Below are 72089 nucleotides of genomic sequence, written 5' to 3' on the forward strand. Positions count from 1 at the left end.
GACCTTACATTGAGGTTCTCTGGTATGAAGTCCAACATTATACGATGAAAATGATCAGACTCTCCTTGACAATCTCCTTGGGGTGAAGGGGAGTCTCCTTGCCCTCCATACTAACAGAAATAACCCATACCGCAACAAATTCACCATTTACAAGCTATTTTTTCACAGTAGAAAATTCTCCGAGATGTCATTGCAAGGCATTCCCTTTTGATACACAAATCTTCCCTCTGATAAGAAAATCATCCTGTGTGCCAATAAAAGTTAAAGCATATTGTATTTCACAAAAGAGAAATGTGCCGAACATGTGTTTTCTGAAATAAAAGCGTGTGCACCAAGTGTTTCTACAAGTAGGTTCTTTTTATTAATAGTCTCATGGGAAGTTCCATTACCCACAGCCTGCTAGTACAGGAAGTAGGAAACTCATGCGCAGATATAAGCTTTCCTACGTTAGACAGAAAGGGCCTACAGCTCGGTGATACTCAATATATACTTGCTTCAGCTCCCGTTGAGTTTCGTGTTCGATGTCCCGGATATGGATGCTTGTTCCTTTGATAAAAATGAAATTTTAGTAATTGGCAGGAACTTGCTCTGCAGCCTTGCCCAAGAACAGAGAAAAGCAGCTCTAACAATTATGCTTTTCATAATTTATTCCCTTGCACTTCCTCGGATCCCTGAGTTCAAAAGAGCATTTGTGCACCCAACTGTTGAGCCAAAATCAGATATATTTTGCTCATGTTATTGACAGAAAAAAAAGCATGTATCCGTTCCTTCTTAAATAACTCCAGTATTTTCTTGTTTACGAAAAGAATATTTATGAAGAGAAAAATATCCTCTCCAGATCCATTTCATTATCCCAAGTGTATAAAATGGGATGTTATGATTACAAAGTGATCTCCAGACCCACTTCCTGTGTTGTATCTGCTTTACAAATGCATAGTCAATACTTTGCCTTTCATTCTGGCCAGAATGTTTTTTCTTCGTCTAAAGAGTGGCAGAGTTAACGATGAGCTCTATCAATGGGACTTCCTGAGAATAGATGGCTTGTTTTGCCAAGGAAGTGCCATGTTTTGATGCCGGACTAGCATCGCCACGGAGTGGGTCTGCTTACCATTTCTTCAAAGGGACAAAGCCCCTCGAAAGCACCTCATTCCAAAAGAGGTATCATGTTCTTCACGTGCTGCCAGAAAACCTAGAAACTAGATTGAAAGTATTTCTGGCTCACTGTTAAAATACTAATATTGGAGTCTTTTAGAAGGGAAATAGTCATTACATTTCTTCACTTTTCTTTTGAAAATGCAGCCAAATCACCGTTTCAACATAACGTGATTCAGATTTGATCAAATTTCATCAGAGATTTGTGGGGGTGGGGCAGGGGGGTGGGAGGGGGGATGTATCCGTTTTGGAGAATAAGTTCTACGGAAAAGATTGGGTTGCCTTTAACATCCTTACCTAAAGTTACCGCATCATTGTTACCATATCGGAAATGAAGATTGGAGCATTACATCTGTTGTGGCATTTGTGAATAAATGCAGGAATGTAACATTTCTATTTGTTACAATGCACAGTACCCCTTGAATCTTGACTGCGGGTCAGATCTGAGGGCAATGTTAAGATTTTGATTGACATAGGCAAGTACACCTAAGATATTTCTGTGCAGTGATTGACTGGTTGCCAACGCGATGATGCAAATCAAATGGTCGGCTGCGATTGATGTATACATATAAAATACTGGTTCTGTCTAAGGTCAATAACTGTTGGTTGGTACACTAAGTGATATTTAATCTCAGACCAGATTTAACCCTCCCCCTGAATATTTTATTAATAGTGACTTCAATCCACACATTAACCCCATTGCTGAAAGATAAAAGCTGCTAGTTTCAGGACTGGCATTTCAGAAGCATAAATAAGGAGGATACAGCCTTACAACGTGCAGTGTTAATGTAAGCCTACTTGTGACAATAAAGATTATTATTATGTCACTCCTTTCCCAATGTCCTTGGGAGGTATTAATGATCTGGTGGCAAATAAGAGCAGGGGAAATATATTGGAATCCTAACCAACATTCTTCATACAGTGCCAATCATCCAGCTTATTGCCAATTTTGTGATATTGGGCAGAATTTCCCCATATATTTTCAGTGTCGCGCTCTGACTGAAACCCGGTGTAAAGCTCTCTAGCTGCACAGCTGAGTTTTTACTCCAGATTTTGAGCCACTCTAAAATAATAGATTCAGGAGGCATGGTTTACGGCATCACAGTGGTGGGGCAGAGCATGATAGAGCCGACAAGGCCAGCTCCACAGACATTGGGGTGCTCTTTCAAAATGATGTCCTGGTCAGCACAGAAAATAACCCCCCCCCCCCACATCCCCCCAGACACGAGGATCAGGGGCGAAATTCTCCCCCAACGGCGCGATGTCCGCCGACTGGCGCCAAACACGGCGCCAATCAGACGGGCATCGCGCCGGCCCAAAGGTGCGGAATGCTCCGCATCTTTGGCGGCCTAGCCCCAACATTGAGGGGCTAGGCCGGCGCCGGAGGGATTTCCGCCCCGCCAGCTGGCGGAAATGGCGTTTGTTGCCCCACCAGCTGGCACGGAAATGCGGCGCATGCGTGGGAGCGTCAGCGGCCGCTGTCAGTTTCCCGCACATGCGCAGTGGGGAGAGTCACTTCCGCCTCCGCCATGGTGGAGGCCGTAGCGGAGGCGGAAGGGAAAGAGTGCCCCCACGGCACAGGCCGCCCGCGGATCGGTGGGCCCCGATCGCTGGCCAGGCCACCGTGGGGGCACCCCCCGGGGTCAGATCGCCCCGCGCCCCCCCCAGGACCCCGGAGCCCGCCCACGCCGCCTGGTCCCGCCGGTAAATACCAGGTTTGATTTACGCCGGCGGGACAGGCAATTTCTGGGCGGGACTTCGGCCTATCCGGGCCGGAGAATCCAGCGGGGGGTCCCGCCAACCGGCGCGGCCCGATTCCCGCCCCTGCCCAATCTCCGGTACCGGAGACTTTGGCGGGGGCAGGATTCACGGTGGCCTACGGCCATTCTCCGACCCGGCGGGGGGTCGGAGAATGACGCCCCTCCTCTCACACACATTGTGGGCACTCCCGCCCCCGCCTCACCAGGATCAGAATCTCTCCCAACACCCTTCACCACAAGAATCTGCATTGGCGCCAAACATTGCCATTAATGGGTCCACCAGAGGGCCCACCCCTGACACTGCCCCCTGGCATAGGTTGGCACTCTCAGGTTGCCCAACCTGGTAGTGCCAACCTGTGCCAGGTGCAGTGCCAGAGAACAGCATGGGCATTTCCCTCTCCCCCGGGACTATACCTACCTTTGTGCCCCTGGGGGGGGGTGGGGGGTGGGGGAGGATTCCCTCAACTGATTCCCGTTTTTCTAAACCTGTTGTAACTTTGCTGGTGTGATGTCACATTGGAGAGGTTTCAATGTTCAGCGAGGGAGGGGAATTCCGTGTTGGGGGGACCTCAGTAATGAGATTAAAATGTATCTGAATCTACTGATATGAAGTTCTCAGCTTTTGTGGGCCTTAACCTCGTTATGTCACCGGCGAGGGGCATGGAAAATTGATTGGGGGGGGGAGGTTTCATAAATGGATGTCTGGTACTTGGGCACCAGGGCGAAATCACATGCCAGCGTTTGGGGCAAGGACTCCCCTGAGTCCCCTGGGTCTGGCAAGGTACCCAGTTTATGAGTCTCACTTATACATTTGGCTTTCTTTTCGCATTAGTCGCACTGCTAGCCAGCAATGTGAACTGAAAGCAATAGGAGACAAACACACCGTCCACTATGCTAACACGTTTGACACATCACAACAACTGGAGACACGCAGCCAGATTACGGATTCCCCGAATTGTATTGTGCCTGGAGCCACCATAATGGTAAGTGCATGGTTGGCAAGAGGGAGAGGAGGGGTAAGAGTGCCATAATCACGGAGGATTGGAGTCCGAACACAGCTGGGGCCCAGCAGGGTCCACTTCTGCTCCCTCCAGGTCCCACAAAAATAATTTCAAACTTATCTTTACTGGGCCTCTTCAACTCATGTGTGCCCAACACAGGTTTTAATGGTCCTGGGATCCCAACTTGCACATTCCCCTTTCAAAGGGGCCACTAAAGTGGCTGACCCCCTTTTGAGGCCATTACTGCCCCGTAAATAGTGGGTGAAAGACATGAAAATTGACATTCCAGCCGGCTAGGTCAGCTTCCAGGCCAGTCACTGCTACATGAACTGAAGCTCTGAGATGCAGCAGGACGTTCTTGTAATTGTTTAGGTTCAAAGAGGCTTGGATGTGCTCGGACAAAGGATGCAGAAGGTTAGCATGCATGTATAGCAAGCAATTAGGAAGGCAAATAGCATGTTGGCCTTTGTTTCAAGGGGATATGAAGTACAGGAAGAAAGAAGTATTGTTACAGTTGTACAGGCTTGCTGAGATCGCAACGAGAATATTGCGTGGAATTTGTGTCTCCACATTTAAGAAAGGATTGGAGTGGTACAGCGTAGATTCACTGAGTTGGTCCCTGGGATGAGGGGGTTGTCCTATGATGAGGGGCTGAGTAAATTGGGTTTATAACCTCCGGAGCTTAGAAGAATGAGAGGCGATCTTATGGAAACCTATGGTATTCTGAAGGGGCTTGATCAGGTGGATACTGGGAGATTGCTTCCACTGATCGGGGGATCTCAAGCACAGGGACACATTCTCAGGATAAGGGGCCAATTGTTTAGGACTACGATGAGGGGAAAGTTCTTCACTCGAAGGCTTGTGAGTCTGGAATTGTCTGCCCATCATTGAATACATTTAAGGCTGGAAAAGACAGATTTGTGGTCTCTCAGGGAATTAAGGGACAGGAGGAGTGGACGTGAAAATGGAATTGAAGCAAAGATCATCCATCGTACTGAATGGAGGAGCAGGCTCGACGGGCTGTCTGGTCTACTCCTATTTCTTGTTTTCTTGTGTTTGCAGCTCATCAGCAGCAAGGTAACCAGGACCAAGACTGTATTCTGTGCAGTCTCAAGCTGACAGGAGCAAACATGTGGGCAGAGCAGCTGCACCACTGACTTTGCACCCATTTCAGGGTGAAAGTCAAATTTTTTGCTAATCTACTTATTTCATGCGCGAGCACATTCTGTTTCCCCGCCAATATTCTGCTCACTTCTTGTTGGCAGAACTTAAGAGGCTGGAACAAATGGAGACTATGTAGAGAGGGATTATCAGTTTACAGCACAGAATGTTAAGCAGTGCAGTGGGTTCTGGTGCAGTGCAAGCATTGAAATGAAGTCAAGATAATATCCAACAGTCATTAAGAAATTAAATAAGAAAATTTGAAGGAACTTCTTCACCAAAGAGCGGTGAGAATGTGCAATTCACTAGCATTCATAGAGTCCCTGCAGTGCGGAAGGAGGCCAATTAGCCCATCGAGTCTGCTTCAACCCTTCAAAAAAAAACCTACCCGGGTCCAATCCCCCACCTTAATCATGTAACCCCACCCAACTTTTGGATATTTAGGATGGCCAATCCACCTAACCTGCATATCTATGGATTGTAGGAAGAAACCGAGGCACCTGGAGGACATGCATTCGGGGAGAATGTGCAAACTCCGCACAGACAGTGATCCGAGGTCCGAATCGAACCTGGGTCCCTGGCGCTGTGACGCAGCAGTGCTAACCACTGTGCCACCATGCCTCCTGGAAGTAGTGGAGGTGAATAGTATAGATGCATGTCAGAGGAAGCTAGATCAGCACGTGAGAGAGAAAGGAAGAACAGGTTGTTCTCATAGAAATAGATGACAAAAAATGGAAGGAGGGTCAAGTGGAGCATAAACACTGGCATGAACACGTTAGGCTGAATGGCCTGTTTCTCTAATTCCAGGTAAAAACGGAATTGTTCTTTTTTGCCTGCCTGCCCCGACTCTCCCATTTTCCTTGGCCTCACTTGCTTCAAAACTGTTCATCTCCCACATCTTTACCAGGGGCGGGATTCTCCGAGCTCACGCGGGTGGGAGAATCGCCGGGGACGCGGGGAAGTCCCGCCTCGCCGCTCCGATGTCGGGACGCGATTCTCCGGCGACCGGAGAATCGGCACCAGTCGCGCCCGCGGGGTCGCCGCAGCGCCGGTCAGGGGCCGTTGAAAACGGCCCCCGTGGCGATTCTCCACGGGCGACCGGCCGAACTCCCGCCGAGTTCCATGAGTCCCACTGGTGTGGTTCCAACCTGGTACCACCCCAGCAGGAGCTCAGACCCGCGGCCATGGTGGACGTCCTGGTGGAGGGGGGCGGGGGATCTGACTCCGGGTGGGGTCTCCACGGGGTCCAGGCCCGCGATCGGGGGCTTCCGATCAGCAGGCGACCGCGATCTGGAGGGGTCCTACCTCCTTCCGCACGGGCCCACTGTAGGGCTCCGAAAAATTGCGCCGCGCCGGCGCGGAGTCGGCAACCACGCGCGTGCGCCGGCGTGGAGACAGCCGTCATACGCATGCGTGAACCCGTGCCGGCCATGCAGGGCCACCTTTCAGCGCCAGAACAGCACGCTGCACTCTGGCGCTATGCTAGCCCCCTGAAGACCAATGAATTGCTGGGCCTGAGGCCCGTTGACGCTGGCGTACACCACTCAGGTGTTTACACCGGAGTCAACACATGGCCAGGATTTTGGAGAATCCCGGCCCTGGTCTGGTAAAAGGGCCAGAATTGTCCGGGCGTCAAGATTTGCTTTTCCCGCTGGCGGTGCACCCCCACCAGTGGGTTTTCCGGTGGCGCAGGTGGTTTCAATAGGAAATCCCATTGATAAGCAGCGGGAAGATAGAATACCGGGGTGGAGGTTGGGGGTTGGGGGGGGTCCGTGCCGGGGTGGAGGTTGGGGGTTGGGGAGGGGGTCCGTGCCGGGGTGGGTGATGGGAGGGCAAATGAGTTGGTCCACCTGGCCAGGTGCCAGCCTCCAACAGTTGGACCCATGCGGTCCATGCCACCTGGCTGGGGGGAGGAGGGGTTATGGGCAATGATGACATGTCGTCGTTCCCCTCCCCCCCACCAGGCCGTCATGTTTTCAGACCATCCAGCGATGTTGGCCGCCGTGGTGGCAGCCGCTCATGTCTATGTTGCCCTGGATGAGGAGGAGGAGGAGGAGGAGGAGCGTGCCAGAGAGGCGGCGCAGGCTGCCGCAGAGGGGCAGGCGGCAGCCGCCCAGGCTGGAGGGACACCTGACCGACAGGACGAGGAGGGGGAGGAGGACGTCGCGGCCCCACGGCAACGGAGGCACCCGAGGGCGCCCCGTGTGTACCGGCCGCGGCAGTCATACCAGGACCTCACGGACCGGGAATGCAGGAGGAGACTCCGGATGAGCCGGGAAACCGTGGCACACATCTGCCACCTGCTGGCACACCTGTCACCGCGTGGCACTGGCGGGGGACACCCTCTCCCCGTGTCCGTCAAGGTTACGGTTGCCCTGAACTTTTATGCAACGGGGTCATTCCAGGCACCGAGTGGGGACCTGTCCGGCATATCGCAGACATCGGTGCATCGGTGCATCCGGGCAGTGACAGATGCCCTTTATGCCATGGCGCACCGCTACATCCGCTTCCCCGTGGACCGGGCCAGCCAAGATGCCCGGGCTGTGGGCTTCTCTGCCGTTGCCGGGTTCCCCATGGTCCAGGGCGCGTTCGATGGGATGCACGTCGCCGTGCGGCCACCTGCAGAGAACATGGCCGTGTTCACTAATAGGAAGGGGACCTATTCAATGAACGTACAGGTGGTCTGCGACCACCGCATGATGATCCTGCACGTCTGCGCCCGTCACCCAGGCAGTGTACACGACTCATTCGTGTTGTCGCGGTCATCAATCCCCGGCATGTACGAGGGACGCCATCCCCGGCTGAGTGGCTGGTTGCTGGGCGACAGGGGCTACCCATTGCGATCGTGGCTGATGACGCCTAAACGGAGGCCACGCAATGAGGCGGAGAACCGCTCCAATGATGCCCATGTAGCGACAAGGGGAGTGATCGAGAGGTGCTTTGGCGTGCTGAAGATGCGTTTCAGGTGCCTGGACCTCTCTGGGGGCGCCCTCCAGTATCGGTCAGATAGGGTCGGCCGCATCATTGTGGTGTGCTGCGTCCTCCACAACATAGCCCAGCAGAGGGGCGATGTGCCGCAGGCAGAGGAGGGCGGAGTGGAGGAGCAGCAGGAAGAGGCCCAGTCCTCCCCAGATGAGGGGGATGGGGGCAATGGTCAGGGCAGACGGGGTAGACACAGGCGGGTGGCTGTCCACCGTTACCGGCTCACCCAGCGGGCACGGGACATACTGATAGACGCCCGCTTCACTGACTAGATGGGCGTGGGAATCGGGTAGTATGGCCACAGACCGCACACCATGACAACAGCCGACCACCCACACCCCCCATCCATCCACCCACCCAGCACCCTCTCCCCCCTCCCCAACCCCACACACCCCACCCGCATGCACACCACCCCCCCCCCCCAATTGCCGATCCACTGGCGGCACCACGGGCCGGGCTCACCCAGTTGCGGGTGGACGCGCGTCTATCGCAGGCCATGGAGGATGATGACAACCCGCCTCCGATGAGCTCCTGGCTCTACATCGTTGGACTATGTCTGACCCATGGCCACAGTACCACCATCCACCCGGACCATCCCTGCATGCGGCTGTGACACTGCAGTGCACGGTCCCGTCCTCTGCCCGGGGGATGTTGATGGCAGCCCAGGGGGAAGGGGGCAGACTCACCTGGGGCTGAGGTAAGACCACCCGTCACACACACACTTGCGCTCAACGTACATGACACGCCCGCACACTTTGGACAGAGCACAAAGGCAGCTTCGGTAGGTGTAACATTGACTTTAATAACCAAAGGAGTTCATGCACGTGCCCTAGCCCCTAAAACTCATCTGTGCCCTGCACCCGTGCCAACTTACTCAGTGTCTAATTGTTTGGCCTTACGGGCCCTTTGACTACGTCTACGTGGTTCCCCAGACGGTACAGCAGAACTGGAGGTGGACTCCTGTGATTCCTGCCCTCTGACACTGGATCCCTTTGGCGGCCGTTTCCTGGGGTGTCCTGGCCTAGATGGGCCAGGCTGCGGCCCGGGCGACTGGGATGGCGAGCTGCCAGCCTGTCCTGCCCGTTGCCCACCCGATGCACCTGGGACGGAAGGGGGGGAGTCCGAGGTGTCGCGGTGTACCGGGACCTCCCCTACAGAGGGAGCCGGGACGGACCACACCACCTCCTCCTCCCTCGGGGTGCCCGATGGCCCCCAGGCCTCTACATGGGTGGGGGATGCGAACGGACTGGCCATCCGACGCGCCCCCGACATCTGGCGCTGCCAGTCCTGGAGGCCCGTGCTGGTATCGACAGGGGTCTGTAGGTTTGCAGCCATGGAGCCCAGGGGGTTGTCGAACCCTATCTGCGACAGTGCGACGCCGGCTCGCACATGGCCACTGGCGCCGATGCCCTCAGCGATGGCCTGCTGAGACTGGGCCATGGCCTGCAGAGACTGGGCCATGGCCTGCAGAGACTGGGCTATGGCCTGCTGAGACTGGGCCATGGCCTGCTGAGACTGGGCTATGGCGTTGAGCGCCTCTGCCATCTGGCGCTGGCACTGGCTCATGGCCTCCTGTGAGAGGGCAGCCATTTCCTGGGCCACAGACGCCGCCTGCACGGAAGGCCCCAGGCCTCGCAAACCGTTCCCCATGTCTGACACCGTCGCACCCATTGCCTCCACCGCGGACGCCACCCGTGCGGTGTCAGCCTGGGTGGCACGCATGACCGGGACCACTCCCAGCTCCTGGACGCGGGTGGACTCCTCCACCTGCGACCGCAGCCGCCGCAAGCCACCCGTCACCCTATTCGCTCGTCTCCGTGTCGGTGGTTGCATCGGATCTATGTGTGGGTGTGGTAACTGCAGGAACCCGGGATCCATCTGGGCGGCAGATGTTCGCTTGGCCTGGGCTGCCCTCCAACCGCCCGGTCCCTCTGCTGCTCCTACCTCCACCTGCTGTACCGGGACGGCTGTGTTGTGCACACCAGTGAGTGTACCAGACGCCTCATCACTAAAGTGCCCAACCGTGGTGAGTGTTTCTGCGATGGTGGAGGGTGTTGGTGACAGCAGTGGCGTTGTGTCGTGCTCTTCGTCCCACTCTGAGTCCATGGCACTTTGGGGTGGGGGTTCGTCTCCACCCATCCACTCTGAGTCACTGTCCGGTATTTCGTCTTCCCGGGTAGGGGTGTCCTGGGTAGTGCTGTCCCGGGTAGTGCTGTCCCGGGTAGTGCTGTCCCGGGTAGTGCTGTCCCGGGTAGGGGTGTCCTGGGTAGTGGTGTCCCGGGTTGGGGTGTCCTGGGTAGTGGTGTCCCGGGTAGGGGTGTCCTGGATAGTGGTGTCCTGGGTAGTGGTGTCCTGGCTCGGATGTTACGGGGGCCTGTGGCTGGCCCCCTCATCGCTGGGTGGTCGCTCCCGCACGTGACGGGGGTGTCGTCTCCCTGTTGCTCCAGGTCTCTCCGTCTCCCGTGGTGTGCGAGGGGCATCCTGCGGGCGTCGCATGCTGGAGGGTCCGGGTCTCTCCGCCTCCCGTGGTCTCCGAGGGCCATCCTGCGGGCGGTGTGCATCTGCGGGGATGGGTGCCTGGACGTTTGGTCCTGCGATACACAATGAAGCATGCATGGTTAGACATCAGGCAGTGATCAGGTGATACGGGGGAGGGGGATATAGGGGAGGGGGGATATGGGGACGGGCTGTTGGTGGCTCACTTGATCGTGGGGCCCCGACCTCTGCATCAGCAACCTCCCGGTCCTCAGGTCCGCCAGCCAGTTCCAGGGCCCTTTCCTCGTGTACGGTCAGTGGCCTCTCATCAGCGGGCCCTCCTCCAGTCCTCACATGCTCCCTATTGTTGTGTGCGCGCTTCTCCTGTGGGGGGGGGGGGGGGTGGTGGCAGGGGTAAAAGGCAACAGTGTTAGGCAGGTATATGAATGCACGCCATCGGTTGCGCGTGCATTGCAGAGGTTAAGGTTAGGGCTGGATTCACTTGGGGATATGGGGGATATGGGGGAGGGGGGGATATGGGGGAGGGGGGATATGGGGGAGGGAGGGATATGAGGGATATGGGGGAGGGGGGTTATGGGGGAGGGGGGATATGGGGGATATGGGGGAGGGGGGATATGGGGGAGGGGGGATATGGGGGAGGGGCGGATATGGGGGAGGGGGGATATGGGGGAGGGGGGATATGGGGAGGGGGGATATGGGGGAGGGGGGTATGGGGGATATGGGGGAGGGGGATATGGGGGAGGGGGGACATGTGGGATATGGGGGAGGGGGATATGGGGGAGGGGGGATATGGGGGAGGGGGATATGGGGAGGGGGATATGGGGGATATGGGGGGATATGGGGGAGGGGGGATATGGGGAGGGGGGTCTGGGGGATATGGGGGAGGGGGGATATGGGGGAGGGGGATATGGGGAGGGGGGATATGGGGGAGGGGGGATATGGGGGATATGGGGGAGGGGGGATATGGGGGAGGGGGGTATGGGGGATATGGGGGAGGGTGGATATGGGGGAGGGGTGATATGGGGAGGGGGATATGGGGGATATGGGGGATATGGGGGAGGGGGGGATATGGGGGAGGGGGGATATGGGGGAGGGAGGGATATGAGGGATATGGGGGAGGGGGGTTATGGGGGAGGGGGGATATGGGGGATATGGGGGAGGGGGGATATGGGGGAGGGGGGATATGGGGGAGGGGCGGATATGGGGGAGGGGGGATATGGGGGATATGGGGGAGGGGGGATATGGGGAGGGGGGATATGGGGGAGGGGGGTATGGGGGATATGGGGGAGGGGGATATGGGGGAGGGGGGACATGTGGGATATGGGGGAGGGGGATATGGGGGAGGGGGGATATGGGGGAGGGGGGATATGGGGGAGGGGGATATGGGGGATATGGGGGGATATGGGGGAGGGGGGATATGGGGAGGGGGGTCTGGGGGATATGGGGGAGGGGGGATATGGGGGAGGGGGATATGGGGAGGGGGGATATGGGGGAGGGGGGATATGGGGGATATGGGGGAGGGGGGATATGGGGGAGGGGGGGTATGGGGGATATGGGGGAGGGTGGATATGGGGGAGGGGTGATATGGGGAGGGGGATATGGGGGATATGGGGGAGGGGGGATATGGCGGAGGGGGGATATGGGGGAGGGGGGATATGGGGCAGGGGGGATATGGGGGATATGGGGAGGGGGGATATGGGGGAGGGGGGTATGGGGGATATGGGGGAGGGGGGATATGGGGGAGGGGGGATATGGGGGAGGGGTATATGGGGGATATGGGGAGGCTCACCCTGCCTGCTCTGACGAGGTCGTTCACCTTCTTGTGGCACTGGGTGCCTGTCCGTGGTGTTAGGGCCACAGCGGTGACGGCCTCTGCCACTTCCCTCCACAGACGCCGGCTGTGGCGTCGGGCAACTCTGCGGCCGTGCCCGGGATACAGGGCGTCCCTCCTCTGCTCCACCGCGTCCAGGAGCGCCTCCACATCGCGTGACTCGAACCTCGGGGCTGAGCGACGGCTAGCCATCCAGTCGGGTGTTGCGGTCGGGTGGGGGGGAGCTGCGCGGCCTTATGAGCCGTCACGCCGTGCAGCGCGTATGACGCTGCACGGCGTGAACCATTGCGCAAGCGCGGATCCCGTCACGTCGCTGCTAGCCCATTTCGGGCCGGAGACTATCGGCCCATTTTTATGACGTGACGCAAGTGGGATTTGCGCCATTTTTTGCGCCGATCGGCGGACTTTCCGCCGATAACGGAGAATTTCGCCCCAGAGGTGGCAGCCAATTCATCCAGGACTGCATTCATTTGTAAAAAAGCTTTTGCTAACCCAATAGCGGATATCAAGAATGTGACACAAGCGTGGTTAAGCATTCAATGTGAACTCTGAAAATAGGAGTTCTACCTGAGGGCTTTGGGTCAGAACAGGACAGGAAATAATTAAGTTAATGACTTGTGAACCTAAAATTTGTACTGGCATGAGTTGAATGTTTCCCCACCCCAAGTATTTTAACCCACGTTTTCCTGAATGGTGCTTATGATTTTATAACGACCAAAGGATCCACTCCGTTGAGGATAACAAAGACAATTCAAAAATAAATTACGCTTCAGTAAAAGTCAGATCTGACAATAGCCACAACCATCTCAAAGAGAAGCACTGAATGAAAATAAAAATAGAATGAGCATTTTAAGCTCTTGTTTAAAACTTGAAACTCCTTATTGGAGGAAATTTATGCCTACAAAACACACTAAACTTTGCACGAAGCACACTGGACATGGAGTAGAGAAGCATTTCCTCATATCATCTGGAAAATTGATATATCAGATAGATGCCTCGAATGTACCATTTGAATTAGTTGGGTAAGTAGCCCCCAGATGCTCGTGCTGGCAGGTTGATTAGATGCATCGTGGATGAAGCCCTACAGAAAGTTGTGAGCCTATGATATTGGCTGGGAATTCACCCCCGGGTGTTTTCCGATGGAGGTGGAGGAGGCAGCTCACCATTGGCTGCCAGCTGGATCACCAGGTCCCTTCGAGGTCTATGGTGGTTTGTGTGGGTCATCTGCCCGTGCGCCGGGGAACCCACATTGTGGGGGGGAACCTCACCTTTGGTGCAACTGGAAGATACTGGTCCCCCGCCCCACCCACCACCCCCACCCACCGATGGGAAAGGCCTGAAAATCCTGCCCTTTGTGACCATTGAAAATTTTGCCCATGACCCTTTGGCAGTCACTAATATTTGGAGCGAGTCAGCCCTGAAAGCACATTGACCTTTGGTACACTGTCCCTCGAATGTGGCATTCGAGATCCTGGTAACGATTTAATGATTGGTGCACAATTGTTTAAATGAATCAGGTAACAAAACACAGAGGGAAGATTTCTCCCTCTCTGTGTGAGAAAGGGATGGTGCCAAAGCAGTACATTAACAAATGTTGGCAATGCTGAGTCCTACATTCAGTACAAAACTCATCAATAAACCATTGCACATGTGGGAAGGAATCAAAACAAGAATTCTATTATTCTTGTGGAAAAAAAACATGGGCCATTTAAATTTTAATAATCTGCATAAGATCAAAATTCATAATTTCTTTTGCCTCAGCATTGGCCTAGTGCCGAATTTTGAATTGATTTGGAGCTCGTCCCCGTTAGAAAATTCCCAATCTGCAACTGGAGGTTTCATCCTGGAACACCTGTGTATTGGAAACAATTAGTTAGAAATCCTTTTGCAAACCAGCAACAAATCCTGTTGTCAAAAAGAATTTTCCTTAACAATTAGTACCCTAGGTACACCAACAGAATTTAAATCTGAGGTGCCCAAATCATGTTCTGTAAGAGAAATAGGGGATTAAACTCACTCATGTACTCATGCACACTGGTTTGCGCTGTTTGAATTTAATGGGACATAGGGAACAGCTGTAAGCCACTCAGCTTCTTGTAACCGCACCACCATTTTGTTAGAACTCAGCTCATCTGTACCATGACTCCAGTGACATGCTGTTGCTCCCCATTATACAGGAAAAAAAACTTTCTTTGCCAAACTTACAGAAAAAGTATATACGTGTGCAAAGACAGATGGCAGATCAGAGGATTGGACAGAATATAAGGAAGAGAGTAGGATGACTAAAAGATGAATAAGGAGTGAAAAATTAGAGTATGAGAGAAAGCTAACCAGAACTATAATAACAGATAGTAAGAGTTTTTATAACTATTTAAAAAAGAAAATAATTAACAAAGTGAACATTAGCTGTGCTGAAAGTGAGTCTAAAGAATTGATCATGCAAAACAAGGACCAGGGGCGAGATTCTCCGACCCCCCGCCGGGACGGAGAATCGCCGGGGGCTGGCGTGAATCCCGCCCCCGCCGGTTGCCGAATTCTCCGGTACTGGAGATTCAGCGGGGGCGGGAATCGTGCCTCGCCGGTTGGTGGGCCCCCCCCCCGCGATTCTCCGGCCCGGATGGGCCGAAGTCCCGCTGCTAGGATGCCTGTCCCGCCGGCGTAGATTAAACCACCTCTCTTACTGGCGGGACAAGGCGGCGCGGGCAGGCTCCGGGGTCCTGGGGGGGGCGTAGGGCGATCTGGCCCCGGGGGGTGCCCCCACGGTGGCCTGGCCCACGATCGGGGCCCACCGATCCGCGGGCGGGCCTGTGCCGTGGAGGCACTCTTTTCCTTTCGCCTTCGCCATGGTCTCCACCATGGCGGAGGTGGAAGAGACTCCCTCCACTGCGCATGCACGGGGATGCCGTGAGCGGCCGCTAACACTCCCGCGCATGAGCCGCCCGGAGATGTCATTTCCGCGCCAGCTGGTGGGGCACCAAAGGCCTTTTGAAATGAAATGAAATGAAAATCGCTTATTGTCACAAGTAGGCTTCAAATGAAGTTACTGTGAAAAGCCCCTAGTCGCCACATTCCGGCGCCTGTTCGGGGAGGCTGTTACGGGAATCTAATCGTGCTGCTGGCCTGCCTCGGTCTGCTTTCAAAGCCAGCGATTTAGCCCAGTGTGCTTTTCCGCCAGCTGGCAGGGCGGAAATTAGTCCGGCGCGGGCCTAGCCCCTCAAGGTTGGGGCTGAGCCCACCAAGATGCGGAGGATTCCGCACCTTTGGGGCGGCGCAATGCCCGACTGATTTGCGCCGCTTTTGGCGCCGGTTGGCGGACATCGCGCCGATACCGGAGAATTTCGCACATGGTAAATGAACTGAACAGGTATATTGCATCAGTCTTCACTGTAGAGGATACAAGTAATGTCCCAGAATCAGGTAGAAACCAGGAAATGGAAGGGAGAGAAACTCAGGAAAATTGCAGTCACCGGAAAAGTGGTACTGAGTAAGTTGTTGGAGCTGCGGGCTGTCAAGTGCCCAGGTTCTGATGGACTTCACCCTAGGATCTTAAAACAAGTGACTAGTGAGATAGTTAATGCATTGGTTTTAACTTTCCAAAATTCCCTAGATTCAGGGAAGGTACCATTAGACTGGAAGGTAGCTAGGCGGCATGGTGGTGCAGTGGTTAGCACTGCTGCTTCACGGCTCCGAGGACCTGGGTTCAATCTCGGCCTCGGGTCACTGTCCATGTGGAGTTTGAATGTTCTCCCCCGTGTCTGCGTGGGTCTCATCCCCACAACCTAATGATGTGCAGGGTAGGTGGATTGGCCATGTTAAATTGACCCTTAATTGGAAAATAAAATTGGAAGATAGCAAATGTAACACCATTATTGAAAAAGGGGGGGAAACAGGAAATATGAAATTACAGACCAGATAGCTTAGCATCTGTCGTAGGGAAATTGTGAGAAACTACTATTAAAGAAGTTATAGCAAGGCACTTGGATAAGTTCAATGTAATCAGCCAACATGGATTTAGGCAAGATAAATCATGTTGAAACAACTTATTGGAGTTCTTTGAGGAAGTAACCTGTGCTGTGGATAAAGGGGGACTGGTAGATGTACTGCACTTCGATTTCCAGAACACATTTGATAAAGTACCACATCAAAGGTTATTGCAGAAAATGAAAGCTCATGTTATATGAAAATGAAAATCGCTTATTGTCACAAGTAGGCTTCAAATGAAGTTACTGTGAAAAGCCCCTAGTCGCCACATTCCGGCGCCTGTTCGGGGAGGCTGGTGCGGGAGGTAACATATTGATGTGGATAGAGGATTGGCTGGCTAACAAGTAGCAGCGAGTAGGCATAAATGATGTTTTTCAGGTTGGCAAGATGTAGCAAGAACTATGCCACAATGATAAGTGCTGGGACCTCAACTGTTTACAGTTTATATAAATAACTTGGTTGAAGAAATTGAATGGATGGTTGCCGAATTTGTTGATGACACAAAGATAGGACAAAGGTAGGACAGTAAGTTGCGAAGAGTAAAAAAATACGCTACAGATATTTAAGTAAGTGGACCAAGATCTGGCAAATGGAGTGTAATGTGGGAAAACATGAAATTATGCATTTAGGCAAGAAGAATAAAATAAATGCTTATTATCTAAATGGTGAGAGTTTGCAAAGCTCTGAGGTGCAGAGGGATCTGGTGTCCTTGTGCATGAATCACAAAAAGTAACTAGGAAAGTTAACAGAATGTTATTATTTATTGAAAAAGGAATTAAATACAAAAGTGCAGAGGCTATGGGCGTATTCAAAGTCCCCACCATGCCCAACTTGGTGATGTGACAAGGCCGTTAAATGTCGCAAGAGACCTCTTGCAAGATTTACGATGCTCGGAAGGTCTCACGGGATCAAATAAGATCTCGCGAGATGTCAGGATTTGGATCTCGCCCCTACATGGTTAAGTGAGCCATTAGGCTCATTTAAATATGTCGGTGCCCAATTCTCCTGATGCCCAGCAACAAACGCTCATGCCTAGGAGACCTCACCATTGTGCCATTTAGCACTGGTCCACACAGACGTGGACCAGGTGTAATGTCACCTGGGGCGGAGTTGTCTCCAAGGCCATCGGAGGCCCCTGGATGGTTGGCTCTGGCAGGGTGGTACCCTGGCACAACCACTGGCACCCAGGGACCTTTGCAGAGCCAGCCTGCTAGGGTGCCAAGATGGCACTGCCATGCTAGCGGGACACTCTCAGGGTGCCACGGTGCCTCGGTGGCAGGGTGCCAGGTTGCCCGTGCCAGAGAGCGGGTGCACTGTCTTTATGAGATGAGATAAGGGGGCCTCAAGGATCCTCGAATGGGTAAGTTGGGGCTTTGGGAGAGTGTATCCAGATGCCGTGATGGGGAGTCCGAGGAGGTCAGAGATAGGGGAAGCAAATGAGATAAGTGCGGCATTGACGGGGCATTCCCGGCCAAAAACATCCAGAGTGCCATTTGATAGCGGGATTGTTCTTGGCACTGCTGGCACTGAGAAATACCCCGCTATACACGCCCAAAAAGGAAGCCTGTTATTTGGGAGTTAAATCGTGCCTTATATTTCAGTTGTACAGGGCAGTAGCGGGACGACGTTTGGAACATTTTGTATAGTATTGGTCACCTGATTTAAGGAAAGATGTAAATGCACTGGAAGCATTTCGGGAAGGTTTATCAGGCCAATATCTGGAATGAATGGGTTGTCTTTTGAGGGAAGGCTGGACAGGCTAGGCCTGTGTCTGCTGGAGTTTTGAAGAGTATGAGGTAACTTGATGGAAACATCAAATCCTGATGTGTCTTGAGAGGGTGGATGTGGAGAGGGTGTATTCTCTTGTAGGGGAATCTAGAACTGTTCAAAAATGTTTAACGTCACTGTTTAAAAATTAAGGGTTGCCCATTTAAAATGGAGATGAGGCGACATTTCTCTCAGTGTCCTAAGCCTTTGGAACTTTGTTCCCGAGAAGGCAGCGGAAGCTGATCTTTGAATATTTGTAAGGCAGGTGTGGCTAGATTCTTGGTAAGCAAGGGAGTGATAGGTGATCGGGGTAGGAAGGTTGCAGATTTGAAGTTACCATCAGATCAGCCATGTTCTTATGAAATGGGGATCAAACTCGAGGGGCTGAATGGTCTACCTCTGCTCCTTGTTCACATGTTCATGTGACAGAAAGAAAGATTTGAATTGTTAGAAATTCTGTCCTGAGTTATTGACATTCCAAAGCATTAATATTTCAATCAGAATTCCCCTCAACCTTCCGGAATCCCTACAGTGCAGAAAGAAGCCATTCAGCCCATCCAGTCTGCACTGACCCTCTGAAAGAGTACCTCACCCAAGCCCAATCCCCTGACCTATCCCTGTCACCTCACCTAACTTAGACATCTTTGGGAACTAGGGGCAAATGTATCATGGCCAATCCACCTGACCTGCACATCTTTGGACTGTGGGAGGAAACTGGAGCAGCTGGAGGAAACCTACGCAGACACGGGGAGAAAGTGCAAACACCACACAGTCACCCGAGGCGAGAATCGAACCCGGGTCTCTGCCGCTGTGTGGCAGCACGCCACTGCTGATGTAATATATTTTGCACATTTTGCAGTGGGAGGCCCATCTCCCAGGCCTATGAGGAGGTCCGGCAGCTGAGGGGAAGTGAGGATAGTATCAGGCAGAAGGTATGTGGACTAGGAGGGAACAGTACTTTCTCTGGGCCCCCGGACCTCCCCCACCATCAAACATCATGTCCTACACCCACCGCCACTTCCCCTGCATACAAAGTTCTGCAGGATTATGAATCCGACATCCTACCTCCCCTCCCCAAGGGTAGGGCACAAAGCCCATGGACCCACCTAGTCCTGTGTTCTGCCCCGGAGAATTATCCCACTTTGAATGGAAACCAGACTTGCCAGTTAGACTGGCTACTGGGTGGGCCAGTTGCCAAATCACACAGACTGTGGAGTTAACAGCATGTGGTAAATACTGCCTTAGAAATACCCTGCACCCCTAACCTCCACCAAAAGATACCCAACCTCTGTCCAGACCATGAGTGTCATTCTGTACTTTGCTTTTTGGCCAGAAAATGTCCATGTCTTTGGGATCAAAAGGTGAGTGATCCACTCCCACGTGTCCTCAGTTTTGGTTAGACAGATTCCTAAGGGTTTCATAAAAGTTCTTCATTTTGTAAAGCACCTTGGGATGTCCTGAGTTCTTGACAGACACAAAGAGAACACAAGTTTTCCTTTAATAAAATGAGTGCCCAAATATACCATGGATTGTATGTGGCAGAGTTTCTCACATAAGTTCATATAACTTTACCACATTCACAGACTGGATTTGGGGATTTTATACAATTTCACGTTGGTTCCAAAGTTATTGGAGCAGATTGTAATAGCAAACACAAGGTTATTGACCTTCCTTTCCCAGTTCTGAAGGATGAATTGAAACTGACAGGCCAGCAGTATGTTCCTAGAATTTTATGTTTTGGGATTGCCATTTTTCTGCTTGTATCTATTCCAGTTCATTAAATATCATGGCTTAATTGTGTTTAGGTTATGGGAAGAAAGGTATATGGATAGTAGGTGAGTATGAGGGCTGGGGGTGGGGGTTTAGGGGTGCAGTTTGGAGAGATTAGGAGAGAGAGATTGGAACAGGGTAGATGGTGGTCTTGGAGGGGTAGTTGTGGGTGGCACGATTGGGGGGTTCTGTGGGGGCAGGTGGGCAGGATAAGTGAACAGATCATGATTGGATTGACAGGTTAGTTTACTCGGCCTGGAGGAAAATCTCCTATCCTTTTGAGCTACAGAGTTGTATTGCAATTACCTCATGGATTCAGCCCTTCTCACAACCTTCAACCGCTGAGTTTCACAAGGCTCGGGAAAGCTGGCCAAGGTGTGCTGAAAATAGAAATCTTGCTAAAATGGAGTCATTTGCAGCTTCAAATGCTTTCACTGACCAACCCACCTTCTATAAGCAGCTTGCCCATCTGGCCTCTGCTGAAACCAAATGTAAACCAGTTGGAGACAGGCTGGGTTTGAGATGTCATTCGTTTTAACTTGTTGCTGATCCTAGCCTTTGGTTGGGAGGGGGGGGGAGGGGGGAGGCGAGCTAAATTTCCCTCAAATATTACAGCCATGGTCCCACAGCATTGGTGATATTTGGAGCCAGTTTGTGTTGGGCTGTTAAAAAGCTCTGTGCCTTAAGGCCATTGCTCTAAATAGGAAAATTCAAGCAAATGTGGCGACTTATATACAGCCAAGATTAATCACTCAGAAGCTGTAACTAGTTGCACATTTTAAACTTCATGCGAGTGACTGACCTCCCTTTTTTTTAATAAGATTCTTTTATATGTTTAATGAAGTGTGATGTCTGGAGTATAACAGATGTGTACAAAGTGCATAATTCGAGTGTATATACCAGTGGCTGTCATTGTATTTTTGGATAAAGCACTATTTTATAATGACAGGCGTACTATACCATGCAGCTCAATTGCATCTGATTCCACTCCTTTGAAGTGCCTTTGGAAATGCCACCATGGTAAAGGCTCTGCACAAATACAGATTGTTATTGCTGAAGCGTACAGTTGCTTTGTTGTTGAATGGGAACCATGTTTAAACAGGTCCAATCCTTTCAGATCAAAAAAACCCAGTTGGTACAAATATACACATGCTGACTTCAATGCCAATTTCATGCTTAGCCAGGGAATTTTGAGGATTCACAATTCATGTTGCTCTTAAGCTGCAGTTAAGAAATACGAGGGAGAATTTTCACTGTCCGGGCAATGAACTGACACATTAGGTCAACTGTCCATTATAGAATAGCTCAACATCCTTTCTATTGGTTCCATATTAAAGAGTGACATTTTCTGAGTGTGACATTTGTCGACGCTAGATGTACCAATCATAATATATTACTCACAGATCTCTCATAGCATCACTTACGGTAAGCTACACAGTGACTCTGAATAAGGTCAGGTGTGTTATACGCTGTAAAATACAAGGGGGTGTTCTGTTCATGTGAAGCTGTGCCCCTCTAATGCTACAAAGTCACATTGTTATTCCAAGCCTTTGGGCATTTAGGGTTTAGCTGTAGCCAAGAAGCTATGTCATTTGGAATGTATTTTTAAGCTGTTCAGACTGGAGATTAGATATGCTGAGCATTTTAAGGCTTTCTTTATGATTGTAAAGTAGTGTGACATCTTAATGAGAAATACATAATTAGTGCATCTCCTGTGATAATGGTGAAAGTGTTAGCTTTGGCTCAGTGATAGCACTCACATCTCCGACTTAGTAGGTCATGGGCTGGGGTCACATTCAAGGTTAGCACTAGTGCAGCACTGAGGGAATGGAACCAGTTTTCAGATGAGCCATTAAAGCGAGGCCTCATCTACTCCCCAGATGAGATCTCACGGCACCATTTTGAAGAAGAGCAGGGGAGCTATTATATATCGATTGATCCATATTGCACTGTAGTAAAGCTCTGTCCCTTGGTAAAACAGAACAGGTTTTTCTGTTATTAAGCACAAAGTGGTACATTGGCATGCTCTGTCCATGTCAGAAAGGAGGCGGTGGAATTTTAAAATGTCGGGCTGGATCCGTTTCCGGCAATCCACGTGCGCTAAGGGTGCGGGTAGTGAATCCACACTTTCAGAAATTCCTTCTTTGCCTACTCTATTGAGGGGGGTGGAAAATCTCCATGGAGCCAGGCCCATTTTGGTAGGTGACATGGTTCATGGCATCTTAGAGGAGTTGTGAACTACAGGGGTGCCTAATGGAGCCGGGAACCATAGGTAAGTTCAAAAGATGTTGACAGCATCATACGTCATAATATAATTGTGTTTGAAAAATTAAATACAGTCATTAAAGATAGTGCTTTGTTTAGGAAAGGAAAGTGACCATTAAATTGACCAGCATTGTATATGATGAATGTAGGAATATACAGGTAGTTGGTTCATTAAGTGTTAAAAGCCTGGGTCAGTGTGTATATGACTGCTGCAGTAGTGTGGATTACGGTGGATAATCGGTGCACAATGTATCTCCTAGAGTATGCCGCTTTTCATGGGGGCGCAGAATTCAGAAACCGGCACCACTCCCGATTTCGGTGGCAAAGCAGATTCTCCGCCCCGTCGCCGAAAGCGTTTTTGGCGTCAGGGAGTGGAGAATCCAGCGCATCGTGATTCAGTTTGGTAAGATTATGAAATTAGTGGGAGGAGCTAACTGTATTTGAAAGTGGATTGATAGCTGAGATGACTCCGGAGCAAGATATCCCTTGTTCGCTGTCTTACAGAATTAAAATAAAATATTGGGGTTTCCGTCCAGTATCCCAGCCACTGTTGGAAGCTGGTCCGGGATCATAATATGTGACAGTGTTCAGATGAATTTAAGTGATTTATCCAGCAGATAAAGTCCTCCTATACATGCAATAGTCTTGAGATTCAGATTTTACTGTGTCAAATTTTCTTTTAATTAAAATTTTTATTGATTGACAGTCAAATTTGAGCCTTTCAAGCAGTATAGCTTTTAATAAATCAGCCCTGGAAGATTTTTTGGCACAGCTGGGAAATGAAATTCTATTCTGAATACTTGGATGATTTCTAAATTCCCGTAATGAATTTAACTCAGCAGGTGTTGCTGACACAGCTGTCAAGGGGACTGCGAGCTTTTGTTTTTATTGACAGTTCATCTTATCATTTTTTGAAGAGGTTTTTGAATGGCTATTTGCTCCTTGCGACATTGTTATGAACACTTAAGAGGCTTATATTTATTTTCAAATGGATTTGGATTGATTGCAAATGATTGACAGCGTTATGGGGTCCGAAGATGATTCTGTTTTTTTGAAGAGGTTTTTGAATAGCTACTTGTGTGACAGTTTCATGAGAACTCCAAAGGCTTCTCAATGTTATTGCAAGTTTTCTGAATTCTCTTCACATTGCATACTGGATGAGTGGACTTGAGGGATATGGAGGGGCCATGTAGAGTATGAAGGTGGGGAAAAAAGGAGTATGAAACTACATGGAGGTTATGGAGCTGGAATGCAAGTATGAGAGGGGAAGGACATACAGGATATCGGAAATTGTGTGGGTGGGTGTTAGCGAGATGCGTGTAAAGCTGCAATCACTCATGGACTTCACTGGGCCAGTGTCCCATGGAACAGAGGTGGGCCTTCTAACCTGCCTGCTTCAGCATCTACCTGCCTCTGTTGCTATCTTTGGCTTGCTTCAGAAGGAAGTGGTCCCAACTGCTGTGTTGGGTGTTCCGATGCACAAATGATCCAACATGGCTGTAGATGGTACAACTCTGTTTTATTGTCTTAAACAATGACAACTACTAACTGCTGGCTTAGGTTCGTGCTTCACCAGCTAACCTGTGGACCCAGCTCTATCACTATCTTGGTGAGGCACTCAGCACATGGTCCATGTCTGAGTGGCACGCTTTGAGCTCTGTACTCTGAGCTATCTCCTGGTAGAATCCGTGGGAACTGTGGTGTTCCCTGTTTTATAGTGCGTGTGCTCTCACTGGTGATTGGCTGCGATGTTGTGTGTGTGTTCGTTGGTCCAACTACCTGTCCATCAGTGTGTGTGTGATTGCACCATGATATGCTGATGTGGATATCATGACATCCCCCCTTTCACAAGGATATGTGCCTACATGTTAATAAATAGAAATGTGTACTGAGTGCATCTGAGTATGTGTGTGCAATATTTACAACATGTACATGAGGCTAAACTATATACAGAGGAAGGTGTCAGGTGCAACAGAGCAACGAGGTTGTACCAATAACAGAACAAATGCAATCAGCAAACGACGAGAGTAAACTTCTGGAACAATGAACGACAAAAAAGAAACTCGTTAACAGTACTGTAAAACAATTCAGTGAGTCCAATGTGCTAACAGGCTCATAAGTCAAGTCTCTAAGGTGGGCGACGAATTCGAGTTGACCGCCTCAAGGGTGGGTCAGGATCCACCGGCTGAGGAGTGGGCCCGGCCACGGGCGAGAGACGAAGAGGCAGAGTGGCAGGAAGCTCAACGAAGTCGACATCAGGGACAACAGGAGGGCATGGCACCGGTGCATGATCTCGTAGCGAGCGCAGAACCAGACGAAGGGCCCGCCGATTACGGCGGCGAATGGAGCCATCAGGCATGCGAACCAGGAATGAGCGGGGAGCCACGAGGCGGAGAACTTCGGCGGTTGCTGACCAGTCACCCTCCGGTAGGTGTATGCGGACGTTGTCTCCAGGCGCCAGGGCAGGAAGATCAGTCGCCCGAGCATCATGTGCCACCTTCTGCTGAGCACGCTGTTGTTGCATCCTTCGCAGTGCTAGAGCATGGTCGGGGTCAGGAACATGAATGGACGGCACAGTGGTCCTGTGTGTGCGACCCATCAACAGCTGGGCTGGCGAGAGACCTGTGGACAGTGGGGCCGAGCGATAGGCCAGCAGGGCTAAACAGAAGTCAGATCCGGCATCAGCAGCCTTGCAGAGGAGCCGCTTCACAATGTGGACGCCCTTTTCCACCTTGCCATTGGACTGGGGAGGGAAGGGACTGGACGTTACGTGCGTGAAGTTGTATGAAGTGGCAGAGGAAGACCATTCTTGGCTCGCAAAGCAAGGCCTGTTGTCAGACATGACGGTGAGCGGAATTCCATGGCGAGCAAAGGTTTCTTTGCATGCCCGGATGACAGCTGATGATGTTGTGTCGTGCAGGCGTATGACCTCCAGATAGTTTGAGAAATAGTCAATCAGAATAATGTAGTCCCTGCCGAGCGCATGAAAAAGATCCACACCCACCTTCGCCCAGGGGGACGTGACCAACTCATGGGGCTGAAGTGTCTCAGGGGGTTGCGCCGGCTGAAACCTTTGGCAGGTGGGGCAGTTGAGCACCATGTTGGTGATGTCGTCGCTGATGCCCGGCCAGTACACAGCCTCTCGGGCCCGCCGCCTGCACTTTTCAACTCCGAGATGGCCTTCGTGCAGTTGTTCGAGGACAAGCTGGTGCATGCTGTGTGGGATCACGATCCGGTCCAACTTCAAGAGGACACCATCAATGATGGCCAAGTCGTCCCGGACATTGTAAAGTTGTGGGCACTGCCCCTTGAGCCACCCTTCCGTCATGTGGCGCATTACACGCTGTAGAAGGGGGTCAGCCGCAGTCTCACGGCGAATGTGGGCCAGATTTGCATCAGTGGCAGGCAGATTAGCCGATGTGAAGGCTACTTGTGCGTCGTCCTGACAAACGAACCTCTCCGAGTCGGGCGGTGTGTTAACCGCCCTGGACAGAGCATCTGCGATGATGAAATCCATCCCCGGGGTGTGGACAAGTTGGAAGTCGTACCTCCGGAGCTTGAGCAGAATGCGCTGGAGACGAGGGGTCATATCGTTGAGGTCCTTCTGAATGATGCCGACCAGGGGGCGATGGTCGGTCTCCACAGTGAACTGCGGAAGACCACATACATAATTGTGAAATTTGACGATGCCGGTCAACAAGCCTAGGCACTCCTTCTCAATCTGCGCATAGCGCTGTTCTGTGGGGGTCATGGCCCGCGACGCATAGGCGGCCGGGGCCCATGATGCGGTGTCGTCCCGTTGCAGGAGTACCGCCCCAATGCCGGACTGGCTGGCATCAGTTGAGATCTTTGTTTCCCGTGTGGTATCGAAAAACACCAGTACCGGGGTGGTGGTGAGCTTGACCTTGAGCTCCTCCCATTCACTCTGGTGTGCGGGCAGCCACTGGAATTCCGTTGTCTTTTTGACCAGGTGGCGAAGAGCAGTCGTGTGCGAGGCAAGGTTAGGAATGAACTTCCCCAGGAAGTTGACCATCCCGAGAAAGCGCAGCACTGCCTTCTTGTCTGACGGCTCCTACATGGCTGCGATGGCTGCGACTTTGTCGGCATCCGGCCACACACCTGACCGGGAGATGTGGTCCCCCCAAAACCTTAGCCCAGTCTGGCCAAAAGACCACTTGGCTCGGTTGAGGGGCAGGCCCTGCTCTCGTATCCGTGCAAAGACACGCTGGAGACGACTGATGCGCTCCTGTGGTGTGGTGGACCAGATGATAACGTCGTCTACGTAGACGCGTACCCCTTTGATTCCCTTCATCATCTGTTCCATGATGCAATGGAACACCTCGGAGGCCGAGATGATGCGAAACGGTATCCTATTGTAGCAGTATCTGCCAAATGGAGTGTTGAAAGTGCACAGCTTCCTGCTGGACTGATCCAATTGAATCTGCCAAAAACCCTTTCACCAAGCTTGGTGAATATTTTTGCCCAAGCCATTTCGCTCATGATTTCTTCCTGTTTGGGTATGGGGTAGTGTTCCTTCATAATGTTGTTCTTCAAATCTTTTGGGACGATACAGATCCGGAGCTCGCTGGAGGGCTTCTTGACGCACACCATGGAGCTGACCCATGGTGTTGGCTCCATGACCCGGGAAAGCACGCCTTGGTCCTGCAGGTCCTGCAGCTGCTGCTTGAGGCGGTCCTTGAGTGGTGCTGGGACTCTATGAGGTGCGTAAATGATCGGGGTGGCGTCCGGTTTGAGCCGTATTCTGTACATGTAGGACAGTGTGTCCATGCCCTCGAAAACCTCCTGGTTGTGGGCAAGGAGTGAGTGAAGCTGCGCCCTAAAGTCTGCGGGAAATCGGACGTGCCTTCTGGAGACAGAGTGTGTACCCGCTGAACGAGGTGGAGGATCTTGCACGCCTGTGCGCCTAACAGAGAGTCCTTCGAGGATCCAACGATTTCAAACGACAATGTGGCTTTGTGTGAGTTGTGTGTAACCTCGAGCTGGCAGGACCCCGGGATGACGTTTCCATTGTAGTCAACCAGCTGACAGTGGGATGGCAGAATCGGTGGTTTAACTTTCAAGGTGTGGAAGGCTGACCATGCGATGAGATTGGCGGAGGCACCAGTGTCCAGGCGAAATGTGATCTGTGATCGGTTGACTGTTAGGGTGGCACACCACTCATCGCCCGGATCAATGCTGTGCACTGGGAGCGGCTGGTGGTTCCGACTTGGGGACATCCGGTTCTTGTGGAATCCCGCAACGCGGAAGGGCTCCCTGCCTTCGGTATCGCTGCTCAGCATACTGTCAGGATATGACTCAGTGTATGGAGGCTGAATTGCCCGCACGTCCCTGCGAGGCTGGCGGAATTGTTGGGAGTTGGCAGGTTGAGCTGCTCGACAGCAGGCAACGTAGTGGCTCATCCTGCCACACCGGAGGCAATTTCGCGCTTTGGCCGGACATTGCCGCTTTAAGCGGGCGGAGCCACAGTTGCCGCACGTCGTGACGTCATGGCGTTCGTTGCACCACCGCGCATGCACGGTGCGGACCGCGTAGTGCGCACCTGCGCATCACATCCCTCTGCGTCAACGTCCCCTCTTTTGGCGCGTACAAGCGCGAGAGGCCTCGGAATGCGCGCAAAATGGCTTTCCTCGTCCGGGCCGCGGGCCGGGAGGAATTTGATCGACTGGACCCACTCCACCTCGTAGGACCCGTGCCGATTCGGCCGCCTGGATTTGGGAGTACCGGCTGGTTGCGTTCTCATGGAGGTTGCAGGTCTCGATGGCAGTCGCTAGGCTGAGGCACTTTATTTTGAGGAGCTGCTGGCGTAGGGTGTCCGAGATGACCCCAAAAACTATCTGATCCCGTATCATGGAGCGGAGGTGGCCTCATAGCCGCAGGACTGCGCGAGGATACGGAGGTGAGTCAAGTAAGATTGAAAAGGCTCATCCATACCCTGCAGGCTGGAAGAGGTACCTCTCGAAGCTCTCATTGACTTCCACGTTGAAGTGTTCCTCGAATTTTAGCAGCACCGTCTTATATTTCGTCTTGTCCTCGCCTTCCGCGAATGCCAGGGAGTTGTAGATGTGGATGGCGTGTTGCCCCGCCGTGGAGAGGAGGAGGGCGATCTACCTGGTGTCCTATGCATTCTCCCTGTCTGTGGCTTCTAGGAAGAGCTGGAAGCGCTGTTTAAACAGCTTCCAGTTGAAGCCAAGATTTCCAGCGATTCGGAGCGGCTGCAGAGGGCTGATGTTTTCCATGGAGCAGGATGGCGGATTTCTGAAAGGGTGCAGGTAGGTCTCACAATCACTGGTTAGCTTCCACTACTGGTATCATGTCGTGTTGGGTGTTCCGATGCACAAATGATCCAACACGGCTGTCGATGGTACAACTCTGTGTTATTGTCTTAAACAGTGACAATTACTAACTGCTGGCTTAGGTTCGTGCTTCACCAGCTAACCTGTGGACCCAGCCCTATCACTATCTTGGTGGGGCACTCAGCACATGGTCCATGTCTGAGTGGCACGCTGTGACATCTGTGCTCTGAGCTATATCCTGGTAGAATCCACGGGAACTGTGGTGTTCCCTGTTTTATAGTGCGTGTGCTCTCACTGGTGATTGGCTGCGATGTTGTGTGTGTGTTCGTTGGTCCAACTACCTGTCCATCAGTGTGTGTGTGATTGCACCATGATATGCTGATGTGGATATCATGACACCAACTACAGTTTTATTTCATCTTGCTGTACATCTGTATATAATATGATGTCCGTAACCATTGACTGTGGTTTATACACTCCACATAAATCTTAGCCATTGCTTTGTGTGTTATAAAAAATGGGATATATTGCTATCAACACATAATGTATCATCAAAGACACTAATTTGAGCTGACTGAAGAATGGCAAGCATTATTGTTCATTACATGATATTTTGGCATTTTGATTGGTGCTTTGGGAATTGTCCATGTTTCTATCAGCAATATAAATCAGTGATTATTTGTACATTCATTCACTGATATAGTTACCGAAAAGAGTTTCATTTTTGTCTCTTGCATTTTTCCCACAAAGCTGAAGCTACGCAACAAGATGCAGTTGATTGAAGCTAGAGATGAGATGCACGCCTTCCACGGGAATACCAGCTGGCAACCATGTGTCGCTCCAGTGGAATGTAGTGCCGTATTCCACAGGAACTTCCCACCCTACTCTTGTTCAACTCCAGGGTTCTCTACTGCAAGTAAATTCATAAAATGCATCAGCCAAACAAGGACAAACATATTTAAATGCTATGCATGTAAATGTGTTTTATCATGCAATTTCTTTCAATATCTCCCAGTAACATTTAAAGTAATGGAAACACCTGCCTGTGTGTGGCACAGCACATTTTTAAGGACAATGATAAGGCTCTTTAAAATTGGTTTTGCTATGGAGCCAATAGAATCAATCGCATGAAGATTAGTTGCATAGATTTAAGGTTTTCCTCCTTTACAAATTGTGTTTTTTTCCTTCTGTTAGCAGGACTGTCGCCAAAGACTATGCAAAGTGCCTCAGGCAGTTGGAACTAATCTTCCCTATGGTGGTGTGAGACACACATTGGAGGCATCCAGTAGTAAACAAAGGGGTATATTGATGAACAAAAAATGCAGTTAGGTGACAGGTACAGGACACTGCACACAGGTCTTTACACTTCAGTTCCTTGATTCACTCTGCCCGAGGTCCTGATCCCACGAACCACACAAACTCCCTTTGGCTGGGGTTTGGGCATTCCCACGTGATTGGCCCTGAGCCGGCCATGTGGCCCTCAGCTCCGTCCCTTAATACACTTCTTCGTACCTTGATACAAAAGTCATAGTTGTCAACAGGGGCAACCGAGGAAAGGGAGTCCAACAAAACGTCAATCGATCCGGAGCCCTCTGCAACGTCTTGGACCTCCGAAACCCAGCCACAGGCTCGGTACTCCTTTGGGCGATTAGCTGGCCAATAGTCGATGTCAGCTCAGGCAGGACCACTTCCATAACCAGCGAACTAGCCCCAAGACCCTCGCCAATCTCAGTTGGTTGAGCCCCTAACTCCCCTTGGCTGGAATAAGTTACAGGAGTATTCACCGTGCACGTAGAACCCGTTGACGCCACGCTGGGTGTCATAAACCCTCAACTCCGCAGGTGGTCGAGATGCTTCTTAACGGACTTCCTGTTCGACCACATAAGACACTGGCCCAAACCAGGCCACAGCCCATCCTTCCAACCACCGTGAACCTGATGCATAATCACGGCCCAGAACCGAATTTCCCACCCGGAATAACCTGTTCTCTCTATGCTCTCATCACTGGCTCTTCTGTGAGCCCTGTTGCTAACTTTTGGTTGGTTCAATTGGCTGTTTTATAACCTTTGCTCTCGCGTCTCCAGGTATCTTTATACCGCCAAGAGGTTCAAATTCAAGTGATGATCAATGACTCAATACACCAATTAGTAAGATTCAAATCAAAGCACGTTTATTATACACAGTAATCACTACTCATGCATAAATTCTATTTCTAAGCTACTTCTACAACTAACAGGCCTATACTTAGCTTCGGACTGGCCCACCAGGTCAGAGGAACAAATGGCCTTTCGTTCGGGTTCTGAGTCTGCAAGATTCAAAGTTGGTACAGACTGGTAGCTAGGAGCGTCTATCTCATAGTGAGCGTTGACTTAAGACTTGACCGGTCACTGTCAAGGGTTGGTCCATGTTGCTGAGTGACCCAGTCAAGAAGGACGATTTGAACTTGGGGGCTTAACTTTATAATCCCCAGGGGCTTCCCACCTTTCGGGGCGGACCCTGTACCTGGTTCCAAGTGATTGGACTTCGTTCCAATCGCTTGGTTCGATTTCTCCAATACTAGAGCAGTTCCCTGATCGATGGGAGGTCTTGAGGTGTCCGTTAACCTCTTTTGTGTTGGCTCCTGCTGGCGCCGAGGAGTCTGGCTTGGCTTTGTTTATCCCAAATGTTTCGATTGTTCCTGGGGATCGCGCATTAGTATGTAGATGGCTGCTACATTATTATGCAGATGGCTGCTTGTATCGATGCTGTCTGGGCTTTTGCAGAGTTTAATATACAGTAACTTGCACCTGCTAGTTTCTGCCTCTGTTGGCTGAATTTCCCTGCAGCCTTTGCAGTTCTCCATTTTACGTCGGGAGTTGGCCAACCCAGGTGGCTACACTCCCTCCTTGTGATCCTCATGCGAAGCATGAAGGATCACATAACTGCGTTGTTTTTCATTCCTTGACCCGGCGAGCACTCTTCTATGGTCTCTACACTGACCATAACTATGCAAAAATTTTTAACAACAATTCTGAGGGGGGCTATGTCAAACAGAGGCATGTATTATACACATTTTTCTGGCTTGGCAGTCAAGCTCAGGATTGTACAATTGCCCATGAAACATTTCTTTATTCACAACAAAAACGCAAACGACTGTTCTTTATTATAGATCGCAGGGGTCGGGGGTCTGGTTATATCCAAAAATAGGGGATCTTATCCTATATACCGGGGTGCAAGTGCGGTAGGCTCTCCTTCTCCATTTTCTCAGACGAATAGTCTGCACGATGCAGCAGAGTATCGCCAATACTATTAGGGATTCTATCAAGTAGGACAGGGAGTACCAGGTTATAAACCTGTCACACCAAGATGGTGTGGTGTCGCTTGTGACTGGGCTCTAGGTACTGTGGGGGAAGTGAATCATTAACGGCTGGGGGGGGGGGATGAGGTCAGGGGGTTCGCGTTCGCGTGCAACCAAATGTCCATTAGGGCGATGAACCACGCGGAGGATGTCCTCATGGTTCTTCTTCTTTCACTTCTCTTCTCTGGTCCTGGAGCTTCTGGAGTTCTATGGGATCAAGCATAGTGTCTGTTACTATCTTGGTTTAATATCTTGTATGATAGCCTGTCTGTCCTTTAGTGCCAATTACTCTCTTTATAATTGGTCACTCTGTGTGACTCCCTCATTTTCTTTTCCAAAAACCGAATTTCAGGACAAGACACACCAGTGCGAAATGTTTGAGGATGTAAATAGCGGAGGGTTGGCAACCTAAGGGTTACCTGAAAACAAAACAAAACTTTTTGAATAAAATGTGCCGAAATGAGGTGCGTATGGGCCGCGACGGGTAAGATTTGGATGGAGTCCCCGGGTAGGACGGCGACCAATGCCGTGTGTGCCCTACCCGAGCGTAGCTGACCAGAGGGGGGTTCCCAGGCAGGGCGGGTTCCAATGCCGCTTCTCCACCGCCTGAGCAACCGACAAGAACGGGCAAGAAATGTAGTCATCGTGGGGGGTTGCCGTATTGGTTCTTCCTTCGAACCAGAAGGCCAGTTACGAACGGGGGTCTGTGTTTCAGTCAACAGACGAGTTCCTCTGAACTGGCATCTGGGACATTAACAAGTCTCTGCGGACAAACTAGTTCCTCTGAACTAGCGTCTGGCCAAACTAGTTTCTCTGACTGCCAGTGGGCGTCAGAAGGGTGGTGGCGTGGGGCCATGGAAAAATAAATTCCGGTCTAACATACAACATTTAACAGAACAAGTACAAACAACATCAAACATGCTGCAGGTTCCATCAGAAAGAACACCGTTTTCTCCCAAGCGGTTCCTTTTAAAACATCATCTGGACACCTCAGTTATCGGTTGCGAACAGGGTTGCAAAGGGGTTCTCGTTTTGGGAGTCAGACTCAAAGTCGTCATCTTCTCCCGGATGCCAAACTCTCGAGTGTATCAGGGCTGATAGGGCTGCTTGGTGTGATTTGGATCGCTCTCGTCATTCCGGACGAGTCTGTATGAATTATCTCGGTGCCAAAAGGTGGTGTCTAGTTCTGTGGGGACGGAATCGGGGTCGTCATTGTAGGTCGGTGCTCGGTGGTGAGGTTTGTTTAGGAAAGTGATCGTGAAGGGATCACTCGAATCGTGGTCAGATTTGCTGGGTGTGGGTCCTGTTGCATGGGGATAGTAGGGAGGTGTGCTGTGGCTATTTCCCAAGTCACAGTCGCTGTCTCTGCTGCTGCAGTCTGTGGGCGTTCCGGGGCGGAGTCTAAAGTTTGGGGGTGGAGTCGGGGTTGAGTCCGTGGCTGGGCTGGACGTGTTGGGAGAGGGTAGGGTTACGTTGGCTGTGGGCGGGGTGTGGTCTGCTGCGTCGAGCATGACGTGGTGTGCGTGGTTAGACTGTGTTCCATAAGCCTTCATCTGGTTGATATGGAACCACGCAGTCTTTCCATTGGGGTACTTTATTTTGTAGACGGAAGGGCTGACATTGTCCGCAATGAGGTACCCGAATACTTTGGTGACAGGAATGTGCTGGGGTTGTATACGGAGAGCATGACTTGCTGTCCTACACTGTACTCAGTCGCATGCACTGTCTTGTCGAAACAAGACTTGCTCTGTTTCTTTCTTGTGCCCAATTTCACTGCGGCTGCTAGCTGAGCCGTTTTAACATTTTCCACTAATTGCTCTACTGCTTTCTCGTGTGTGAGGGCCGTCACTTCGGGGCTGGTCAAATCTAATCCTAATAAAAATTCTGTGCCTTTTATGGGGCGTCCGGTCATGAGGGTGTGTGGGGTGTAACCTGTGGATGTTGAAACTGTATTTCGCAAAAACATCAGCGCAAAAGGGAGGACTGAGTCCCAAGTGGTGTTGTTTTGCTGGACCATTTTTCTGAGTATTGATTTTAGGGTCCGATTCATGCGCTCCACGATACCACTCGACTGGGGGTGGTATGCAATGTGAAATTTTTGCGTAACCGTAATGCCAAATATCGTGAGGACGTTCTTCATGACACGTCCCGTAAAATGGGAACCTTGGTCGGATTCAATGCTGCGGGGGAGTCCCCATCTCGTAAAGATGTGGTGGATTAGGATCTTGGCTGTGGTCTTTGCCGTGTTAGTTCTGGATGGGAATGATTCCACCCATTTTGTAAACGTGTCTATCACCACGAGTACATATTTATAACCATTCCTGCAATCTGGAAGTTAGTCCAGGGGCCACTAACGTGTCCGGTGTGACTGAGCTGAGCTTTTTTGGCATATCTGTTCGGGTTGATCTGTGCACAGACAAGGCAATTCTCAACGTAGTGAGATACATCTTCCTTCAAACTCGGCCACCAACAGAGCTGCCTGAGGTGGGCTGTAGTGGGATCAATTCCCTGATGTCCATGACTGTCATGGAACAAACAAATCAGTTGATTCCTGTCCTGTTCAGGAACCACATAAAGGGTGTCTTTTAGCACCACGCCGTCATGTGTGGTCAGTGTATTCTTAAACCTATCAAAAGGTGCTGGGAATCTTCCTTTTAAAATCTCCCTGAGATTGCTATCCTGCTTCTGGGCCTGCACTAAATCCTCAATATTAGTCTGCGAGACGTGAACTGCATTCACTGGTGCGTTTTCGGGGGGTGTCCAGAAATATCCATGCTTGGAACCTGCTATAGCCAGTGCATTGGCTTTCACATTTCCAGGGGGGGAGGAACGATGGTGACTACGAACTTGAACTATTCCAAAAGTCCTGTTCTGTGCTCGCTCTAAAATGTGATGGAGCAATGGGGCTGAAGGGAGGGGTTTTCCGTCTGCGGAAACAAATCATCTTGCTTTCCTCAGGGGTAGGAATTCCGTAAGGCTGTTGCAGACATAGAGGCTGTCCGAATATATGTCTGCTGGGCTGGGGAAGGAATCTGGGTGTTCCACTATGTATGCGATGGCCGCAAGTTCTGCTGCCTGCGCGCCTAAGTGTCCGGGTAGTTTTATTGCTATTTCTTCTAGGGCGCATCTCTGCGCGTCCTCGACGTAAATACCGCATCCTTTTTTATGCGCTTCTCTTCTAATATTGTGGAAGATCCATCCACATATATTCTAATGAGTTCGCACATGTCTGTGTGCTTGGGGCTCTGGGTTGAACTACCTATCTTTTTGGGGGGTGTTTAGCAATAAAGGGGCCTGTGTTGTGGTGTGGAGAGGGGGGTGCCTGGGTACTGTAGGTTGTCGGCTAAAAAAGTGTGGGTCTTTGTCCTTTTAACAGTGATGTCCCGTCCCTGCAAAAGGGTCCATCTAGCTGCTCTTATCTGACTAACTGTACCGTCCTTAAGTCATCCGTCCAGTAAAAGTTGGGTGGGGGTGTGTTCTGTGAGGATTGTGATGGGGTTCAGTCCGGCAATGTAAGAAAAATACTGTACTGCCCAAAAACCTGTGAGCAGGTGCTCTCACAGGCTGAAAATCCCTGCTCCACAGCATCTAAAACTCTGGAGGCGTAACTCACGGGCATTAACTGTTCGTGCCGTTCCTCAAGGAGCACGGCCGAAAGAGTGCGGTCTGTGGTTGCTACCTCTATAGCGTAAGGGGAAAGTGGGTCTGGAACTTGTAGTGCGGGGGCTGCTATGAGTGCCTGTTTTAAAGAGTCCACAGCATCCGTATGCTGCGGAAGCCATTCCCAGGGGGCTCTTTTCTTTAGGAGGTCTGGGAGGGGTGCTGCCTTGCTGGCGAAACCGTCAATGTGGTTTCGGCAGTAGCCAACCAGTCCTAAAAACGACCGGAGGGCTGAAACATTCTGGGGAAGTGGCAATTTAGCAATCAAGTCAATCCTTTTATGCTCGATCTCGCGTTTACCGTGCATGATAGTTGTTCCCAAATATATCACCTTGTTTTCCAAAATCTGGGCCTTTTTGGGGTTGACTTTACATCCGATTGCTTGTAGGAGTTCCAGGAGTTCGGACAGAAGCTCGATGTGCTCTTCCTTGGTGTCTGTCTGCAGTAGTAGGTCGTCTACGTACTGGACCAGACATTCGGGGCGAGAAAATTTGGCTAAACCATTTGCCAGCTGTCGGTGGAAAATGGAGGGGGAGTTGTGGAATCCTTGTGGAAGGCATGTCCACGTGTACTGTTGGTCTTTAAAGGTGAAGGCAAATTTGTACTGGCACGCCTTTGCCAATGGAATGGACCAGAATCCATTACTGATATCCAAAACCGTAAAGTATCGGGAATTTAGTCCCTGCTTGAGCATGGTCTCGGGTCTTGTTGCTACTGTGGATGCTGCTGCGGGGGTGATTTTGTTGAGTTCCCGGTAATCGATGGTCAGTCGCCATGATCCATCGGGCTTTCCCACTGGCCAAATCGGGGCATTATTAGTGGAGGCTACTGATCTAAGTACGCCCTGCTCTAATAAGCTGTTGATTACTTTTGAGGTTTCTCCCTCTGCCTCTTGGGGAAATCCATATTGTTTTTGGGGTCTAGGGTCAGGTCCTGTGATTTGTACTGAACCAGCCATCCGGCCACAGTCGTGTTTGTGGGTCGCGAATGCTGTCCTGTTCTTTTGTAACACTGCCCTAACCTGCTTGTCCATGCTAATTGTAGTCGGGTTAAACCAAAATTCGCCTACTGCGCTAATTTTGCTTGCGTATTTACCTATTGTGGGCGTTGCGGGGGCTCTTGCGGATTTTGCCATTTTCCAGACAAACTGGTTGACCGGATCAAAGGATAGGTTGTGGGAATTCATAAAGTCAATACCCAAAATGTGTTCTGCTGTGTGGGGTAGATCAACTAAGACTACGGGTTGCTTGGTGGTGATGTTGCCGATTTGAATGGGTACAGGGGATGTGATGTGTCCCTGCTGTGAGTGGCCTGTAAAGTCGCTGAGGGTGATGGTGGCTGTAGTGGGCCACGTGTCCTTTTGAAACATGGTGGAGGAATTTATTGTGGTGCAGGACCCTCCTGTGTCCCATAGAAATTCGATGGGCTGTCCCCGTATCTTTGCTGCAACCACCGGTCGGCTGGACCTATCCCAAAGGGTGTCGCAGACCCAACTCGGGGAGCCGGAACACCGTCAGTCCGTTCCGTTCAGATCCGTCTGAACTGAACGGGTGCTAACGCTATGTATCGGCTGTGTCTTATTCTTACTTAGAGTGCCCGTCTGCTGGGCTCTCTGTGGCTTTCGTGGGGCACTGCATTCTCTTGCAAAATGTCCCAACTGTCCACAGTTGTAACACTCCTGTGACTTTTGTGGGAGGTTGGTCTTTCCTTCATTTACCCATGCGGGGTTCTGGTGTGTTTTAACAGCGTGTATGTCTGCTTCTGCCTGCTTTTCTTCTGGATTTTTAACAGCGGGTTTGTTTTGTACAGACTGCTCCCAGGTGCGGGACAATCTTTTTACGACCCAGTTCTCATGAGCCTCCTCTGAGGGGTCATAATTGGCGCAAGCTTTTTGTCCTGTTTCTGTGGCATGGGAGATAAGGGTACGGGTCCATTTGGCCATGTTGTCTGAGGACAAATGGGCGCGGTCTAAGTCTCCAAAAACTGCTGCAAAATGGATCCACTGGCGTCCAACAAACGCTGTGGGGTGCTCGGTTTTCTTTTGTCTGCATTTGTTGAGGCCATCTATGGGGTCACCCCTATTATACCCGATCGCGTCTAGGATCGCAGTATCCATTTCTGCAAGGGTGCCTCCTCCTACATTCTGTGGGTCGGGAAGGGCTGCTACCACCGAAGGGTCCAAACTCAAAACTGTGAGCTTTCCATGCTCTCGCTCATCCTGGCCGTACATGGTCGCCTGCTGCTTTACTCTGGCAAAGAAGTGGTGGGGGTCTGAGGTGGGGAGGAACGGTGTGATTTTCTCGCACGCGTCCCGTAATTGGGTCACTGTTAAGGGGGTGGTGTACAGAAATTTTGTGTCGTCCGATGTGGCTGTGCGGTGGGTGGTTACTGGGTTCATTGGAGCCTGAACTATCTGCACTGTGGGGGGTTGGGGTGCTTTCCTCTTTTGGGGCTTTCCCTGCGCACATGTTCCCTGAACATATCTCTGCGCTGTCTCATTTAACTCTTCCCAACCAGGGCCGTCTTCCTCATCTAACTTTGCTCCAAAGGTTTCCTGGAATCCTTTTTGAACTGAAAGCAGAGATTGCAGCTCTGCAATCTGCTTCTGGCACTTTGCGTGGTCTAGTGAGCTTTGTCTTTGCTCAGTGGTGGCAGCATGGAGTGCTCTGAACGCTGCCTTCAGGCCACTACACTGCCTCTGCAATGCCTCTACCCTGCTTCTCGATTTCCTCTCGTACCAGGACTGCACGTTGCGTGTCCTGATAGGCCTTTTCGTACTGGGACTGGAAGCTGCTTAAGCGCGCCAGACAAGACTGGTGTGCCCACTTGGCATCATCCACCTCTCCATCTTTTGCTGCCAACTTCCTCCTTAGCTCCACGTTCTCTCTTTCTACCTCACTGACATCGACCTTGCTCATTCAATGTATGCCTTCTATCTCTTTCCGGAGCATCCTAATTACCTCCTCTGTGCCTCGCAATTGTGCCAAGCAGGACCCAATTGCCATTGGCTTGCGAGCTTTTCCTAAGCTCTTCTTGTGAATCTCGCTCAGGTTCTCCCACCAAGTATGTCCTATACTCCCGGGACCTGTTTCCTCGTTGTTACAGAATTCGCTCCAAAGGGGCCATCCTTTCCCTTTGAGGTACTTCCTGATTTCTTCTTCCCAAACGGGACATTGTCCTACTCTACTGCTGCTGGTCACTGCGACCGCAAATTCTTCTGGGTTCATGAGGCGTTGCATTGCCTGCATTGCCATCTTTCCTATCCGAATGCTTCTTTTAAAATTTGGAACAAGGGGTATTAAGGCGGTGCTGTAATTACAGGTACGGCTTTCACTATTTTCCGAAATACAAACTCCCGACAGTTTTGTCGCAACAAAAAAAAATCTATCAGTATTACCTTATCGCCTTGTTAGTTACGCATGCATACACACACTTCCGAATTATGAGGATTGATCAGAGCCAGGGACTACATGTTGCCGAGCATCCAGTGCCTGCAGGTGCAGTTGGAGGAGCCAAACCACATGCAAGAGCAGGAGGTGGTGCCATGTGTGCCATCCAGGTCAACATTGCACAGGTGGCAGTCGCAGTGGAGGTATTGGGGCGACAGTTTGGCTATGGATCAGCGTGTCCAAGGCCTGGAGCATTCTGTGCAGGCACTGGCCGAGGCCCAGAACAGGGTTGCTGCCTCACAGGCATGCACGTGCCAGAATCACCTGGAAATTGCAGCGGTGCTTCTGAGCGTGGCCCAGTCACAACAGGCCATGGCTCGGAAGATCAGCAGCATTGCCCAGATGCTGACCGACGTGGTGCACACACAGGTGGAGGTGGCCCAGTCTCAGAGGGATGGCGCAGTCATTGGCTGATGTGACACAAATCCAGAAGGTGGTGGCACAGTCAATGGGTGATGTGGCGCAGTCCCAGGTGGATATGATCCACTCCCTATGCTCTATGGTTGCAAGCATGCAGACCCTGGTTGAGAGCAGAGCAGGCCTCCAGGACTGGCAGTGCCAGGTGGCGGTGGAGCCTCAGGGGTTCACTCTGCTCGCAACCCCATCCCAAGCAGTAGCCCTGAGGCCATCGGGCACCCTGAGGGAGGAGGAGGTGATGGGGCCCATGCAGGTGATTCCCACAGGGGAGGTGCCGGAACATCGCAGCACCACGGACTCCCCCCCCCCGCCTCCCCCCCGCCCCTCCTGTCCCTGGTGCATCTAGTGGGCAAAGGGCGGAACAGAGCAGCACCACCCCACCTGGAACACCCTAACAGCAGCCAGCCCATCCAACCCAGGTCACCCGAGAAGACGCCCGCCAATGGGGACCCACGACTGTACCCACCACCATCACCCCAGGGATTGACCTAGGTCAGTTGCTAGTCCAGTTCAGTCTCTGATCAATGGCAACCTCCGGAATGTTGATAATGGGGGATTCAGTGATGGTAATGTCATTCAATGTCAAGGGGTCTGGGTGGTTAGATCCTCTCTTGTAGGAGATGGACATTGCCTGGCATTTGTGTGGAGTGAATGTAACTTGCCACTTGTCAGCCCAAGAATGGATATGGCACCGGTCTTGCTGCTTTTGGACATGGACTGCTTCATTAACTGAGGAGTCGCGAATGGTGCTGAACATTGTGCAGTCATCCGCTAACATCCTCACTTTTGACCTTATGATGGAAGGGAGGTCATTGATGAATGAAATGAATGAATGAAAATCGCTTATTGTCACAAGCAGGCTTCATATGAAGTTACTGTGAAAAGCCCCTCGTCGCCACATTCCGGCGACTGTTCGGGGAGGCTGGTACGGGAATTGAACCCTGCTGCTGGCCTGACTCGGTCTGCTTTCAAAGCCAGCGATTTAGCCTGAAGCAGCTGAAGAAGGTTGGGCCTAGGACACGACCCTGAGGACCTCCTGCAGTGATGTCCTGGAGCTGAGATGATTGACCTCAAACCACCACAACCATCTTCCTTTGTGCCAGGTATGACTCCAACCAGTTGAGAGTTTTCCCCCTGGTTGCCAATAGGATTTCCCATTGAAGCCACCGCACACCGCCGGTAAATCAAAGGGCTGAAATATGCTGCCAGTGGGAAAAGAGAATCCCAATGTCGGAGAATTCCAGCCCAGTTTCTATTTTGTTTCTCTGTGTCTCTCACTTGCAAAAACACAAAATAAGCTTCCCCAGAACAGAGATTTTGTAATTTAACTTCTCCTTTTTATTCCAACAGATGCTGTTAAGGATGAGCATCAAAGTTCTAGTCAAGCATGCGATGAAACTGTGCTCACTACATATGCTCAGACTACAGGTTCTACTCTCAGTTCCAGGAAGCACAGAATTGGGCTAAATACCAAATGACATTCCTACATTTTGAACGTATATGAATTCTTCAAGTGAAAACAAAGTCACACAAATAATTTCAAAACACGCTATTGTACACCTTTTACTTTAGAAACCTTTTATTCGCCATCAAACATTTTCAACATTTCAGATACTGAAGAAAGATTGAGTAGAAATTTTATTTCCCAACAAATGTTATGACCAATTTAATTGCTCACTTACCCCTCTCTTTTGCTGGTACATCCTCCTAATTGTTCTGTTGGCATTGGACGCCATTAGAAGTCCTTAATTATTTCTCACTTGGACATTTCTAACCTAACCTTCTCTCGATTTGTCCATTCCCTTTACAGGTTTAATTTCTGCTATTTACTTTCAGCTGCTGAAAAGATGCACTGGATCAAAGTATGCTGGGGAAAGTGTGACAGGGATTAGATGTGGGATTCTCAGACCCCCCGCCGGGTCGGAGAATCGCCAGGGCTCGGCGTGAATCCGCCCCCGCCGTCCTCCAAATTCTCTGGCCCCCCAAAAATCAGCTCGCCGTGAGTCGCGCCGCCCGCCTTTGAGAATGGTGGGGTCCGGCGCGACTCAATGGGCCCCGGGGCTGCCCGAATCCTCTGGGCCGCAATGGGCCGAAGTCCCGCGCGTCTTTTGCCAGTCCCACCGGGGTAAATTGGAATAGGTCCTTACCGGCGGGACCTGGCGGCGCGGGCAGCCTCTGGGGTTCTTGGGGTGATGCGGGGGTTCTGGGAGGTGCCTGCACGGTGGCCTGGCCCGCGATCGGGGCCCACGGATCCGCGGGCGGGCCTGTGCCGTGGGGACACTCTATCCTTCCGCACCGGAGGCTGCACCGGTCCGCCATTCCCAGTGTGGAAACAAAGCTCTCTGTACATGTGTGGGGATGACGCCAGCATACGTTGGTGCTCCCGCGCATGCGCCAACTCACGCCGGCCAGCGGAGGCCCTTCGGCACCGGTTGGCGTTGCGCCAAGTCCCTTTCCCGCCGGCCGGCGGGGCGCAAACCACTCCGGGACGGGCCTAGCCCCTGAAGGTGCGGAGGATTCCACACCTTTGGCGCGGCCCGATGCCGGAGTGGTTCACACCACTCCGTCCCACCAGAGTTGCCTGCCCTGCCGATTACGGAACAATCCCGCCCTAGATGCTCCACTAACGGGAAATATATGTTATACACATGAATGAGAATGTTGCTTCTCATGCTTTCTCAGCCATTCCTTAAGCATGTGTCTCTGCCACTCATCCTTGGAATTTAGTGTGGTCAGTGCCTTAATTTGTTCCAGCTATAATATCCACAGGAGTCCTGAAAAGATTTAATAATGCAGGTTTATTCAACCGAAGAAAAATAAGACTGCAACGAGGTATTCAGTACAATAGTCCCAGCTGGGACTATCGATCTTGCCTATTCCAATCTTGCGCGGCTTTTAAGTGCCTGGTTCACGAGTCCCAACTGCTAGGTCTCTGCCCTCATCAGGGGAGCTCATATTCCACGAGCCCCATGGGGACATCAACTGGGTCAGCCCCGTGGGTCTCCTGAGGGTTATTACACCAGCATTATGGAACAGCCAAGAGATAGTCAAGTGAACCCATCCCTGAGGAAAGAATTTGAAGCTTAATATTATTGGGTGGATGTCGTACAGTATCTGCCAACTTATCTTGTGCATAACTGATCACAAGTTATTTGGCTCCTTCCTTGGTCTTAAAGGGATGATTGGAAATGCACTAAACATTAATGCTCTTCCGTCAACTTCCACCAAAGTGTAACAAGTCAATGACCATCACTATATTTTAGATTTATTCATGATGTAGACCTTTGCATTCTTCTTGGTATTCGCTGCCAGTACCAAATAGAAACTAAGCATACCGTCTATAGAATGTTAATAACTTCTATATTCTGTTGAATAAACTCGGTTTGTTCTCACTGGAATGATGGAGGTTGAGGGGCGAACCTGATAGAGGTCTAAAAATTATGAGCTGCATAGACAGAGTGGATAGTCGGAGGCTTTTCCCCAGGGTAGAGGGGTCAATTACTAGGGGGCATAGGTTTAAGGTGCAAGGGGCAAGGTTTAGAGGAGATGTACGAGGCAAGTTCTTTTACATAGAGGGTGCCTGGAACTCGCTGCCGGAGGAGGTGGTGGAAGCAGGGACGATAGTGACGTGTAAGGGGCATCTTGACAAATACATGAATAGGATGGGAATAGAGGGATACGGACCCCGGGAGTGGAGAAGATTTTAGTTTGGACGGGCAGCATGGCCGGCACAGGTTTGGAGGGCCGAAGGGCCTGTTCCTGTGCTGTACTTTTCTTTGTTCTTTGTTTGTCTATCCAAGAAATGTTTGAAATCCAGAATGTTCTGCCAGTGATTCTACACAGTGATTCCAGATAGTGCACTGTTGAGGCACCTTCAGAGTGCAATTTATGGAAGATTAACTGAATTGATAAGAAATTCCCATCTTATCATTGCTGTTAAAAAAGTACCCTTTGACTCATTGCACCTTGTTGATTGAGGTGGAATTGGGTTTTAAACAGTGTACTAACTTCAAAATTACTTCTAGCACTGAGAACCTATTTTAATATTTGTGTAATGTCAAATATCTCCATCATAAAATAATCCACATACTTCAAATTAAACTTTTTCAAAAAGTTGTTTATCTCTATTTTAGCTTTTATCTTAATCCAATCATAGTCATTTATTTTGCTATCTGAAATCTTAACTCCTAACTTAAGCATATGAGTGTATTTTACCCCGCTGTTTTGCTGTCTGTGAGAATACATCATAATGGTAGACTGTTTACTCTGTTTGCATGGTAGCACAGTGGTTAGCACTGTTGCTTCGCTGCGCCAGGGTCCCTGGTATGATTCCAGCTTGGGTCTCTGTCTGTGCAGCGTCTGCACGTTCTCCCCATGTCTCCATGGGTTTCCTCCGGCTGCTCCGGTTTCCTCACACAGTCCAAAGGCGTTCTGTGAGGTGAATTGGACATTCTGAATTCTCCCTCCGTGTACAGGTACCAGAGTGTGGCGACTAGGGGCTTTTCACACTAACTTCAATGCAGTGTTCATATAAGCCTACTTGTGACAATAGTAAAGATTCCTCTTATTATTATGTCATCACTGCTGCTGGCTGCCTGGAGATCCCCTTCACTTGGCCAGGTTTAAACTTCCGTCAGGAACAGGGAGACCACATTATAGAGATCATTTGATATTAATAGGCCATTTTCTGCCAGGCCAGATATGAGTACAGCTGCTTTTTCACGGCCCATTTGGATATAGAAATGGGAAAAAGTTATTTTAAATCCTTGAATCTGTTCCACTATTCAATGATATCATGGCAGATCTGGGGCCGGATTCTCTTTTCCGTGGACTATGTCCCCACACCGGCGTGAAAACCGGCACGAATCACTCCGGTGTCAACAGCCCCGAAAGTGCACTTCCGGGGGCTAGTTGGACGGCGGAGGGGTTGGCGCCGTGCCAGCCACCGCCGAAGGGACTGCGCGGGTCGCGCATGTGCCTAAGGGCCTGCGTCACATCGCGCATGCGCAGACCGGCCGGCATATTCTGGCGCATGCGCAGGGGGTTGTCTTCTCCGTGCCGGCCATGGCGGAGCCCTACAGGGGCCGGCGCAGAAGGAAGGAGTGCCCCCATGGCACAGGCCCGCCTGCAGATCGGTGGGCCCCTATCGTGAGCCAGGCCACAGTGGGGGCCCCCCGCGCACACGGAGGATCGCCCCAGCCGGCTTATCTGCCAGGTCCCGCCGTGTGGGACCATGTCTAACCCACGCCGACGGGACTGGCCCAAAACGGATGGTGTGAACCCCGCCCCTGCCCGAAATCCGGCGCTGGAGAATACAGCAGCCGGTGGCGGGGCGGGATTTGCGCCGCGCCCCCCCCCCCCCAGGAATTCTCCAACCCGGCGGGGGGTCGGAGAATCCCGCTGCTGTGATCTAATTCTATATACTGTTACGAACCCCTGAGCTAATTCATGATCAATTCCAGCCCTTCTTGACCCTGAGTCACAATCAAAGTCAATAAATAATTCTTAGAAAACACCTAAAGTCTTTGGCCCTTAGTGGCCCAATAGCTACAGTCACCAGGTTTGTAAATTTAAACACAATTACGTTTATTAATGACAATAATTATAATTAAATATACCGCAAATACAAAACATTAACTATTATCCAATTCCTAGCCCATTTAAACTTGTTCCACTCTCTACACACAAGACAGACAAACACAAAGGGGAGAAGAGGGGTGTAAAAATAACAATGAAAGTAAAAAGACGAGAGTCTTTGTTTCAAATGGTTGTTTCTTACACACCATTCTTCAATTCAGGCTTTCAGTTCGAGATTTCTGTTTCCAGTCCGTAATGGTTTTCGCTGTAGATTCATTCAGGTGTCTGTAGTTTCAGATGTATAGCAGCTGTGCAGCTTTTCTGGAGAAAACACGAGGGAGAGAGAGAGAGCAGGCTATTTTCCTCTGAATGTCTAGGACTCCAACTGCTTCCCATGGCTCTCTGAAAATCATCGCACTCGGGCAAGACCTAATTACCGCCTGTTAAAGGGCAAAATACAAATGTTTTGCCAATTCATTGGCCACCAGCCAACCACCTGATCTCTCGGGTTCTGCTATCTGAAGGCAAGTGCCCTGTTCTCTTTTGTAAATTTTGAATTCCTTTCTTTCCTTACTCGACTTAAAGAAATATGTCCATTAAGCATCCATGGATCATAATGATAAAGCAAAAAATGAAATGCCCTTGCACATCCTTCGGCTGAGATCCCGTAATATCTTTAGGTGACAAAAAAACTACCCATCTCAATTTTAAACTTAATAATAAAACTAACATCAATTGCTATTGCGGAGGAGAGCTGTACACCCTTGATGTGTAGAAGTGCTTCCTGACATCGCTCCTGAAAGGCTCCAATTTCTAAACTACATCCTCAAATCATAAACTTCAAATCCAGCAGAAATAGTTTCTTTCCACCTACTGAATCTATTCTGCTGAAACCCTTGATCAAATCACCCCATACCACCTAAATTCTAGATAGTACAATCACAATTTGTACACACTCCTAGTCATTTAACCCTTTTTGTCCAGGTACCATTTTGGTAAATCTACGGACAGGATTTTACGTGCCCCCGCTGTGTGTGCTTTGGACTGGGCGGTGGGGGAGCGGGGGGTGGTGGTGGTGGAGGCACGCAAAATAGGGAAAGCGCCAATACTATCACTTTCCCACCCACCTCTGGCCACCATAGTACAAAGGTGGGCTGGCACCAAAATTGGCAGCTCACCCACTATATTCAAATAAATAATCAGGAGTCAATTATAGAATCTTCGAGTCTTAGAATCTTTACAGTGCAGAAGCAGGCCACCTTTCACCGACCTTTCGAAAGAGCACTCTACATAGGCCCACAAACCTACCCTATTTCCATCACCCCAACTAACCTTTGGACACTAAGGGGCAATTTATCATGGCCAATCTACCCGACCTGCACATCTTTGAACTGTGGGAGGAAACCAGAGCCATGGGAGGAAACCCACGCAGACATGGGGAGAATGTGCAAACTCCACAAAAATACCCACGGCCGGAATTGAACCCAGGTCCCTCGTGCTGTGAGACAGCAGTGCTGACCACTGTGCCACAGTGCCGCCCACTTGCGTTTATTCAAAAGCCAAGTGACCGTGATAAAGGCTGCCCACACCACAGTATGGAAGGTGTGGGCAGTCAGGCTAGAGAGGGCAAGGTGTTGCTCTGAACATTTTTAAAGTTCGGGAAGGAGGGTTATTAACTTCAGGGGCTTCCCTTTGTGCATTGGGGGCAAATCCCTAACGTAGTGTTCTCCCTTCTTCCTACTCACCTGTTTGCCAAACCCCATCCCCACCACACCCCCACACCCCCCCCCCACCCCAAATTTGTCAAACCTGTTACGTTCAATACCCTGGACCTACGTTGCTCTGGGAACCATTCCGCCTTCTTCTTAGGCCAACATGGAGTACCGGCAGGGCCACTAATGTGCTCTCGGCAAGACTGTTGACTCAGTGGGAGGCTGAGGTTCCACTGGTGGGCAATGTAACCCACCCACAGCATATTATGGCTGTGCATATGCTGACATGGAGCGAGACTTTGGGGATAGGGGGAGGGTTGGCATGTGTAACCCTCAACCCCACCCCCATAACATGCAGCCCTGTTTTCTGCTCCCTTCAATGTTGATGTAACCTTCCTAAGGTGGGGTGTCCAGAGCAGCTTACAATATTCCACACGTGGTCTAGCCAGTGTTTTGGATAGCTGAAGCATGACTTCTACCTCATTGTATTTTTGTCCTCCAGAATATAAAGATCAGCAGTCCATTAGCCTTCTTGATTATTTTCTGTGCCTGTTCATAACATTTTAATTATCGAGATGACTTTAGACCTCCACAATTTTCAGTTTTCACTTTTTGTAAAGTGTTTTGTTCTTTCATTGTTAACTTCAAAGTGGATGACCTAGCAGTTAGCAATTTTCAAGTGTGGTCTTTGGTGGGAAACGCGGTGCGATTGCTGCCGGGTGGGTCGGCGCATTCTATTATTTTTTATAAATTTAGAATACGCATTTATTTTTCTTTTCTGATTAAGGGGCAATTTAACATGGCCAATCGACCTAACCAGCATATCTTTGGGTTGTGGGGGTGAGACCCATGCAGACACGGGGAGAATGTGCAAACTCCAAACGGTAGCGACTGATGCACTATCAATTACAACGAGACGAGAGTAGAGAGTAATCGAGGCTTTATTACACAGAGATGTGTGGCCTCCTACAGCTGCTGCCAAAATGGTTGCAGCTCGGAGAGCACACACATTTATACTCTGCCTACTGGGCGGAGTCAGCAGGCAGGGATCTACCCCCGTACCTGTAGTACAGGGGCCTTACCGTAATACCCTCGTATGCAGTGCGATATATACAATATAATACAACAGTGGAGACTACCACATTCACCCCCTGTTAAAAATGAGTCCAGCGGGGGTGGTGGAAAACTATTTACATACAAGTTGTCATTAAAATTTCAGAGAAAGTTACAAATTTAGACGGTCGGGTGCCTTGATCCGTCGTTGAGAGCGCCGCAGTGCTGGTGGTGAGTCAGACATCGGCTCGGTCGTCGGTGACTCCGGGAGCGTGTTGACATCCTCTTCATCCCTGGGTGGGACCAAGGGGAGCACGGATTGTCCTGCAGCGGGGGCTGTGGTGGGGTGCGCTGGGGGAAGGGAGGGTGGCGCCGGGGCAGAGAGGGGGAGGGGGGGTGTGGGAACCCAGCTGGTGCCAGGTCCCTGAGGGAGACCGTGTCTTGGTGTCTGCCAGGGTACGCTTTGTAGGCGTACTGCGGGTTTGCATGGTGTAGCTGTACCCTCTCAACCAACGGGTCCGCCTTGTGGAGCTGCACGTGCTTGCGGAGGAGAACGGGTCCTGGCGCTGCCAGCCACGTTGGGAGCGAAACCACGGAGGTGGACTTCCTGGGGAAGGCCACGAGACGTTCAAGGGAGGTTTCGCTAGTCGCCGTGCACAGGAGCGACCAAATGGAGTGAAGTGCGTCGGGGAGGACCTGCCAGCGGGAGGCTGGGAGAGTTCTGGATCGTGGGGCCAGCTGGACGGCCTTCCAAACCGTCCCATTCTCCCGCTCCACCTGCCCGTTTCCCCAGGGGTTGTAGCTGGTCGTCCTACTCGAGGCAATGCCCCTGTTGAGCAGGTACTGGCGCAGCTCATCGCTCATAAATGAGGATCTCCGGTCGCTGTGGACGTAGGCGGGGAAACTGAACAGAGCGAAGATGGTGTTGAGGGCTTTGATGACGGTGGCAGACGTCATATGGGGGCAAGGGATGGCGAAGGGAAATCTGGAATATGCGTCGACCACATTGAGAAAATACGTGTTGCGGTCGGTGGAGGGGAGGGGCCCTTTGAAGTCCATGCTGAGGCATTCAAAGGGGCGGGAGTCCTTCACCAGGTGCGCATGGTCTCGCTGGTAGAAGTGCGGTTTACACTCCGCGCAGACCTGGCAGTCTCTGGTGATAGCCCTGACTTCCTCGATGGAGTAGGGCAGATTGCGGGCCTTAATGAAGTGATAAAAGCGGGTGACCCCTGGGTGACAGAGATTGTCGTGCAGGGTCCGGAGTCGGTCCACTTGTGCGCTGGCACATGTACCTCGGGACAAGCCATCAGGGGGGCTCATTGAGCTTACCGGGGCGATACAAATCTCGTAATTTAAGGTGCAGAGCTCGATCCTCCACTGCAAGATCTTATCATTTTTGATCTTATCCCGCTGTGTGTTGTTAAACATGAAGGCAACCGACCGTTGGTCTGTGAGGAGAGTGAACCTCCTGCTGGCCAGGTAATGCCGCCAGTGCTGCAAAGCTTCAACGACAGCTTGGGCCTCCTTTTCGACGGAGTGCCGAATTTCAGAGGCATGGAGGGTGGATGAAAAAACTGCCTCGGGCCTGCCTGTCTGGTTGAGGGTGGCGGCCAGAGCGACATCTGATGCATCGCTCTCAACTTGGAAGGGGAGCGTCTCGTCGACCACGTGCATCGCGGCCTTGGCGATGTCGGCCTTGATACGGTTGAATGCCTGGTGAGCCTCGGCCGTCAGTGGGAAACCGGTGGAGTGGATGAGTGGGCGGGCCTTGTCCCATTGGGCGTAGTACGAAAAGAGCCCCAGGCATCGTTTGAGGGCCTTGGGGCAGTGGGGAAGGGGGAGTTCCATGAGGGGGCGCATGCGATCGGGGTCGGGCCCTAGAACTCTGTTCTGAACCACATAGCCGAGGATGGCCAATCGGTTCATGCGGAACACACTTCTCGTTGTTGTAGGTTAGGTTGAGGAGTTTGGCGGTTTGGAGAAATTTGGAAGGTTAGCGTCGTGGTCCGGCTGGTCGTGGCCGCAGATGGTGATGTTATCCAGGTAAGGGAAAGTGGCCCGCAGTCCGTACCGGTCAACCTTTCGGTCCATCTCCTGTTGGAAGACCGAGACCCCGTTAGTGATGCCAAAGGGAACCCTAAGGAAATGGTAAAGGCGGCCGTCTGCTTAAAACGCGGTGTACAGGCGGTCCGCCTTGCGAATAGGGAGCTGGTGGTAGGCAGATTTCAGGTCCACTGTGAAGAAGACCCGGTACTGTGCAATCCGATTGATATGGGAGGGGGTACGCAGTGAGATATGCGTGGGAGGGTGTACGCGTTGAGCTGCGTGTACCGATTGATGGTCTGACTGTAGTCAACGACCATCCTGTTTTCCTCTTCCATTTTCACAGTACCACTTGGGCTCTCCAGGGGCTGTTGCTGGCCTCAATAATACCTTCCCGCAGCAGCCGCTGGACCTCAGACCTGCTGAAGGTCCAGTCCTGGGCGCTGTACCATCTGCTCCTGGTGGTGACGGGTTTGCAATCCGGGGTGAAGTTTGCAAACAGAGAAGGCGGGTCGACCTTCAGGATCGTGAGGCTGCATGAAGGGGTGGTAGGGGCCCGCCAAATTTCAGGGTTAGGCTCTGGAGGTTGCACTGGAAGTCCAGGCCGAGTAGCAAGGCAGCGCAGAGGTTGGGGAGGATGTAGAGCCGGAAGCCGCTGACCACTACGACCTGGATGGTGAGTGTGGTGATGCTGTACCCCCGGATCGTCATGGAGTGGGATCCAGAGGCCAGGGAGATTTTTGGTTAAAGGGGTGTACCGCAAGGGAGCAGCGCCTTACCGTATCGGGGTGGATGAAGCTCTCAGTGCTCCCGGAGTCCAGAAGGCAGGATATCTCATGCCCGTCGACCTTCACCTTTGTCGACGAGGTCGCGAGGTTGTGCGGTCGGGGCTGGTCGATCGTGACGCCTTTATTAGACGAGGCATAGAACAGGGAGAGTATGCTGGAACTGTATAAAAATAGCTAGACTATTGTGCGCCGTTCTGGAATACACATTATAGGAGGGATAGCACTGGAAAGGGTGCAGAGGCGATTTACCAGGATGTTGCCTGGGCTGGGCAGTTTTAGTTATGAAGAGAGATTGGATAGATTTGGATTGTTTTCCTTGGCGCAGAGTAGACTGAATGGGCCATGATTGAGATGTATAAAATTATGAGGGGCATAGATAGAAGAGACAAGAAGAAACTTTTCCCCTGGTGGACGGATCAATCACCAGGTGCATTGATTTAAGGTAAGGGGTAGGAGGTTGAGAGGGTATGTGAGGAACTGGCCTTGGCCACTTAATGTTCATATCCTGCCCAGCCTCAACTTTTATGCGGGTGAGAAAAAATTTACGTTAGTTCAATAAAGGACTGGTGCGGGGCCCTTGGAGTCACCAGCATTTGTTGCTCATCAACTTGTTTTCAATGGCGGGAAGTGAGACCGCTCCATCTGAAAAATCCAGGCTTATGGGTCCCAATGCTTGTTATTGTAAAGGATTATGCATTTGAATTAAATATTTGCTCTTATAAAGGATCACGTGGTTGTAGGAATATAAATGTAGTAAATAGATTTTAATGAATGAGCTTTTTTTAAATTTAGATTGCAGTAGAGGCTTCCAACTTTTTTTTGCTTTCTCAATTAAGGGCCAATTTAGCATGGCCAATCCATCTACCCTGCCCATCTTTTACGTTGTGGGGGTGAGACCCATGCAGACATAAGGAGAATATGCAAACTCCACACGGACAGTGACCCAGAACTAGTGTTAACCACTGCACCACCGTGCCATCCCTAGAGGCTTCAAACTTTATATTATCTCATCTCAACATGGCTCCTGAGGTCTGCCCATGGTGAACTGGGCATTTGCATGGTAGATGTAAAAGCAAAGGGGGTGAGTGGAAAAATAGGGTGGAATGAGTTGGCATTAGGCTTGCTTAGGAGCTGTAAAGGTCCATCAGTGGTGGGAAGGAGTATACATGGGTGTGCAGTGTATGAGGGGCCACAGGGGTTCTCTCGGGGGCATAGGTTGACATGGACGGTATGAGGGACCATGGGGGGCATAGAAGGTGAATGGGGAGAATTAGCGGTGATCGGCTATTGTATTAAATATTTTAAAACTGCAACACAGAGCCGGAACACCGAGGCAGGCTTTCTGCCCAGCCCACCTGCACACCCAGTATCCTTCACACTCGTTCCAAGGCTGCACGGTCCAACACTCAGGGAAACCTGCCACCTTGGAATGAAAATCCCAATCTCTGGGGCACTTTCTCTCAGATCGGGCTTGCGGACCCGGGAAATGTCCCGACTCTGCCCACCCGACCTGGGAGAGAAAGTCTAAGCCATAATGTCTCGGCTGCCTGCATAACCCTCATTATATCCTCACATCATTTGCACTGAGTGCTGAATTTGGTGCTTTTTGAGTGCGATAGTGAGAGTTTGGTGACTGAGGGAGTATAAGGCTTCATTTTTATCTAAAGTTTAGTCTTTCTTTTATTTAGTTAATTAACTTAAAAGTTGCTGTTTGGTTTAGAAGAAAGTGAATTTTCAATCAGCTTTAAACAGGCTCCTACTTGTAGGCACTTGCAGCTGGAGCTTGTTAATTAGTGAATTGGATTAGGCCAGTTTATCAGAGGCTAGATTCACAGTATAAAAGTGATCCCCTACAGTGCAGACTTTGTTTGCACTGAGTGCTGAATTTGGTGCTTTTTGAATGCGATAGTGAGAGTTTGGTGACCGAGGGAGTGCTGAATTTGGTGCATTTTGAGTGCTATAGTAAGAGTTTGGTGACCGAGGGAGTGCTGAATTTGGTGCTTTTTGAGTGCGATAGTGAGAGTTTGGTGACTGAAGGAGTTAGGTAGTAAGGTGCTCCTTTCATTTTGTTTCTGACATTTCCGCAAAGAGTGCGAAGAGAGCCAGGAGTTTACAGGAAGTGTAGCTGACTGGGAGCAGAGTCGGAGATCTAGTTAGTCCACACGGCAATTATATTCTGTAAGGTAAGAGGGAATGGAGGCTAGGCCAGTTACATGCTCCTCCTGTAGGATGTGGGTGGTGAGGGATACCACCGGTGTCCCCACTGACTATACCTGCGGGAAGTGCACCCAACTTCAGCTCCTCAAAGACCGTGTTAGGGAACTGGAGCTGAAGCTGGATGAACTTCGGATCATCCAGGAGGCAGAGGGGGTGATTGAGAAGAGTTACAGGGAGGTAACCACACCCAAGGTACAGGACAAGAATAGCTGGGTTACAGTCAGGGGGAAAAAAACAAACAGGCAGACAGTGCAGGGATCCCTCGTGGCCGTTCCCCTTCAAAACAAGTATACCGTTTTGGATGCTGTTGGGGGGGATGACCTACCGGGGGAAGTCCCTAGCGGCCAGGTCTCTGGCACTGAGTCTGGCTCTGGGGCTCAGAAGGGAAGGGGGGAGAATAGAAAAGCAATAGTTGTAGGAGATTCAATGGTTAGGGGAATAGATAGGAGATTCTGTGGTCGCGAGCGAGACTCCCGGAAGGTATAGAACATAGAACATAGAAAATACAGCACAGAACAGGCCCTTCGGCCCACGATGTTATGCCGAACCTTTGTCCTAGATTAATCATAGATTATCATTGAATTTACAGTGCAGAAGGAGGCCATTCGGCCCTTTGAGTCTGCACCGGCTCTTGGAAAGAACACCCTACCCAAACTCAACACCTCCACCCAACACCAAGGGCAATTTTGGACACGAAGGGCAATTTATCACGGCCAATCCACCTAACCTGCACGCCTCCCGGGGGCCAGGGATGTCTCAGATCGTGTCTTCAGGATCCTTAAGGGGGAGGGGGAGCAGCCAGAAGTCGTAGTGCACATTGGTACCAACGACATAGGTAGGAAAAGGGGTGTGCAGGTAATAAACAAGTTTAGGGAGTTAGGCTGGAAGTTGAAAGCCAGGACAGACAGAGTTGTCATCTCTGGTTTGTTGCCGGTGCCACGTGATAGTGAGGCTAGGAATAGGGAGAGAGTGCAGTTGAACCGTGGCTGCAGGAATGGTGTAGGAGGGAGGGCTTCAGGTATTTGGACAATTGGAGCGCATTCTGGGGAAGGTGGGACCTGTACAAGCAGGATGGGTTGCATCTGAACCAGAAGGGCACCAATATCCTGGGAGGGAGGTTTTCTAGTACTCTTCGGGAGGGTTTAAACTAATTTGGCAGGGGAATGGGAACCGGATTTGTAGTCCAGCAACTATGGTAGCCGATATTCAGGACGCCAAAGCATGTAATGAGGCAGTGGGGAAGGGAACACTGACAAAGGAGAGTACTTGCAGGCACGGAGATGGGTTGAAGTGTGTATACTTCAACGCAAGAAGCATCAGGAATAAGGTGGGTGAACTTAAGGCATGGATCGGTACTTGGGACTATGATGTGGTGGCCATCACGGAAACTTGGATAGAAGAGGGGCAGAAATGGTTGTTGGAGGTCCCTGGTTATAGATGTTTCAATAAGATTAGGGAGGGTGGTAAAAGAGGTGGGGGGTTGGCATTATTAATTAGAGATAGTAACAGCTGCAGAAAGGCAGTTCGAGGAGTATCACCCTATTGAGGTAGTATGGGTTGAAGTCAGAAATAGGAAAGGAGCAGTCACCTTGTTAGGAGTTTTCTATAGGCCCCCCAATAGTAACAGAGATGTGGAGGAACAGATTGGGAAACAGATTTTGGAAAGGTGCAGAAGTCATAGGGTAGTAGTCATGGGCGACTTTAACTTCCCAAATATTGAGTGGAAACTCTTTAGATCAAATAGTTTGGATGGGGTGGTGTTTGTGCAGTGTGTCCAGGAAGCTTTTCTAACACAGTATGTAGATTGTCCGACCAGAGGAGGGGCAATATTGGATTTAGTACTGGGTAGTGAACCAGGGCAAGTGATAGATTTGTTAGTGGGGGAGCATTTTGGAGATAGTGACCACAATTCTGTGACTTTCACTTTAGTAATGGAGAGGGATAGGTACGTGCAACAGGGCAAAGTTTACAAGGGTAAATACGATGTTGTCAGACAAGAATTGAAGTGCATAAGTTGGGAACATAGGCTGGCAGGGAAGGACACAAGTGAAATGTGGAACTTGTTCAAGGAACAGGTGCTACGTGTCCTTGATATGCATGTCCCTGTCAGGCAGGGAAGAGATGGTCGAGTGAGGGAACCATGGTTGACAAGAGAGGTTGAATGTCTTGTTAAGAGGAAAAAGGTGACTTATGCAAGGCTGAGGAAACAAGGTTCAGACAGGGCATTGGAGGGATACAAGATAGCCAGGAGGGAACTGAAGAAAGGGATTAGGAGAGCTAAGAGAGGGCATGAACAATCTTTGGCGGGTAGGATCAAGGAAAACCCCAAGGCCTTTTACACAGATGTGAGAAATATGAGAATGACTAGAGCAAGGGTAGGTCCGATCAAGGACAGTAGCGGGAGATCGTGTATTGAGTCTGAAGAGATAGGAGAGGTCTTGAACGAGTACTTTTCTTCTGTATTTACAAATGAGAGGGGCGATATTGTTGGAGAGGACAGTGTGAAACAGATTGGTAAGCTCGAGGAAATACTTGTTAGGAAGGAAGATGTGTTGGGCATTTTGAAAAACTTGAGGATAGACAAGTCCCCCGGGCCCGACGGGATATATCCAAGGGTTCTATGGGAAGCAAGAGATGAAATTGCAGAGCCGTTGGCAATGATCTTTTCGTCCTCACTGTCAACAGGGGTGGTACCAGGGGATTGGAGAGTGGCGAATGTCGTGCCCCTGTTCAAAAAAGGAACTAGGGATAACCCTGGGAATTACAGGCCAGTTAGTCTTATTTCGGTGGTAGGCAAAGTAATGGAAAGGGTACTGAAGGATAGGATTTCTGAGCATCTGGAAAGACACTGCTTGATTAGGGATAGTCAGCACGGATTTGTGAGGGGTAGGTCTTGCCTTCCAAATCTTATTGAATTCTTTGAGGAGGTGACCAAGCATGTGGATGAAGGTAAAGCAGTGGATGTAGTGTACATGGATTTTAGTAAGGCATTTGATAAAGTTCCCCATGGTAGGCTTATGCATAAAGTAAGGAGGCATGGGATAGTGGGAAATTTGGCCAGTTGGATAACGAACTGGCTAACCGATAGAAGTCAGAGAGTGGTGGTGGATGGCAAATATTCAGCCTGGATCCCAGTACCAGTGGCGTACCGCAGGGATCAGTTCTGGGTCCTCTGCTGTTTGTGATTTTCATTAATGACTTGGATGAGGGAGTTGAAGGGTGGGTCAATAAATTTGCAGATGATACGAAGATTGGTGGAGTTGTGGATAGTAAGGAGGGCTGTTGTCGGCTGCAAAGAGACATAGATAGGATGCAGAGCTGGGCTGAGAAGTGGTAGATGGAGTTTAACCCTGAAAAGTGTGAGGTTGTCCATTTTGGAAGGACAAATATGAATGGGGAATACAGGGTTAACGGTAGAGTTCTTGGCAATGTGGAGGAGCAGAGAGACCTTGGGGTCTATGTTCATACATCTTTGAAAGTTGCCACTCAAGTGGATAGAGCTGTGAAGAAGGCCTATGGTGTGCTCGCGTTCATTAACAGAGGGATTGAATTTAAGAGCCGTGAGGTGATGATGCAGCTGTACAAAACTTTGGTAAGGCCACATTTGGAGTACTGTGTACAGTTCTGGTCGCCTCATTTTAGGAAGGATGTGGAAGCTCTGGAAAAGGTGCAAAGAAGATTTACCAGGATGTTGCCTGGAATGGAGAGTAGGTCTTACGAGGAAAGGTTGAGGGTGCTAGGCCTTTTCTCATTAGAGTGGAGAAGGATGAGGGGCGACTTGATAGAGGTTTATAAGATGATCAGGGGAATAGATAGAGTAGACAGTCAGAGACTTTTTCCCCGGGTGGAACAAACCATTACAAGGGGACATAAATTTAAGGTGAAAGGTGGAAGATATAGGAGGGATATCAGAGGTAGGTTCTTTACCCAGAGAGTAGTGGGGGCATGGAATGCACTGCCTGTGGAAGTAGTTGAGTCGGAAACATTAGGGACCTTCAAGCAGCTATTGGATAGGTACATGGATTACGGTAAAATTATATAGTGTAGATTTATTTGTTCTTAAGGGCAGCACGGTAGCATTGTGGATAGCACAATTGCTTCACAGCTCCATGGTCCCAGGTTCGATTCCGGCTTGGGTCATTGTCTGTGCGGAGTCTGCACATCCTTCCCGTGTCTGCGTGAGTTTCCTCCGGGTGCTCCGGTTTCCTCAACAGTCCAAAGATGTGCGGGTTAGGTGAATTGGCCAATGATAAATTGCCCTTAGTGTCCAAATTGACCTTGGTGTTGGGTGGAGGTGTTGACCTTGGGTAGGGTGCTCTTTCCAAGAGCCGGTGCAGACTCAATGGTCCGAATGGCCTCCTTCTGCACTGTAACTTCAATGATAATCTATGATTAATCTAGGACAAAGGTTCGGCACAACATCGTGGGCCGAAGGGCCTGTTCTGTGCTGTATTTTCTATGTTCTATGTTCTATCATCAATGTGATTTCATTCTAATTACTCCTCCCGTTCCACCATTTCCCCCCTATTTCTTGTAGAGCGTATAACCTGGTGTATCAGTTCCCAGTCTTGAATGACTTACAGTCGTGTCTCAGGAATGGCTACTGTGTCTTTCCCTCCAGGCTGAGATTCCACCGGCATTCATTCCATTTGTTTATTACACTCAGTGCATTTGTACAAAGATTGAGATTAGATTTCTAACTGCTCCAATTAACACCCAGTCCACCCACCTGGAAATCTTCATATCCCAGGAGTATCATCAAGGGGATGGGTGTGTGGCCATGCTCAATTGCCGGCCCACCAGGTGTTGGCACTTCTCAGTGGACTCCTTAGAAGCTCAGCCCCACAGCAGTGGAAGCAGGGGATTGGGAGAGCTCACCCCAAACAAAGGACACGGGTGCTGCTGGAGCCCTCCCTGGTATATCACTCCTCTCAAAGTAAAATCCTCACCAGTGACACTTTCACCGCTGAGATTAACGACCCGTCTCAAAGCCCTGCCAATCCACCGCACCCCGAATCCCATCCATCCATCCCGTCCCTAGCCAGGAAACCTAACCAGCTCCCTGCCCCAATCTGTGTGTTAAACCCAGGCCCCACATCATGGTGCAGCTGAGGTCCCAGCAAACACACACATCCCTTGCACACCCCCATCTGTTGAGCCTGCCTCTGCACAAATCACTTATCTTAGAGCCACATGCCTGCTCAGTATTAACGCCTCCACCATACAACCAGTTGCTACCCTTCTGGTGAGAAAGCACAAGGCCCACCCAGTAAGGAGACCCACAGTAGACCCCATTGGAAGAAACAGGACAGGGGGCCACAGAGCAGATTGCTGATACCGGTTGATTTTATATCAACTCAAAGGGACTGGCGAAGGGGAGGGGACATGTTGAGGGAGGCACAGCAGTACAACTCAGAGTAACCATGTAACCTGGCAGCATGGGATGGTTGAGGGCCGCATCGGCGGAACAATGGACATTATGTATAAAAGATCGGTCTGAATGGGAGCCGAGCAAAGTCGTCCCGACTGGGATCTGTGTACATTGTGTAAATATTTACTTATATAATACATAGAACATACTCCAGAAGGAGGCCATTCAGCCCATCGAGTCTGCTCCGACCCACTTAAGCCCCACTTCCACCCCATCCCTGTGGTGATGTGCATCACTGTAAATACATGTAAGCTAGACAGACACTAGAGGGAGCACCAGAAACATCACACACACACTCAACCAATAGAGAAGTTAGGTGGGAGGCGACCAATGGACATTCACGATACACAAGGAGGTGACACGACACAGGGGGGCATTACACCAACCCATACATAAAGGACACCACACAGATGATCAGCCCTTCGGCCAGTGGAGACAGTCAGTGAGGAGAGGCACAGGGTTGATTCAATATTACACCCACCACGTGGAAGACAGCAGCTGGTTAGTCAGTTTAGGTAGCTACAATAGGATTAGCAGTAGTGTCAAACTCAAGTTATAAAAGTGTACATAGTGTAAATAAATGAGTTGAAGTTATTTACACGTCTCGACCTTCCTTGACAAATGCAACACAAGGAAGCCGCTTATGTTACAAAGGAAACATAACAAAACATGGTACCAGTAGTGAACTGCTTAAATCCAGATAGCCATACCTCAGCGTACAGTGACAACCAGCAATACCCAGGCAAGATGTACGGGCTCCCGATTCCGCAGCCGCTCCAGTGCCATGGCGATCTCCGCGAGAACTGGCAGTGATTCCGGCAGGCGTTTGAATTCTACCTGGTGGCAGCCGAACTTAAAGACCTGGCCGATAATGAAAAAGTAGAGTTTCTCCTCACCATCGCCGGTGGAAGAGCAGAAGAAATCTTTTAAAAATTCAAGTTCTCCAAGGGGCAAAACAGGTACGACTTCCAGGCAGTCCTGGACAAATTCGGCAAATACTGTGGGGAAAACACACTCCAATCGGCAAGAAAAGGTAAGAGAAGCGCCAGTACTCACCTCGAGGCCGAGGGCCCGGACCAGAGAGCGATTTGGGTTGAGGTCGGCGGCCATCTTGCTAAAGGGACTACACTAGCGCAGTTGCGCGAGAAGTGCGCAGAACCGGAAGGTTCGTTTGCGCATGCGTGAGACGCCGTGCATGCGCAATCAAGAAAACGGCCATCGGTAAAGGAACAGCGATCTGCGCATGCGCAATCGCTTCCTACGTGCTACGTCACGCGCGTCATAACGTCAGAGGCCCCAGACCGCACCAATTTAAAGGGGAAACGTCCCAAATCAAAGAAAAAATCTTTTAAAGCTGTAAAACAACCTTCCTTCACCTGGAATGACAGCACAATGCCTCTATTTGAACCAGGAAATGAATTTAACCTCCGAAGAACCCTGCAACAAGCAGTTACCTACGCACAAACCGATGATACCGACCTTTTACATTTTTTCTGGACCTCGCGAGCCCAATGACAGCTCCATGGTCCTATACGACTACGACTCGGACGAACCTTTCGTGTTACACATTGGTGATCCCCGCATTGAATCCGATGCAGATGCGGATTCATTTTTCGGATTTGAGGATCTTCAACCCAGCAGATATGACATCCCAACTCATCAGTGCAGGATGATGCTGCAGCCTGAAATTAACAGACAGGGAGCGGTACAAGCCCACAGAGAGCGGCCTGCTGCCACACAGAGCATGGTCCACGCCCCGCTCAGGGTTCCCGACTCTACGAAAGAAGACATGCAAGACTCCACACCGCAGTCCTTGCAGGAACAAGATCTGACTCCAGTGTCACAAGACTCCATAGCAAGCTCGTGGACAGATTCCACAATTGCAGAAACGCAAGACTCCAGAGCGCAGTCCTTGCACGAACAAAAAGTGACTCCAGTGTCACAAGCCTGCACAGAGAGCTCGTGGACAGCCTCCACGATAGAAGCAACGCAAGACACCAATGCGCAGTCCTTGCAGGAACAAGACCATGAGGGTCTAGCAACCTCCTCTGACCAACTAACGGCAGACGATGCAAGTCTGCCATGCTCACGTAAACAGCAAGAAGGCTATAACAGTCTACCACGCTCCACTGCACAGCAGGACGACCATGACGGTCTATCATGCTACAATGAAGGGCACAGCGCTGATGACTGTTCAAGCCCAAATGAAGACAAGCCAAAAGAATCGCCTCTTCCAAGCCCGAAGAAAAAAGAATTATGCGCTGACCTTCAGGATCATTCTAGCCGAAGAGATATTAATAATGCTGCACAGTCACAGAAGGATGCTGAGGATTTGCTAAATAACTTGCTTGTATGTCTAACTTGCAAGGAGCAGACTGAAAATTGTCATTGCTTTAGTACGGATCGAAAAAATGGACAAGACATTGATCCTCATTTAATGGAAATAACACAACCTGAATCATTTCGACAGCAGGGACAACTGTCTCCCTTCAACACAAAACCGTAAAGTCCCAACTTCAGAGACCAGCAGTTAGTCAGTAATGACTCTTCAACCCCTGATGGGAATATTAATCGCATTGAACCTCTGCACACTCCACTGATAAATGAGCAGAACATTGGAGCAAGAATCCTGAGGACACCAACATCGAGTAGCCAGATAAAGCACTTAAGACCCGCAGCAGTTTCAAGTGAACCAATTGTGCTTTCCAGTGATGGTGAAGATGCAGATAAGGTCGACCCGATTATCCATGTTCCACATTAACTCCAGAGATTAAGCATTTATGTCTGGGGAGTAGAATGTGGGCAATTGAGAACAGTAAAAGAGAAACTGTGACTGTGCCAGTTCCAGCAAAATCAGAGCCAGAGACTATGAAGGCATGTACATTAGAAAAGGATGCATATGAAGTAACTGAGAAGAAAATTTAAACGGACTGTTCTTTGGAAACTAGTACAATGACGAAAGAAACATTGGATCTAACATTTGATGCCCTACATATGGGAGAAATTGAGGGAAATGAACAAGGTTCTGTAATGTCTGGGGGAAGATTTCAAATTCCAAAGAAGAAAAGCCCAAATGAAGGACAATAGCAAGACAATGACAGTCCACCCACATTGTTTGCACCACCAGATGAAAACTCTGACAATTTACCCAACCCTAGGGAACAGCAAGCAGCTACTGTGGATCTACCCACGGTATGTGAAACGAGTGACGACAGCATCCCACTTCCCATGCAAAAGGTGTAAAGTGACAGACCTCAGCTAGTGCGTACAGAGGCACTCGATGATCATGGTGAGACCACTGGTGACTCCGGTGACACCATACTACTTCCACCCTCAATTGCTCGAACCTCTCCACTAGTCAATGCATTCCTGCATGTTCCGACTCCAGACGTGCAGCTTCAAGAAATCTCAGCTGACTCCAGTGAACCTGCTAAGACTCCGGACGGGGAGCATCAACAAAAAACAGACCAGACTCCAGATGGGGAGCAACCAAACGCCGACTCTGATTCACGTAAGCCAGACTTTACTCCAGACAGGCAGTGTCGCAACCTCAGTGATGGCACGCTCAGGGTGACAGCAGATGCCACAACAAGAGATGGATCACGTGACAATCACACTGGGTCAGCAATAACAAGCAGCAGCTACAGTCCAAGAGGAATACACCAATTTTCACCACAGCTATGTCCACATATTTGTTTCACACCGACAGTGCGGCCAATGACAGCTCATGCTGGACAAACCCAGTATTCAAGCCTGCAGCAGCCAGCAGTCTATGCAGCATATTCTCAAACAGGCCAGCACTACGGATTGCCCATTAATGGATCAAGACCGAAGGAGGACTACCGCCAGCGCAATCTGCACTACAGACTGGATGCCTTAGTTACTGTCCAGGATTTGCTGCACCACAGCCTGGCCAGACAGCATATTCCTATCAGATGCAAGGTTTTAGTTTCACACCATCACCAGACATTGATGCGAGCAGCAATTGTGTCTCCAAATCGACATGTTTCAACGGTTCTCAGCAGAATCACCCTTCCAGCACAGCATGTGGCCAGAACCAGCATGCACAGTCTCATCCGACTTCAACATCTGGCACATCCATGACCTCGAATGATACTGTTGATGGTACCTCTTCAATGTCAATGACCTATCAACTACAAGATGCCATCCGACAACACCACCACAAACATAAAAAAAAAGAAAAAGACTCCAAAGCGGACAGCGCAGTGATTCGACCACTTCTTGGTTCCTGTTGATGGCGTTCATAACCAAGAGAGACATTTGACCATGATGATTGATGGTTTATGGACTCACATGAATGATTTGGACTTATTGTTTAATCACCGTTCCCATGACTTGTATATACCTTACCTTCTCTACCTGTTCTTTGTTCAGTTTTTCTTAAAGTGTACAGAAAATATGAACATATAAAAAGGGGAGGATGTGGTGATGTGCATCACTGTAAATACATGTAAGCTAGACTGACACTAGAGGGAGCACCAGAAACATCACACACACACACTCAACCAATAGAGAAGTTAGGTGGGAGGCGACCAATGGACATTCACGATACACAAGGAGGTGACACGACACAGGGGGGCATTACACCAACCCATACATAAAGGAAACCACACACATGATCAGCCCCCTTCGGCCAGTGGAGACAGTCAGTGAGGAGAGGCACAGGGTTGATTCATTATCACATCCACCACGTGGAAGACAGCAGCTGGTCAGTCAGTTTAGGTAGCTACAATAGGATTAGCAGTAGTGTCAAACTCAAGTTATAAAAGTGTACATAGTGTAAATAAATGAGTTGAAGTTATTTACATGTCTTGACCTTCCTTGACAAATGCAACACAAGGAAGCCGCTTATGTTACAAAGAAAACATAACAAAACAATCCCCATAACCCCTCCAAACGTTTTTGGACACGAAGGGCAATTTATCACGGCTAATCCAGCTAATCTGCACGTCTTTGGACTGTGGAGATGGTGGGCGTTGATTGGGGGGGGATTGGTATTGAAGTGGACGAGGGGGGGGGGGGGGGAGTTGCCGGTGGCCAGGCCTCCTAGTTGGTAAATTGGGAGGTGATGAGGTTGTCCTGTGTGCGACAGCCCTGGGTCACATATTGGCCGGGCAGCCTCCCATGCCAGCTCCGGAGCTTCGCCCAGATCCTTCTGCATACCATCCTCGTCCTCCTCGTCAAATGAGGCCAGCCGTGCTTCCTCCTCCTCCAGCATGTTGCCCCGCTGCTTTGCTATGATGTGGATCTCGCAGCAGACTACCATGATAATTGAGACCCCCTGGGGACTACATCGGAGAGCCCCATCAGAGCCGTCCAGACATCAGAAACACATCTTCAGAAGGTCAATACACGCTAGATGATGCTCCTGGTTGCTGAGTGAGCGTCGTTATAACGGTTCTCAATCTCAGTTTACGGATTCCACACAGGCATCATTAGCCATGACCTCAGCAGGTTACCCTTGTAGCCCACTCTCCCACCCCTCACCTGAGGAAGCACCTCACAGATGCTGGAAACTGACGAGTGTGCTGGAATGCATGCGTTGTTCAACCTTGCCTGGATAGCGGGGGCAGGTTCGCATGATGGTGGTCGCACACCAACTGCACATTCATGAGTGGAAGCCTTCCTACTGATGAAGGGAACCCCTGTCAAACCAGTGTTCACAGGGCAACATGTGTGCCATTGATCAACCCCTGGACCTGGGGCATGTCAGTGATGGGTGAAAACCTAGCACCGCAGGCATCGTGTTGGGCCTAGTCCAGATTGAAAGTGATGTAGTCCTTTGAACGGGCGCGGATGTTTGGGATTGAGCATGGCCACACACCCATCCCCTTAATGATACTCCTGGGATATGAAGGTTTCCAGATGGGTGGACGGGGGGGGGGGGGGCACATGACCAGTACCTCTCAGAGCATTTGCCGGGTTCTGTGAGCAGTCACCAGTCTCAACAGCTTTTAAGTTGCAGCTGGGGGTGGGTTGAGTGTATATTAATTTATAGCAGCAATGGGAGTCTCAGCCAGGGCACCCCGATCCCGAGGGGGACACCCGAGCCCACGCATTGCCACCAACCCGTTTCCTGCTACTCCCCGAGGTCCAGGCATACACCCTGCGGCAAACAGTTTGAAGGTCCACCTACCTCCTTGATCCCCCTCAACGTCCATGGTGCCCAGGCCCCGCTTGGACTTGTACCAAATCACGCCCATGTGATTCGCGGCTCTGAGGAATGGAGCATAACGGCGGTGGAAACCGGGTTTCCAGCCTGTTAATCAGATTAAAATACATGCAAATCACGGTTTTGAATGGTCCCGCCAACGTGGGCCGTGTACCTTGCTGCTGCCGTCAGCGGGAGATTGGAGTTTGGCGACCGGCGTCGGGCAACGGAGAACCCAACATTTTGTCCAATATTCAGGGTGAAATTGCATGGTTTGCAATGTTAATTTCTATGGTCCCCTTTATCCATTTGTGCTTTCACTATGGGGCTCTGGGAATGCAAATTACTTATTTCATTTTGTTTTTCCCCAATGTGCTTTTTCCTTCCAATCTGGAACATGGAAGCAAATATTGCTTCTCATCAACAAGAGCGCAATCTGGAAAGAATTTAGAATTTTGAAAACATGCTCTTGCTTTCATTTGAGACTGCCTCGAGCAGCAACTCCCAGTATTTGTATGAGGGCAGCATTTGAATGCCTTGGTACAAGAAAACGTACCCGACCCCAGTATCAATGAATATGCGCCCCCATGCTCCTTCCCCTGTGCAGCCTCCCCCGCCCCGCAACGCCGGCCACAGTTCCCCACTTGGTGGTGTCGGAAAGCAAGTGCTAGGTATGGTGTAATCCTTCTGTTTGTCACTGTAACATGAAAGAACTTTAACAGTGGTGTGTCACTAGACCTTTGACCTTTTATGTAACTACTTTCATTACTTGCTATGAATGCTTCAAATTTCTGCAAAAATAAGTGGTGGAAAATCAATTTATTCTGAAATGGAAACAGAGGAATTGAGAATCATTTATATTTGCCGGAGCAGCCTGAGTTCCAGCCAATGTGAATTTCCACTTGGTGTCAGTGCTTATCTCTTGTTATATTCGTGACATTTTGAACCTGTTTAATAAGCTAGGAAATTAAAATGTGAAACCAATTAATATAATGCAAATAATGTTAATCTTGTCTCGCAACAAAATCTTAGGTTTTGTTCAGCAGTTCAATTTTTAAAGAAATGTCCACTGTTATTTGGAGAAAATCTGTTTTCTGTATCAGTGTCGATTTCACATTTCCTGATAAGTCAAGGAGATTTGTCAAATTTCCCAATTTATCAAACTCTTGAGATAGCCACACAACAAAAGAATTATAGGGCTTTACCCACATCCATACACACAAACTCATGTGCACACTCACAAGCACCCTCGTGTACACAAACACCCACAAACTCACAGCCGCACACACGTGTGCACACACACAAACTTACAGCCACACACTTGTGCGTACATTCACATGCACACCCACAAACTCACAGCTTCACACACTTGTGCGCACACATGCACAAACTTACAGCCACACACACTCATATGCATACGTTCACACACAAACTCACAACCACACACACTCGTGTGCACACATTCACTCCCACCCACAAACTCACAGCCACACACTCGTATACACACATTCGCACACACCCACTCACAACCTACAGCCACATACTTGTGCACACGCACCCACAAACTCACAACCACACACACTCATGTGCACACATTCACACACAGCCACACACACACGTGTGCACACATTCACTCCCACCCACAAACTCACAGCCACACACACTCATATGCACACATTCACACACACCCACTCACAACCTACAGCCACACACACTTGTGCACACGCACCCACAAACTCACAACCACACACGCTTGTGTGCACACATTCACATACACCCACAAGCTTACAGCTAAACTCACTCGTGTACACAGACGCACATTCACAAATAGACAAACTCACAGCCATACATATTTGTTTACACACACAAACACACGCATACACACATACCCACACACCTGCACACACACAAACTCACAGCCACAAACCCTCATGCTCAAACACAAATGCACAGACACATGCACCCAAGTGCACACACAAGCCCACAAACTCACAGCCAGACACACACAGACACACCTCCAAAAACTCACAGCCACACACAAAGATGTTGGTTTTGACGGCAACCGTGGGAAGTGGCTCTGGCCACCTTTCTGCCTCCACTCCGATTTAGTCTATTGACACTCACCGCACCCCACCTCCAATTGGGTACTCCACTGAAGGACCTCATCTTGCCACCACAGTTAGTAACCCAGCAGTGGCTGAGTGCTAACTTTGCAGTGAGCACAGGAAGAAAATCTTGATGTGTTTACACATGGGCTCCCAGGGGACAGGGTCACTCATTCAAAGGAACTTGGTGCCTGATGAAGGCAACCAGAAACATGCAGATATGGGGCGGCGGAAAGCACTCCCCTCCCTGCCGACCTCTCTCCCTATCCCGCTCCCGCAACCTGCACTCCATAGCCCCCTAACTCCCACTACAATCACTATCCCATGCCTGAGCCCCCTCCCTGTTTGGAAGCTTTGGGTATGTTCGTACCATCAGCAGCTGCCATCTCCCCAGTGGAGCTGCTGAGTACTGAAAGGTGGTCAGCCTCTGATCAGCCTGGAGTTCTTGGTAGATGGGGCCTTGATCCCAGAGGATGGTCCACTGCTGGCCTGTCAAGCGCCTGAATGGTACAAGATTCGGCAGGCTTCCCGAAAGAGGTATTGTGGGCTTTCACCGGTTCTGCCGGTGTCTGAGACCCCTGTAGCATCCTCAAGATCCTGCCCATACTCACACTACCCCCCCCCCCCCCACAAGAGCACTGATCTAAACTCACACATCCACACATTCACACAATACCCACACACCCATGCAGGCAGACTCACACACACATACACACATCCGCTTAAGCAAACACCCATACACATACACCCACAGAGCCACACAGCGATACCCTCACATTCACACACCTACACATGCACACCAACACATACACTGCATGTGCTCACATATGAGGCAACACATGGATACCAAGACAATAGCAGGTGAACAGTCAGATCATATTTATTTTAAGTCATTAAAAATGTTTCTTCCTGCTTGCAAATGAGTTTCGAGTTCTCCCCACAGCCATAAGAATGGCAGTGGAGGTTAGTGCATTCTCTTTCAGTAGAGTTTTACCCAAAGGTCTAAATGATTCAAGACCTCCATTTCCAGTAAACATCACTTCAGGTCAAAGCAGAATGACATGATCATCTGCACAGAATGTTTAATTACTCCAGGTTGCAGTAGTAGTTAGTCTTTATAATATGAGGCCCACTATAAACACTTTATCGCCGGGAGAAAGCCATTGCACGTGTTAAAGGTTGTGTACAATTCAAACGACCCTTGAATTTTGGTGAATAATGGTCAACAAAAGGTATCATTACTTTTTCTATTTTTTTAATGATTAACACATTAAATCCAGCTAGTGCATTTTAATACAATAGGTAATATGTTGTGTGTGTTGTATTTATTGCACTGTGCTGGTATTAACCAGCATTCTGTGTTTGTTTTCATATTATATGATGATAGAATTTATAATGAGTCTATAAAATGGTTCCCTGCACTAGTTAGGGTGGTGTGGGGGGGGGGGGGGGGGGGGCGGAGAGATGCATTGGCTAAAGGCAAGGGCTTTATATATTCACATTTACATTACAAGCCAGAGGCAAAAAACAAAGTGCACAAAAACAGGAGAGTCAGAAAAAAACATTAGTCATATTGCGGGCTAAAATATGCACAACTCTGGGTAGGAAGGCTGAGCATAATTTTATATTCGATTTTAATGCAGCCTTGCACTCCGCTGAGATTTTAGTAACTGACAGCAGCTTTTTCATTGCCCCAAGTCCCCCAACCTCTTGCATGTATTTGACCTTGAGCATTATTAGGTTGCTCCCGTGTGTGCTTTGGTGTGAAGCGAAACCATTTGCATGTCCTATTCATTCCTCGCAATCAAGCCAGCTCAAACCCTCAGCTACAACTGAGAGAGTGAAAAAATAAATTCAATGCTTTCTTGTGATGGATGAGATCCTATTAGTCTTTTTAACCCGTTCTTGGCAGTTCCTCTCTCTCTCTCTCTCTCTCTCTCTCGCACATTTTTTCTCCTTCTCCTCTTAGCCTGAGTTTTTGAGAGCACATAAATTCCAACCCTCTGCTTGGCACCTCAGAGGAGGGGGTCAGGATCACAAGGAGCTGTCCGCCGGATGCAGCAAACACCACCATGTGTTTAGTGCTTGATGAATTAAAAGGATGCTGCCAACTTAATTACACTGTAACCCTTCTATAAAGGAAGGGCAGAGCTGATTAACCAGAGAATAATTGGAGACTGATTGATGGCTCTCTCCCTCAGTGCTAAAGGCTGTATATATAATTATTCCGCCCCAAGCCTAATTTTGTGCCACCACTGCTGGCACGTTTGTCATCAGCCGTAATGTATGCTCTCAGCATTAAAGTATTATGGATTGAGCCTGAGGTTACTGGAGGTGGGAGGGGGAGGGGGAGTGGAAGTGGGGGGAGCTTGGAAATGGCAAGGAAGCAGCTCAATGTCCCCTAGACGTGTCACCTGCAAATGGCTAGCCTGCAGTAAATCAAAACACCAACAAAGATTGAAGCAGTTTGGGCGCGTTTTGTCACAGAGTCTGCTTTGCTAGTCTATGTGATTTTGTTTTTTGCACTGGAATAAACATGTACATTAAACTGCAGCAAAATGCTTCATGTTGTGCACATTCAAAGAAATTGTGACTCCGTGAATGTTAACAGGGCAAGCGACTTTTTAATCTAAATCTAGAGTTTATATCTAGAGTTGAAAGTGGCGCGATACAGTCCAGGATCAAAAATGGCAAATAAACTTGAATCCAATCCTTATTTATTGATACTAGATTGTCTTCTCCTCAGAATATTTGTAATAGATATGCCACAGACTGTATAAAATGGGGAAAAAGAACTACATTTTAAAAGACAACAGTTTTGTTAACATTTTTCAAACACAGTGATCGAGTGCCTGATGGCTTTAGAATGGTGGGTGATGGAAACTTATTTCAGAAAACCTTTGCTATGAACGTAACCCTCCAACAAACTGCTCGGAATATCTGGGATTCTCCAGAAATTAAAGCTTGAACTTCTGGGCATCACAGTGAGCAACACAGGAGGAAATTCCTTTGGGGCATTCAAAAAAAATTGTTTTATTTTCCATTTTCTTTGATCACCTTTTGTTTATGTGAATGAGGAAAAAAATTGTTTGGCTGGACGGGGCAGTTGGAGGTGGGAATGATCCAACTCGAGTTGTCAACCCTTCAAATGCCGTTTGGTCCTGAGCCATCAAATGTTACCTTAGTGCATGGTGTTGTGGACAGGAATTATGGGCTGGATTCTCCGTAGCCCGATGCCGAAACTGTGTTTGCCGATCGGCGGAGAATGTATTCCCGTGGCAAAATCAGGGTCGGCGGTGGTTTGACGACAGTCCGCCATGTTCTGCCCCTTCCAAACTGGCGTCACCGTGCCGCGCGCCATTTCAATGCCGTTGACGTCATCGGCCGATCCACCCACGACGCTCCACCCCCGATGGGCCGAGTTCCCGACGGCGTGGGCCACGTGTGGCCCCAACCATGCGGCAACCCGGTGTGCGTCTGAGGTCTGTGCCCAATACCGCCACACTCGGCCGTGATCCGTGCCACTGGCCAGGGGTGGCTTCTACTAGGGCTGCGGAGACTGGTGGGGTGTGGCCAGGGGGCAGGCTGTGGGCTCACAGTTGGCGGGTCTGGGTCGCGCATGGCTGACGCCATGTTGTACGGCGCGACCGGTGCAGGTTATCAGCCATGTGCATGCGCGGCCTGGGACCTGGTCATTCTCCGGCCGTTTTCGGCAAGGGTGCCGGGAGTTTGAGTCGGTGCCAGTGCTAGCCCCTCACCGTTACCGGAATTGGTGAGGGTTTCACGGCGATTTTTGGGTCGTGAAAGACCACACATGCTCCGCTGGCGTCAGCACTTAGTCTCCCAAATGGAGAATCCAGCCCCATGTATTTTTTACATGTTGGTGTAGACGCAAAGGAACGAAGGGCCTCTTCTTTGCTGTGCTGTTCTGTGATCCTGTGATCCATTCATGAGTCTTGTCATGGATTGACACCACCCCCAAACCCAAACTCCCCCTCTCTAGGTTCAGTTTCAGGGGTTCCGTTCTGAATCTCTGCTGTCATTTGCATCAAGGAATCACTCAATGTCAAGCAACTGATCTCAAGGAAACAAGTGGATTTCGTACAGGTGAGAAAGGGAGGAGTCAAGTCCACCAGTGCAGCACCCATGCACTGTCAAATTCAGGAATATCAGACAGCATTTACAAAGATGGGAAATGTGTCCCTCAATGTCTGGCATGATTATAAGAAAGTTGGTGGGTGGGTAGGAATCTGGAGGTCATGAATGAATATGTTTGACTCCCTATAGGGAAACAACACAAGACAATCAGTACTGAAAGGATTACTAGAGTAGGTAACAATGCCATAGATGAAAATGGGATAACTCTTTGAAGATGTTGCTGACAGACTGGACCCTGTATTTGTCCCACTGGCCTTTATTTGTCTTGCTTTCCTTCACTTTCACCTTTTCAACATTATTTTCTCAGTGGACATCTATGACATCAATGACATTTCTAAACATATCCACCGGTTGGAATATCACCAATCAATATAGCAATCATGTTGCTTCCATGTTGTCGATCTGTCGTGAATTCTACTCAACTTGCCTCATTGGATAACAACAGCTATCTGCATTTGTAAATTTCATTGTCTTTGAGGTAACAAAGCATGTTCATATCTCAGAGATGGATTGAGCAGAGGATCTAGGAAAGTCAGAACACAGTAAAAACTGAGGAAGGCGGCAGACAGAACAAGGGAAGACTAAGGAGGGAGATAGTGATGGGAATTTGAAGGGAGTTAGAGTGAGCCGTGGAGGATATTGAGTGCATTTAGGAGGGAGATAGAGGTGAGTACTTAGAAAGGAAATAGACTGACCAGTAGGGGATTTAGGAGAGAGGCATGAGCCTCAGTGGAGTGTTATGGAGAGTGCAAGAGTGAAGGGTGAGAAGCTGAGGAAAAAGACATGCTGAATAGGAGATGATTAAGAAGGGAGGTAGATGGAAAATTCTTGATAGAGACAGATTGAGGATTTGACAGGGTTTTCAGAAGCTAATAGTTTTTAAAGATATGGAGGGAGTTCCTGGGATAAAGATGGTTTAAAACTCTGCCACGTACATGGGAGGAACAGTGCAGGTCAGGCAGGAGCCAGAGAACCGTAGGATATGGGCTGGAGGTGGATGTAGGATGGGTCTAGGATGTGGGAGGACGAAAAGCAATGAGGCAATGCTAAGTGACTGCAGTACTAAATGATTTGCCGTTTAATATCCATTAAGCGTCTTGACTTCAGGGAACCCTGGATACCTAGGATAATCCAGGACTGCATAAGGAGGACGAAAAAGGCTTATAGCAAGTCTAAAGAGAAAAATTCAACTGCAGCCCTAGAGGAATATAGGAAGTGCAAGAGGGAACTTAAGAAAGCAATTAGGAACAAAATGGTGACATGAAAAAGGACTTGCAAATAAGATTAGGAAGAACCCTAAGATATTCCAGAAATACATTAAGGAGAAGAGGCTAACCAGGGAAAGAGTAGGGCCCATTAGAGACCAAGAGGGCAATCTGTGTGTGAAGCCACAGGACATTGCTAAGATGTAAAATGAATACTTCTCATCGGTCTTCGTTCAGGAGAAGAAGGTCGTAGGTACAGAATTCAGGAAATGGGACTGTGAGGAC

The sequence above is a fragment of the Scyliorhinus torazame genome, chromosome 5 (assembly GCF_047496885.1).
Source record: "Scyliorhinus torazame isolate Kashiwa2021f chromosome 5, sScyTor2.1, whole genome shotgun sequence".
NCBI lineage: Eukaryota > Metazoa > Chordata > Chondrichthyes > Carcharhiniformes > Scyliorhinidae > Scyliorhinus > Scyliorhinus torazame.